The 72,089-nt window shown below is 35.2% G+C and overlaps 2 pseudogenes; one reads left to right on the top strand and one right to left on the bottom strand.

Annotated features, from left to right (window-relative positions):
* Positions 1–22,844: 22,844 nt before the first annotated feature.
* LOC143671916 (uncharacterized) lies at positions 22,845–27,129 on the bottom strand (annotated as a pseudogene).
* Positions 27,130–34,070: 6,941 nt separating this feature from the next.
* Positions 34,071–35,037, top strand: LOC143671230 (casein kinase I pseudogene; annotated as a pseudogene).
* The last annotated feature ends 37,052 nt before the right edge of the window (positions 35,038–72,089 follow it).

Here is a 72,089-nt window from a genome sequence, read left to right as displayed (position 1 = left end):
ACAGAATCATGTCTTCTGCATATAGTGATAATTTTACTTTGTCATTTCTGATTTGGATGCCTTTCATTTCATTTTCTTGTCTAATTGTACTGGCAAGAAATTCCAGTACAATTTTGTATAACAGTGGTGAAAGTGAGTGTATTGTCTTGTTCATGATCTTAGAGGGAAAGTTTTGTCTTTCACCATTAAGTCAGTTATTACTTTTGGATTTCTCATACATACCTTTTACCTGTTCGAGGAAGTTTCTTTCTATTCCTAGTTCTCTAAGTGTCTTTATCAAGACCACATGCTGGATGTTGTCAAATGCCACTTCTGCATCAATTGAGATGACCATGTGTTTTTTTGTCTTTTCTATTAATGTCGGGTATTATAGAAATTTTTTTTATGTTGATCCATGTTTGCATAACTGGAATAAATCTTCCCTGATCATGGTTTATAATTGTTTTACTGTGTGCTTGGGTTCAGTTTGCTGCTAACCTGTTGAGGACATTTGCATCTATATTCATAAGAGATATTGGTCTGTAATAGTATTTTCTTGTGATATCTTTATTTCATTTTGGTGTGAGGGTCATATTGGCCTAATAGAATGAAATAGGTGTGATATCTCTAGTTAAATTTCTTGGAAGAGTTTGAGAAGAATTGGAGTTAAGTGTTCTTGGAGTATTTGGTAAAATTTACCTTTGAGGTCATCTGCTCCTGGGTTTTTTTTGTTTGTCTGTTTAGGAGCTTTTAGAGTATGGCCTCAATCTCTTTAATAGTAAAAGATTTGGTGAGATCTCTAACAGTATTAATATTCTAATAGTATTAGGATTACAATTAAGGTAATTATAGTATAGTGTTATTATTATATACTCGGATAGTATTAGTATTTTAATGGTAATTGGTTTGGTGAGATACTCAGTGTATGTAGTGTGTTCCTAAGAACTTGTACATTTCAGCAGTGTAATCTAATATTTTGCATGCAATTCTTCATGCATTTCACTCATAGTACTTTCATTTCAATAGTTTCATTAGTTATGACCCCCTTTTTTTACTTTCATTATTTTTGTCCTTTCTCTTTTTCAATTCTTCAGTCAAGCTCAATGTTTGTCATTTTGTAATCTTTTCAAAAAACCAAATTTTGGTTGGGCTTTTTGCTTCTATTGTTTTGTCTATTTTTTTGTTTTCCATTTCATTTGTAACCACTCTAAAATTTGTTATTGCCTTCCTTCTTCTTCCTTTGAGCTTAGTTTGTTCTTCTTTTTCTAGTTTTTCCAGAGTTGAAGGATGCTGATTTGAAGTTGCTCATCATTTTTGATATAAGCACTTAGAGCTACATATTTCCCTTTCAGCATTGGATTTGCTCCATTCCATAAGGAATTTTTTCTTGTTTGTTTGTTTATTTTATTTTTTAAGAATGTTGTGTAGTTACAGAACAATCATATGTAAAAGGAAGGATTCCCATAAACCACCCTATTATTAACACGTTGCCTGCGTGTGGGACGTGTTATGATTGATGATAGCACATTTTTATATCTGTAATATCAATTTTAGCCCATATTAATATCATTAACTTAATAATTTAAGTTTCAGTATTTGTTGAATGTAGTTCAATGAATTTTTAATTTTTTATTCTACTCTATATACAATCTAACATTTCCCCATTTAACCATATTCTGCTATATATTGCAGTAGTGTTAATTATATTCACAATATTGTGCTACTATTACCATCATCCAATACCAAAATATTTCCATTATTCCAAATAGGAACCCTGTACATCTTGAGCCTTAACTTCCCATTCCCTATCCCCACCCCATTCACTGGTAACCTATATTCTAGATTCTGTATCTATGAATTTGAGTCTTCTAATTCAAATTAATGAGATGTTATATTTGTCCTTCTGTGCATGGCTTGTTTCATTCAGCATGATATCTTCAGCATTCATCCATGTTGTCCCATCTGTCAGGACTTCATTCTTTTTTATGGCTGAATAACATTCCCTTTTATGTATATACCACATTTTCTTCATTCATCCAGTTCATGGATATTTGGGTTACTTCCATCTTTTGACAATTGTGAATAATGCTGCTATGAGCATCAATGTGCAAACATTTGAGTCCATGTTATCATTCCTTTTTTTTTAAGTTTTTTTTTTTTAACATGGACAGGCACCGGGAATTGAACCCGGGTCCTCTGGCATGGCAGACAAGCATTCTTGCCTGCTGAGCCACCGTGGCCCACCCTATCATTCCTTTTTGATATTTACCATGTAATGGTATAACTATATGATATGGGAGTTTTATCCTTAGCTTTCAGAGGAACCAGAAAACTGCCTTCCACCTACAAGAATGTGGTTGCACAATTTTACGTTGCCACCACCAATAAATGAGTGTTCCTATTTCTCCAGATACTCTCCAGCACTTGAAATTTTCAATTTTTTTTTAAATATAGCCATTCTAATTGTTGTGTGATAGTATCTCTTTGGGTTTTGTATAAATTTCTCTGATGGCTAATGGTATTGAGCTTCTTTTCATGTCCTTTCTGACCATTTATATATCTTCTTTGCAGAGATGTCTATCCAAGTTTTTCCCTTTTATAACTTTTTTGGTCTTTTTGTTTATAATTGGAAGGATTTCCTTATGTTTCCCTGATATTAAGTCTTTGCTGCACATGTGGATTCCAAATAGTTTCTCACTCTATGTCGATTTTGCTTTCATGATAAAGTCTTTGAGGAAAAATATTTTTAATTTTGATAAAGTCCAATTTCTCATTTATTTATTTATTTATTTTGCTTCTCCTTTGGGTGCACAATCTAAGAAAACATTGCCTAACACAAGATCTTGAAGACATTTCTCTACATTCTTTTCTGGGAATTTAATAGTTCTAGCTCTTAGTCTAGGAGTTTAATAGTTTTAGCTCTTATACTTAAGTTTTTGTTCAATTTTGAGTTCATTTTTGTATATGGGCTGAGGTATAGACTTCCATTTTTTTTTTTTTTTTTTTTTTTTTGCGAAAGAAGATCTGGTTGTCCCAGCAAGATTTGTTTAATAGACTATTATTTTCCAGTTGAATGGCTTTTAGCTCCCTGTCAAAAATCAGTTGGACATAAATGTGTGGGTTGATTTCTGAGTTGTCAACTTGATTCTACTGGTCTATATATTTGTCCTTGTTCCAGTACCATGCTGTTTTGATTATGGTGGCTTTGATAAGTTTTCATATTGTAAGTGGGAGTCTTCCAAATTTATTCTTCTTTTTAAAGATGGCTTTATCTATTTGGGGTTACTTATTCTTCCTTATAAATTTGATGATTGTCTTTTTCATCTCAGCAAGCAATGTTGTTGGACTCTTGACTGGGATTGCATTGAATCTATAATTTACTTGGGTAGTATTGAAATCTTAACAATATATAATCTTCCAATACACAAACATCGAATTTTCTTCCATTTATGTAGGTGTTCTTTGATATTTTAACCATGTTTGGTACTTTTCTTTGTGCACAAGTACTTCACATTCTTGGATATATTTTATTTTTTTAATTGCTATTGTGAATGGAATTTTCTTCTTGATTTCTTCTTCTTTTTGTTCATTGCTTGTGTATAGAAACACTACTGATTTTATGGTGTTGGTCTTGTAACTCACCACATTTCTGAATTTATTTTCTCTAGGAACTTTGTTACGGATTTTTCAAGATTTTTTCAACCCATTCCACAAATATTTGCCTCTTGGACTGGAGGGTTTAATCCAGTTTACAATTTAAAACTCTTCTGATATTACATGACTTTATTCTGTCATTGTACTATTTATTCATTGTGTGCCTTATCTATTTGTCCCTTACCTCTGTTAAGAGGTATTTTTATATTTATCTGAATTTATGTGTTGTACAATATTGGAATCCTTCTCATTTGTATCTAGATATATTTTTCATGCAATTTCCTTTAAATGTCCCTTTCTATCACCAGCAAACTAGCTAGGGCCTGGAACCAGGTAGCCTCCCAAAAGAGTTAGGCGTGGCCCCCTTCCAGTATGAAAATGTTACAATGGGCATAGTCCAAATACCCCTAAAGAGTAGCAGAAAGATCAAAGGTGATAGTGGAGTTATAAAGAGAAGGTAGGGTTTAACAAATGAGTATGATTGCTGAATCATTATATTGATATTTCTTTTAGTCTCCAGTATCTTACAGAAATTAGAAGTCAAAAACTTAAAATTGTGGAATTGTAACCCATACCAAACTCTGAAATCTGTTCTACAATTAATTGTCACACAGTGCTTTGACATTCATTGCTTTTTTGTATATATGTTATTTTTCACAGAAGAAGAAAAAAATTTGATTGTGATGAAAAAAATATAGTTATCCCTTCCAACTACTCCAGCTCTCCTTTGATTATGACTTGCATGGTATATTTTTCTCCATCCTTTCACTTTCATCCTGCTTGCATTTTTGAGTTTAAGGTGAGTCCCTTGAAGACAGCATATACTTGGGCCATCCATTTTATCCATTTTGTCAATCTCTGACTTTTGATCAAGGGGTTTAATTCATATACATTTAAAGTCACCACTGTTAACACAGGACTTTATTTCAATTTATTATTTACTGTTTGTTTGTCTTGGATCATTTTTGTCTCTCAGTTCTTACATTAATGTCTACTTTTTTATTTACTTGATTTACTCCTATTGTATCTGATTAAATGTCTTTTTTTTCTGTTTGAATTATTTTAAATTTATTTTCCTTGTGGTTAGGTAAAATTTTACATCCCAAATAAATAATTCATGCTCATTTTGATAGCAACTTGACTTCAATAGCATGCATATATATTTTTCCTATTGTCTGGTTTCCTCCTATCTTTTATTGTACTGTTACCACTTATATCTTTGTACATTGCATGCTTAAAACCATAGATTTAAAATTACTTTTTATACATTGTCATTTTAGTACCTATACAATGGAGGGAGTTGAGTTACATACCAAACAATAAAATCAAATAACACTAGAATTTATAATTTCCTAAGTGCCTACTAATGGTTCTTATTTCTTATGTCATTTGCAACACTCATTTCCTTTCATGTCAGTTTGAAGAACTCCCATTAACATTGTCTAGTGATGATGTCTAGTGATGATGAGCTCTGTTATCTTTTGTTTCCTGTGAATGTATTAACCTCTCTTTCATTTCTGAAATAAAATTTCACTAGATATAAAATTCTTGGTTCTAGTTGTTTTCTTTCAGCACTTTAAGTATTCCAACCCATTATCTTCTTGCTTCCATGGTTTCTGATGATAAATTAACACTCAATCTAACTGGTACACACTTTCACATAGTTCATTGTATTTTTCTTGCAGCTTTCAGAAATCTCTTCTTTTCCATTGCATGGCATTATGATCAAAATATGATGGGGTGCATTTTTACTTTATTTTTATTCTGTTTGGTGTTCTCTCATATTTTTCAATATGGATATTCATATCTTTTGTTAAATTTTGGAAGTTCTTTTGCATTATGTCTTTGAATATTCCTTCTGCCCCTTTCTCTCCTTCTCTCCTTCTATGACTCATCTAATATGTATACTAGTATACTGGTTGGTGTCCCAGAGGTCTTTTAGGGTATTTTTCTCCTTCAATCAAGTCATTTTAGTTGTCCTTGTCTTTGAGTTTACTTATTCTTTCTTCTACTAGATTCAATTTGAATTTGAAACACTTGTGGGAATTATTTTTCTCTAATTGTGGTCTTTTAAATATTTTTTTTAAATTTCCTTACTCTTTATTAAGATTATCTTTTTGTTCCTCCATTCTTTTCCTTATATCATTTAGTTTTTTTAATCTGTATTTTCCTTCATTTCTTTGAGCATTTTTAAGATCTTTCATTTTCAGCCCTGGTTTCGTATCTCCACCTACTGTTTGTTTTATTGATGTTTCTGAATTTTTTTCCTACTCCTTTGTATGGGCCATAACTTCCTGTTTCTTTTGCCTTCTACTATCTTATTGCACTCTGTGCATTTTAATATTTTAAAAGGTTAACCATATGATTTACTCCCTAAGATGTCTCTTTCTTGATTTTTTAATGAGCTGGTGATAAGACCGAGATTTTCTTGAGATTCAGTCTTCTTATCAAGAAATTCCACCCAAAGTGAATTCAATGTGCAGGATCTTTCCTCTGTTTTATGATATTGTGTTTTCCCCTAGGCTCACTCTTTAAAGTGTTTTGGAACATTCCTATTTACAAGATTTTGAATTTCTACCCTCTTTCCCAGGAAACATGCTTTCCCCTCCCTAGTATTTAAAGCAGGTAATACCTTTGCCCCAGGCTGTCTATCTCTATGCTCCTGTAGTTTCACACACTCTATTCATTGTTTGAAACTTTTTTTTTTTTTGCCTATATCACAAATTCTGGGAAGAATTTTCAGACATTAGTCTTTCCTAGCTGAAAAGTGGCCAAGGAAACACAAATGGGCACAGACCACAAGCTCCAATCTGCCCTGGGCCAGAGATCAAGAAGGATGGTAGGAGGTTATTTCATGGCTACATTTAGCGTTTTTTTTTTTACCTGCATAGGAAAAACAGCTCTTCAACTAGGTGTCTCCAGCAGCCCTCAGGAAGAATAGAATCTCAGCAGACTTTGTTTGGATTAATTCACAACTACTGTCACCCTCAGAATTGGACTACAGCTATCCAAAACCCCTAATCAAAATCCGTTATCAGTGATCAGCCATGTCCATCTCTGGTCTTGGGGAAAAGGATTTTTATGTCCCTTTCTGTCTCCAGTGAGTTGGATAGGACAGAGCCCCATAGAAGCCTGCCATGAAGGTTGGACATGTTTACTGATAAACACTGCACATAAAGGGCAATTTATTGATTTTTTGCTTAATTTACCAGGTGCTTCCTCCTACTTTTCCTTGGATGTTTTACAGTGTTCTTTCAGTGTCTGAAGTTTTGAAATAGTTGTTTCAGACAGTTCCTGCCTGTCTAATAGGTCTTATGCTGGAAGGATTGAATCCTAGAGCTTCCTACTCTGTCATCATCCCACAGTCCTCCTCTAAATGCATAAATTTTTAATTTTGCAAATGTATTATTAGCTAGGCTGTACATTTTAAATGATTATAAGTCATGCAAGTATTATTTTAAATTTTAAAATCACAATAAATAAACATTGTCTTAAGTTTCTTAATTGCATGTATTTCTAGTATTTAGGTTTCATTTTCTTTCCCATAGTATGGCTAGTAGAGGTGGTGTGTAGTATAAAATGGGTATATTGATTTATTATAGTTTTTAATATTTGTAAGGTAGTATAGACATTAGGCCTCAGACTTAGACAAATTTCAAAGACAGAAAAAGCATCAACTAAGTATAAGTGCACAAATATTGTATAGTACAAAAATTTTCTTGTTAGAGGACTGAAATCTAATGCTTTAGGCAAAATGGACTTTGATCTAAGTAGACAATCAAACTTAATTTTCTCATTCTCTATCTTTTTCACATTCCTCTCTCCTTTTATTTATATCCTTTAATTAAACAAAATAATTCCACAATGCTTTAGAATATTTCATATATATCACAAGCTATTATATATATATATATCCATACATAGATATATATCCTTTGTTCTCACTGTTCTTATTCTTCTTGTACTCATAATCATATTGCAACTGTTTATATGCAGTGATTTGAATTGGAGAATGATCAACATTGGCTTCTTTTGTCAGACTGCTTGCTGAATGGATTTAGGCATAGAGGTGGAGCTGGGAATTTTAAGACAATTTATTCAAGAACAAGATGACAACTTTCATCTCTCTCTGCCTTTGTGAGATCTCTGAAATTAAAATACCATCAAGCTATGAGCAATCACTCACAATTTTTATTTTTTATTTATTTATTTATTTTATTATTACTATTATTATTTGACATGGGCAGGCTCTGGGAAGCAAACCTGGCTCTCTGGCATGGCAGGCAAGAATGCTGCCACTGAACCATAGTTGCCTGCCCACTCACAATTTTTATTTTAATCACCTTAACAACCCTGCAATGTCAATATTAGCATATCCATCCAATAGATGAAACTCAGTTTCAGAAAGATTGCATATCTCAGGCAATGTCATAAGACAAATAAAGCTTATGCCTTTCCACTTTATCACATGACCTTTCATTTTATGTTGTAAGTAATCTTTCTTTTCTCTAATACAAAGATACAGAAAGAAAAAAAGGGGGACCACAATTTCATCACCAGAAAACATCTCTTGACATATAAAATCAATACATGTAAATATATGGTTAAAAAATACAGGCAGTATGCAATGTAGTGAATGAAAATATATCACCAAATTTCCAAGATGGAACCTCTGACACTTTGCTGAAAGAAACAGCTACTCACAGTTTTTGGGAATTGCTTCCTGAAAAAAATACATATACCAATATCTATTTATATATTTTCTGTTTTTCATCTACACTAATATACTCATATTCTAGATACTGTGTTTTTTTCTCCAAACTTGTCTTCAGGTTTTCCATGGTAGCACATATAGACATACATCATTGTTTTTAACAGATGTGAACCATTCCCTTGTATGAATGCACTGTAAACTGTTTAACTAATTCTTTATTAATGAACATTTTTAAATGACTGTAAACAATACTACAATAAGCATCTTGTGATATTGAGCGATTATATCTATATTTTAAAGTGCTGTCAATGAAATTCCTGTGTCAAAGACTACTTACTTTTAATTCTTTATTAAATACTGTCCAATTGACATCTGCAAAGTTTGCAACAATTTATACTGCCTTAGAATGTACAAAATTGTCTTAAATTTTTGGCAAACACATCAGTGAAAATGCTATCACATTGCATTTTTAAATTAATAGACTATATTTTCATGATTATGGGGGAAATTGCCCACAAAGTACAGAGAGAACCCATATGCCTCCTCCTCTCACCATTTCCCTTATTATTGACACATTGCATTAGTGTTGTTAAAATTGATGGATCAATATTAATACATTATGATTAACAAACATCCATAGTTCACATTAGGTTTTACTCTTTGTGTTGTACAGTTCTATGTACTTTGAAAAATGCATATTATATATTGACATTGCTATATCATAAATAGTTTCACTGTCTTAAAACTTCTCTGTGTTGTAAATATTCATCTCTTCTTTTCTCCTTTTCTTCAAATTCCTGGCAACCACAGATACTTTAATTGTCACATAGATTTGTCTTTTGCAGAATGTTATATCACCAGAATCATACAATATCTAGCTTTTCACACTGGCTTCTTTCACTTTGTAATATGCATTTAAGATTCTTCTATGTCTGTCCCAGGCTGGAGAGTTCATTTATTCTAATCATTGAATAATATTCCAATATATAGAGGTTACACAGATTGTTTATCCATTCAACTGTGGAAGGGCACCTTGTTTTTTTCAGTTTTTGACAATTATGAGTAAAGGTAATATACCCATTCATGCACAAATTTTTGCATGCACATGTTTTCAACTAATTTAGATAAATACTAGGTGCATAAAAGCTGGATCATATGGTAAGATTATTGTCTTGTTAAGTAGCTTTAATGCATTTCATTTCCACAAGCTGTGAATGAGAACATTTTTTGGTCCATATCCTCAAAAACATTTGGTGATGTTAGTGTTGAAATTGTAGCCATTCTATTAGGTCTGTAGTGGATCTCATTACTGTTATAATTAGTAATTCCATGATGATACATGATGTTGAAAAACTCTTTCAACGTTTATATTGTATAGTATGACAAACATACAAGCAAAGAAATAAAAAGGCAATAGCTTTCAAAGCACTCTACAGAAGATGGTTACAGGGCAGATCACAGAGTCTGTCATGGGCTACCATATGATCCTGTGCTGGTTTGAAAGGATGTATGTCCCCTAGAAAAGCCACGTTTTAATCAAAATTCCATTTCATACAGGCAGAATAATCCCTATTCAATACTGTATGTTTGAAACTGTAATCAGATTATCTCCCTGGATTATGTGATTTAGTCAAGAGTGGTTGTTAAACTGGATTAGGTGATGACATGTTTCCACCGATTTGGGTGTGTCTTGATTGGTTTACTGGATTCCTATAAAAGAGGAAACATTTTGGAGAATGGGAGACTCAGAGAGAGCAGAGAATGCTGCAGCACCATGAAGCAGAGAGTTCACCAGCCAGCGACCTTTGGAGATGAAGAAGGAAAATGCCTCCCAGAGAGTGTCATGAAACTGGAAGACAGGAGAGAAAGATAGCAGATGATGCCATGTTTGCCATGTGCCCTTCAAGCTGTGAGAGAAGCCCTGCATGTTCACCATGTGCCTTTCCAAATGAGAGAGAAACTCTGACTGTGTTCACCATGTGCCTTCTTACTTGAGAGAGAAATCCTGAACTTCAGTGGCCTTCTTGAACCAAGGTATCTCTCCCTGGGTGCCTTAGTTTGGACATTTCTATAGATTTGCTTCAACTGGGACATTTTCTTGGCCTTAGAACTGTAAGCTAGCAACTTATTAAATTCCTCTTTTTAAAAACCATTCTGTTTCTGGTATATTGCATTCCTGCAGCTAGCAAACTAGAACAGATCCTTTCATATTTTTCCTTCTAGCTGCTCCAGAATATAGGAGGCTAGAGGGCTTAAACACTTTTTATCATCACAATGGACTTTTTTCCCTTCTTTCTTTGTGACCAATAACATATATACAAAAACAGTATAAATTTCAAAGCACAGCACCACAATTAGTTGTAGAACATATTTCAGACTTTGACATGGGTTACAATTTCACAATTTTAGATTTTTACTCCTAGCTGCTCTAAAACACTGGAGACTAAGAGAGATATCAATTTAATGACTCAGCATTCTTATTCACTTCTAAGTCTTATCTTCTATGTATAATTCCACTGCCAACTTTGATCTTTCCATACCTCTCCTTAGGGGTGTTTGGGCTATGGCAATACTAAATTTTTGCTACTGGAAGGGTCTGTCAGTAATATGGGGTAGGGTAGGGAGATGGAACCATCTGATGTTCTGCAGAAGCTGGCTAGGTTTGAGGACTTATCTGAGCCAGAGATCCGTCTAGAGGCTGTAGGTTTCTGGAAAGTTACTCTAGTGCCTGGAACACATGTGGAATCTTATATAATGCCATAGGTGTTCTTTAGAATTGGCTGGAATGGTCCTGGTTGGGGTTTGGCAGGTTATGATAAGTAGCAAGATCTACCTGAAGCTTCCATAAGAGCAACCTCCAGAATAGTAACCTCTTGACACTATTTGAGCTCTCTGCCACTGATACTTTATTAATTATACTTCTTTTACACTTTTTGGTCAGGATGTAATTGTTGATCCCATGGTGCCAGGTCTGGATTCATCTCTGGGAGTCCTCTCCCAGGATGCCAGGGAGACTTTCACCCCTTCATGTCATGTCTCATGTAGGGGGGAGGGCAATGATTTCACTTGCAGAGTTGGGCTTAGAGAGACTGAGGCCACATCTGAGCAACAACAGAGGTCCTCCAGAAGTAACTCTAAGGCAAGTCTATAGGTAATTTAAGCTTCTCTGCTACCTATGTTAGCTTCACAAGAGTAAGCCTCATGATTAAAGGCATGGCCTGTTGATTTTGGTATCCCTAAATTTTGACACAGCATCAGGGGATTCCCTGAGGGTAAAGTTTATTAGTTTCATAATCTTTCTCTGCTCCCTCTGGGGACTTTGCAAATGCTGTTTGATTATCTGTTTAATATACTCTAGGATGTTTCCAGGCCTTACAATAATCTATGTAGGATTAAAGAACCTCTTTTTTATTCTGTTCTCCCTCTATTTCAGTTGTTCAAATGAACTATACAGATTATGCTCTACAGAAAATTTCAGCTCCAGATCATATAAATCTCTCTTCCACTGGTCTCAAAGAGTATGTGTGGTTCTAAAATATGGACCCTGTCTTCCTTACCCCTATGTTCTGAATTACTTTAACCCCAACCTGTTTGAATTTGCTCTTATCTCTAAATATCAGGTTATATATATAAAACAGTTTCTTAAAATCCAGAAATAATAATCACCACTCCGGACTTAATGTGTCTGCTCTAAAATCTTACAATCTAAGCCCCTGTTTTCTTTTAAACATTTTCTAAAGGTGACCATACCATTGTTGTTTTTAGTTTCTGGATTATTTTGTCTCACCAAATGCCCCACGTTCATTCACATCGTTGCATGCCTCACATCATTGTTCCTCTTTGTAGCAGCACAACGTCTGTTCATAAGTATACACCATCGTTCACCTATCTACTTCTCTGGCAGTGCATCCTTCAGCCACCTGCATCATTGGGTATAGCATAGAGGGCCCAAAGTCCACTAAATTTTTAAAATTTAAAAATTCTCAGTTTTAAAACATGGTATGCCCTTCCATTTATTTAGGTCTTCTGTGATTTCTTTTAGCAATTTCTTGTAGCTTTCTTTGTATAGGTCTTCTGTATCCTTAGTTAAATTTATTCCTAAACATTTTATTCTTTTGGTTGCAATTCTAAATGAAATTTTTCTTAATTTCCCCCTCAGATCATTCATTACTAGTGTATAGAAAAACTACAGATTTTTGAGTGTTTATCATGTAACCTACCACTTTGCTGTACTCATTTATTAGCTCTAGTAGTTTTGCTGTGGATTTTTTGAGGTTTTCAACACATAGTATCATGTCTCCAAACAGTGAGAGCTTTACTTCTTCCTTTTCAATTTTGATATATTGTATTTCTTTTACTTGTCTATTTGCTCTGGCTAGAACTTCCAACACAATGTTGAATAACAATGGTGATAGTCCACATCCTTGTGTTGTTTCTGATCTTAACTGGAAAGTTTTCAGTTTTTCACCCTTGAGGATGATGTTAGCTGTGGGTTTTTCATATATTTCCTTTATCATGCTGAGTAAGTTCCCTTCTATTCCTACCTTTTAAAGTGTTTTCAACAATAAAGGATGTTGAATTTTGTCAAATGCCTTTTCTGCATCAATTGAGATGATCATGTGATTTTTCTTATGCTTTGATTTTCTGATAAGACTTGTTACATTAATTGATTTTCCTATGTTGAATCATTCCTGCATATCTGGGATGATTCCTGTTTGGTCACAGTGTATAATTATTTTAATGTGGTGCTGGATTTGGTTTACACGAATTTTGTTGAAGATTTTTGCATTTATATTCATTAGAGATACTGGTCTGTAATTTTCTTTTCTTGTAATGTCTTTGTCTGGCTTTCATATGAGGGTAATGTTGGCTTCATAGAATGAGTTAGGTAGCCTTCCCTCCTCTTCAATTTTTTGAGGAGTTTGAGCAGAATTGGTATTGATTCTTTCTTGAAAGTTTGGTGAAATTCACATGTGAAGCCATCTGGTCCTCGACTTTTCTTTTGGGGGATCTTTTTAATGACTAATTCAATTTATTTACTTGTGATGGGTTTATTGAGGTTGTCTATTTATTCTTGAGTCAATGTTGGTTGTTCATGCCTTTCTAGGAAATTGTCTATTTCATCTACATTGTCGAGTTTATTAGCATAAAGTTGTTCATAGTATCCTCTCATTACCTCCTTAATTTCTGCAGTCAGTAGTTATGTCTCCTCTTCCATTTCTAATTTTATTTATTTGCATCCTCTCTCCTTCTTTTTGTCAACCATGCTAAGTCTCCGTTAATCTTATCAATTTTCTCATAGAACTAACTTCTGGTTTTGTTAATTTTCTCGATTGTTTTCATGTTCTCAGTTTCATTTCTTTCTGCTCTAATCTTTGTTATTTCTTTCCTTTTGTTTGCATAGTGATTAGTTTGCTGTTCTTCCTCTAGTTCTTCCAAGTGGACAGTTAATTCTTCGATTTTTGCTCTTTCTTCTCTTTTGTTATAGGCATTTAGTGCAATAAATTTCCTTCTTAGCAGTGTCTTTGCTGCATCCCATACATTTTGATACGTGTGTTTTCATTTTCATTTGCCTCGAGATATTTACTGATTTCTCTTGTAATTTCTTCCTTGACCCCGGTTGTGTAAGAATGTGGTGAATATTCTCACACTCTTCCTATTATTGATTTCCAACTTCATTCCTTTATGATCTGAGACAGTGTTTTGTATGATTTCAATCTTTTTTATTTATTGAGACTTGCTTTGTCACCCAGCTTATGGTCTATCATTGAGAATGATCCATGAGCACTTGAAAAAAGATGCATCCTGCCATTGTGGGGTATAATGTTCTATAAATGTCTGTTAAGTCTAGCTCATCTATTGTACTATTCTAATTCTCTGTTTCTTTATTGATTCTCTGTCTAGATGTTCTGTCCATTAAGGAGAGTGGATAAATGAAGTCTCCAACTATTATGGTAGATGTGTCTATTTCTCTTTTCAGTGTTTTCAGTGTTTGTCTCATGTATTTTGGAGCACTCTGGCATGGTGCATAAGTATTTATGATTGCTATGTCATCTTGCTGAATTGTTCCTTTTATTAGTACATAGTGTCTTTTTTTGCCTCTTTTAATTGTTTTATGTTTGAAGTCTAATTTTTTGGATATTAGTATAGCTACTCTTGTTCTTTTCTTATTGTTGTTTGCATGAAATATCTTTTCCTAACCTTTCACTTTCAACCTATGTTTATCCTTGGGTCTAAGATGCATCTCCTGTAGGCAACATATAGATGGGTCTTGTTTTTTAATCCATTCTGCCAGTCTATCTATGTCTTTTGATTGGGACATTTAATCCACTAACATTTAGTGTTATTACTGTAGGGGCAGTACTTTTTTCTACCATTTTACCTTTTGAATTTTATATGTTATATTTAATTTTTCTTCTTTTTACCTTTATTGATAGTCTTTGTTTCTACATTCTTCTCCATGCCTCTCTCCCCTGTCTTTTCCTATATGTCTCTAGTGCTCCTTTTAGTATTTCTTGCAGAGTCAGTCTCTTGGTCACAAATTCTCTAAGTGACTTTTTGTCTGAAAATGTTTTAATTTCTCCCTCATTTTTGAAGGACAATTTTGCTGGATATAGAATTCTTCGCTGTCAGTTTTTTCTCTTTTGGTATCTTAAATATATCATACCACTGTGTTCTTACCTCCATGATTTCTGCTGGGAAATCTATGCATAGTCTTAATGGGCTTCCCTTGCATGTGGTGGGTTGCTTTTCTCTTGCTGCTTTCAAGATTCTCTCTTTCTCTTTGACAACTGACATTCTGATTAGTAAGTGTCTTGGAGTACATCTATTTGGTTCTATTCTGTTTGGGGTATGTTGCATTTCTTGGATCTGTAATTTTAAGTCTTTCATAAGGGTTGGGAAATTTTCAATGAAAATTTCCTCCATTAGTTTTTCTCCTCCTTTTCTCTTATCTTCTTTCTGGGACACTGACAACATGTATATTTGCATGCTTCATGTTGTCATTCAATTCCTTGAGTCCCTGCTCATATTTTTTCATTCTTTTCCCTATATATTTTCTTGCTTGTTGAACTTCAGATGTCCCATTTTTCAGTTCACTAATGCTATCTTCTGCATCTTGAAATGCAACATTGCAGATTTCCATTGTTATTTTTCATTTCTTCTATTGTGTCTTTCATCCAATAAGTTCTATGATTTGTTTTTTCAGAGTGTTTTTCTCCATTCCTTGCCTTCTTTATGTCCTCCCTTAATTCATCAATTTTATTTTTGTTGAGATTTTCCATGTCTGTTCCAACATTCTGAATTAATTGTTTCAAATTCTGTATCTCGTTTGAATTGTTGGTTTGTTCCTTTGATTAGGCCATATCCTCGATTTTCCTAGTGTGGTAGATAGGTTCAGGTAACAACTTGACCACATGAAGGTGCCTAGTATGATTGCTGTAGACAGGAGCCATCAGCATGTGAAGCTCATCTGTCACTGGTTACATCTGCAGTGGGCTAGGAGGCATGCCTGTCGCAATGAATGATGTTTGTTTTAATTGGCTGAATGCTTAAATGAAAGAGCTCAACCTACCACAGCCCAAACAGATCAGCATACCTCATCTCAGCACTTGCAGCTCAGCCCAGACCTTTGGAGATGCAGAAAGGAATCACCCCGGGGAAAGTTGTTGGAACTCAGAAGCTTGGAAAGAGGGCCAGCAGAGATCGCCCTGTGCCTTCCGATGTAAGAAAGAAGCTCAATTAAAAGTTTGCCACCTTTCCTCTGAAGAACTACACACTTTTAACTAAATAAATCCCCTTTTATTAAAAACCAATCCATCTCTGGTGTGTTGCATTCTTGCAGCTTTGGTAGACTAGGACACCTAGTATGATTCATTATTTTATGCTGGCATCTAGGCATTTAATTTCCTTAATTAGTTTATTCTGGAGATTGTTTCCACTCTTTTTACCTAAGATTTTCTTGCTGGATGACTTAGTTGTCTCTCTGTTCTTTGACATTCAGTTCATCTTATTCTCAACCTCTTGCTTAGGTTTTGTTTAACTGATCAGAATTTTTCAGTTCTTGCTCTCTTGTTTCTTTCTCTGCCTGTATGGTACCTTTATTCCCCTTAGGAGGGTCTACTTAGGTATTATAGACCCCAGTCAGATTTTCTTAGACCAAACTGGCCTCCTCTCAGGAGGAGAGAGTCACCTGTGTCAGTTTTCTCTGAGGGTGAGACCCAACAGGCTGAAAGACTTTCTTGTGGAGGCTATGGACTCTGCATTTTTCCTATCCTGCCCCGTATGTGGCACTTGTCTGCCTGCAGGTCCCACCAACATAAAGTGATGTGGTACTTTTAACTTCAGCAGACTGTCCCTATTGTGGGCATATTTGGGACAGAGGGGAGGTTGTAAGCTGGCTTTAATCACTTCAATTTTCCAGACCCTGGGTTCTGAATTCCTTGAGTGAGGGGTTCCACCTGAGCTGAGCCCCACCCCACTCCTATGAAAGGCACAGCTTCCAGACAGACTCTCAAACAATCTTAAATCTGCCCATGCCTGTGGCAGTTGGAGTCTGATAAGCCATGAAGCTGTATCCAAAGTGCAGTCAAGCCATACAAACACAACCACAAGAAGAAGAAAAGAAAAATCCTTTTCAGGGCAGGACCTCCATTCCTTGGTTTTGCAAATCAAGAGCTTGAGTTGGTGCATTGCTCTTTATATCTCTAGGTCCTATAACCCCTCTCCTTTCATTCAGTACCCAGTCTCTTTCAAGTATTTTATGCTGTCTGATCCAAAAAACCTCTGTTTTAATTTATTTTTCTGTCAGCCCTGCCCCCTGTGTGCTGGGGCAAAAATCATTAACCTCAACTTTTACCGGAGGTTCAGTTGAGTTGGGGGCCTATTTTTAGTAGTCAGAATTTGTTAATTAATTCCACAATTGGAGCTTGGTTGTGCTCAGCCCCTTGCTGCTAGTAAGGTCTTTTTCCTTTCCCCTCTGGGAACCAGCCTGTTGAGGAGGGGAACCAGCCACTGCCACTTGGGGAACTCATGGTTCTAGGTGGGCTTGCAGCCAGTCCAACTTGTTCAGACTGAGGTAGGCTGTGTGTCTGGTTACTACTATGGCCCCAGCAGTTGTTCTGTACTGTTTCTGGCCATTTACTAACTGCTCTGGAGGATGAACTAAATCCCACACCTCACTAAGCTGCCATCATGGCTTGGATCTCCCCTTACTTTTAAGGGAATTTAGACCAAAAGTCTATCTTCTGTAGCTCTTTCAAGTTGCCAGTGGGTCTTACATCCTGATTGAGGGAGCATAGAAATCTCTTGCTATGGTATAGAGGGTGGCTAGTCAAGCATTGGGAACAGGAGCGTAGCCTCTGCCAAGGAGAAGTTTGTTGTAACAGGCTTTTAATCAATCCAGATGGTTGGAGATAAGTGTATACTGGCTGACTCACCAAAATATGTTGCTGGCTTCTGCTGCCTAGGTTCTTGGCCATCCCATGAGAAAGGATTCAAGAACACAGCACAGCATAGAATAAGCAGGCAGAATGGAACATTTATTAAGAGTGCATGTGAAAGAACATGCAGGCATTGCCATAAGAAAAGAGGAGTGAGAAGTGAGAGATAAGAGGTCTGTTGAACTAGTTTTAATCATTCTTTAAGGGTAGGTCTACTTTCAATTAAATTATCTTAATTTCATAATATTAAGAGAATTAAAATCTCTTAATGTATCTTCTGAGAATGTCTTGACTTCCTCTTCATTCCTCAAAGATATTTTTCATATGATATAGGATTTGTCATTGACATTTCTTTTCTTTTACCACATGAAATATGTTGCGTTACTTCCTTTTGTTCACTTTCAGATAAAAAAAAACTGTTGTTATTTAAATTAGTATTTTCTTTACTTAATGCTTATTTCTCCCTGGTTGCTCTTACCATATCTTTCTTTTGTGTTTACTTTATGGAAGTTCAATTTTTAAGACTTCCAGTGTCTATTTCTTTGGATTTGTCCTATTTGAGATTCACGTAGTGTCTATAACCTGTGGACATATTTCTTTCAACAAATCCGGGGTGTTGTCAGCCATGATTTCTTCAAATACTTTTCAGTCCTACTTTCTCTCTTCCTACTTCTTCCCTTATGACATGAATGTTAGGTCTTTGCATATGATCCTATAGGACCTTAAGCATCTGGTATTTTTCTCATTTCTGTTTTCACTCTGTTATTCAGATTTACAAATGATAATGACCTATCTTCTTTCACCAAGTCTATCGTTTCACCTTCAGTTTACCTATTGACTCATTCTTGTGTGATTTTTATTTTAGTTTTTGCATTTTCAGCTTTATAAGTTTCATTTCATTATTTCCTATGACTTCTGTTTGATTCCTGAGATTTTTCTATTTTGCCGCTTATTTAGAAAGAATATATAATTACTGTTGAGTCAATTTTTTTATGATTGTTGCCTTAAAATGTTTTTCACAATGTTTTAATAGCTGGATCATCTCAGCATTGTCATCAGTTGATTATCTCTTCCCATTTAATTTGATGATTTCTTGGGGTTTTTTTATGATGAATGGTTTTATCTTGTTTCTGGCCCATTCAGATGTTAGAGGTCTCTTGATTCTGTTTACATTGTCTACTCTAGAAGGGAGTCACCCAGTTCAGTTTTACCCTGTAGTTTTGGCAGTCCTTCTTAGCTCTTATGGTTTCACTGTTGTGGCAGAGTAGATCACCACTATTGACAAGTATAGGTGAGGTGATAAGTTGATCTATGTTGGCCCTGATGGTGATAATGCCATCCATGTCAACAGATCTGAAGTAGGAAATGATTTGGCTTTTCATGCTCTAATGGAAACACTTTGCTGGGGGAAGATTAAAGGAACTGCTACCACTGCATATGAATCTCTTTGTTAAATATTGCTGGGATACTCCTTTCCCAGTTCTTTTGTCAGAAATAGCATATTCTGTTGTCTTTTATTGTCTGTGTGTTATGGTGTTTCTTAATTTTGTGTCACTTTAGAACCCAGTCTGGTGTATAGGGGGGATAAAAAATGAAAACCAGGGGAATCAGTTCTTGGGTGTCTAACCATTCCATCTTCTTCGTTCTACCTTTCATTGTCCTTATGTGTTTTTTAGTTTTTTTTCCCAGGATACTTAGCTGTATTTAGTTTTGTGTACAGAGGAGAAGCAAGGTGGAATGATTTTAGCCCCTTTTTCCCTACTTAATTAACTCAGAGTAATTTTAAATAAAGGAAATTGATACAAATATTTTCCTTGATGGAATGTTTCTTTTGAATTTTAATGATTTTATTTGTCAGAGATGATGTTAGTAGTTTAGTTAGTTGGATATTTCAACCTTATTATTTATGGTTTCTGCCTTTTATATTTATTAGAAATACTATCTGGCTCCATTTTTAAAACTTCCCATGATGCAATTTTCAATCCAACATTTTAAAAACATATCTGACATCTAAATGATCTTACTTTAATAAATTTCTGGCAGTAAAAATTTGAAATGGAGTTGAATTTCATTTCCAAATAAATATTCTGATGTTTCTAAGTACATGTATTTAAGAAGCCAAATTATCTCCAATACTTCAAAATTCCAATTATATTAAAAAATCAATTATCATTAGATGTTGGGTCTAATTTTGCTTTCCATGTTCCCTTCTACTACTATGTTTGCCAGTCTATTTATTCTCAAGTAAAAAGCATGTAAATATTTTATTATGTTTTGTTATCTGGTAGTATGGGACACTCATATTACTATTAGTAATGGAAATGTTTAACAGCCAATTATCCATCAACTGATAAATGAGTAAATGAAATATCATATAGGTATACAGTGGAATATTATTTTGCAATACAGAGAAATGAGGTAATGACATAGATATGATTTTGACAGACTTTGAAAACATTTAGCTAAGTGAAAGAAACCCATCACAAAAAACTATATATCATATGATTCCATTTCTATGAAAATGGACATGTATATATATTATATATATATGATATATATTATATATTTTATCCCTCTCTCTCTCTCTCTAAGAGAGAGAGAAATTAGATTAGTGTTCCCAAAGGCTTGGTTAGGCATTTACTGGAGAATTGGGAAATGACTGATTGTGAGTACAAGATTCATTGGGATGATGAGTTTTTAAAATTGTGGTGACTATTGTACATCTCTGTTAATACATTAAAAATACTTAATATTATACTTTAAATTTGCTTTACATCGTATATGATATATGGATTATGTTTTTGAAAGTGTAAAAACAGAGAACACAGATTTGTACAAGTAAGTGGGGTGCTGCTGCAATATATATATATAACTAATGTGATTTTGCAATTGAGCGGTGGGTAGAAGCTTGAAGGAGTTTGAGGTGCTGGGTAGAAAAAACTGAGATTACCTTGGAGAGACATTAGTAGAAATGTGAATGTTAATGGTTCTGCTAGTAAGTGCTCAGACAGAAATGAGGAATACGTTTTTCAAAGCAAGAGAATGGAATCCTCATTATCTAGTGACATAATACTTGGTAGAAGTATGTCCTCAAGTTATGCATATAAAAGAATTTGCACAATGATCGTTTGTTTATTCAGTTGAGAATTATTACAAGCAAAATGTTGAAGATGTAGTTTGTTTTTTCTTCTTGCTCATAGTATTATGCAAAAAGACAGAGATAAATTGATTGGGAAAAATTAAATAAAATAGCACCAGTTCTTGATTTTGGAAAATATCATCCTAGTCTGATGACATAGTAATCTTAATATTAAGAGATTCAATTATGAGAAAGCTTGCTCTAGATAAAAAGACAAGTGTATGACTTTATAACTTTGAACTAATATCTTAGAAATACAAAAAAGTCAGAGTACTCACTCACACAAAAATATCTGTGAAGAGATCAAGGTTGTGATTTACAGAACTTCCCTATCAAACTTTAGAGCATCGTAGAAGCTTAAGAGTGTTTTCACATTGCAGTTAACTTGGAAAAAAGCCTAAAGTTTAGAAGATAGTATCTAGGAATGTTCTCTTCCCAAAGTTATCATTTAATAGAGTGAATCCCTATGAATTATAAGGAAGACTCAAAAGAGTCTTGAGAACTTTATTCCCACAGGAATACTCCCCCAGCTTGGACTGAAAAAGTTAGAGTAAAAAATGAAAGAAGGTTGTTGAACCACCAAGAACGTAAGCTGCAAACATTTTATTTAGTTAATGGAATAGTAATGTGACTCAGAGGACAAGGTTTCTAGCCAGAAGACAGAGACAAAAAACAGACAGAGAATTATTTCAAGGTCTTGAAAACTACTGCAGTTTGCCTGGGTAGATTTTGAAATTTCATGGTAAAATTGACATCATTCTTTCTTCCATTCTTTTCCTTTTTCAACTGGAATGTCTAAAACAATTATTTGATGACTTTTCCCCTATTGTATTCTGGGAGAAGATAACTTATTTCTTCAATTTTGCTTGTCCACATATAGAGAGGAATTGCACCCCAAAGGGATCATTCCAAGATTCACCTGTAAATATTTAGATCATTTAAATGATGAGATTTTGCTTGTTTGAACTGAAGATATTTTTGATTTGGAGTTTGTGCTGTAAAAGGCTGATATTTGGAATATTGTCATATCAGTAATTGTGTGTTTTAATCTAGGAAAGATATGAATATTTAGGGGGCAGAGAATGTACTGTGGTTGGCATAACAGTGTCCCCACAGAGATGTTCACATCTTAACCCATGAAACTTGTTATATTAGTCAGGGTTCTCTAAGGAAACAGAACCAAGAAGTGGTATTGTAAATATGAGACTTATAAAAGTGTCTCACACAACCATGTGAATGCAAGAGTCCAAAATCCATACAGCAGGTTGAGAAGTTGGCAACTCTGATGAAGGGTCTTCATGACCACCACAGGAGACACTCAATGGTTGAAAAATTGAAAATTCTCTCCTCTACATTAAAAATCTCCAACTGATTGTTTCAAATACAATTGATTGAATTATCTCATTTGCAGGAAGCACACCTTTAGTTTATTATAAATGCAATAAGCCACAGCTGCAATCAACTGACTGATGATTTAATAAGCTAGACTTCTGGTTTATCAACCAAGCACAAAATGTTCTTGCTAGTAATGGTTAAGCCAGTATTTTCCTGACCAGATAACTGTGAACCACTACCTGGCCAAGTTGACATCAGAACCTGACCATTAAAGTCCATCCCATGTCAAGTTGGCACTTATACCCATAACCTTAAAACATGCTTAATTCCTAAATAGTCCACAGTTACAGACATATATTTCACCCAACAATACTCAACTGTCCTGTATACAATGGGAAACATACTAAATATTTTCAGAATAAGGTGCAGGTCCTTAGATAATATTCACTCAAAAACTTGATGTCTCAAAACTTAAATACTATGACATGAGCAATACAACTTATGTAAAATGAGGAGAAGAAAAGAAGATATTTGCATATGTACAAATATAAACACTCAAAACAAGAATGAAATGTTCGTACTATTACAGTCCTCATTTCTGTAACTGGTCACATGGTTGTATTAGATATTTATCACTACCTTCTTCCACTACCCATTCCATGTCCCCATTACCCTCAGCAAGCACTTCAGCTAGCCATGGCTTTTTGCCTGATGGGGTAATCCAAATCTTCATTCTTGAAAATGCTAGGTCATTGGGACATTCTCCTGCCTGGATTGGGTTGCTGCAGTTTTCCATTGACTTTAATCACAGGTCATGATAGTATTAAGAGACACACTAAGGGATCTCCTGTATTTCAGGAAAACTCTTCTTTACCTCCATTGCCTAGTTGCAGTTATATTTTCACTTGATAGTCCTGATTAAGAAACCCAGCCAGTACAATTGTCCCCTTCTTTGTGTATTGATTCAGAGCTATGAGAAGTCCAAAGTAGCAAGGTGGCAGTCTTAAGTTCCAGTTCAATGGAATCATTGTTGTGTTTCTTGGTAGGAACACTCCTCCTTTTGGAACAAAAATCTGTAGAACAGCAGAGTTTAAGCGTTCAGGGAGAGGAAGCAAAATTTTTTCTAGTGGATCACTAGGGGTGATAGTGAGTGAAATCCATTTCCATTTCCACCCCTTGATCCCTGGACCCATGAATTCTGGCTATGGGAGAAATAGTACCATACAGTGGACACTGATTCAGAGAATACACAACCTCTTGGATAACATTGCCCCAGCCTTGCAAGGAACTGCCACCTAATTGGCACCATAATTGGGTTTTTAAAAGACCATTCCATCACTCTATCAACATAGTTGCCATTGGATAATGAAGAGCATGGTAAGGCCAGAGAATTCCATGAGCATGTGCCTATTCCCATGTTTCATTTTCTGTGAAGTGGATTCCTTGGTGAGAAGCAATGGTGTTTGCAATACCATGATGGTAAATAAGGCATTTCATAGTCCATGGGTGGTAGTTTTGGGGAAGCATTGCATGCAGGGAAGGTCAACCCATATCTGGATTATGTATATATTCCAATTCTGCCCCTTCCATGATGGAAGCCTGCTACTTGGTGGCAGGATTCCATCATGGAAAGAGCACTGATCACCTTAGGGAATAGTGCTATATTGGGGACTGAGTGAGGGTCTCTGCTTCTGGCAGATTGTGCACTCAGCAGTGGCCATATCCAGGTCAGCTTTGGTGAATGGAAGTCCACATTGCTGCTCCCAGGCATAACCTCCATCCATACCACTATGCCCACTTTGTTCATGAAATCATTGGGCAATGGCATTTGTGGATGGGGAAAGAGGATGATATGCATCCATAGAAAGAGTCACCTTAAACAGTTGATTATTAAAATTTTCCTCTGCCGAAGTCACCCTCTCATTAGCATTTACATGGGACACAAATATCCCCATGTTTTTCTCCATTTGGTAATGTCTATCCACAAACCTATTCCCCAAAGCTCTTTGTCACCAAATTTCCAATCATGTTCCTTGCAAATCCTTGAAAATACAGACAAACCATTAGCAACAGCCCATGAGTCATTATACAAACACACCTTTGGCCATTCTACTTCCAAGAAAAATAAACAACCAGGTCCATTGCCCAAAGTTCTGTTCACTGGGGGATTTTCCTTCATGACTGTCCTTCAACAACATCCCAGAAAGGGGCTGTGGCTGCTTCTGTCCACTTTTGTGTGATACTTACATATCATACATAACAATATGTAAACTAGGTCTGTGTTTATTCTTTCTCAGTCAACTGACTGTAAGGAACTCCCCAAGAAACCATAGCTCTGGTCTGGGTGAAAGAACATAATGTGGCATTAGTAGGGACAATGGGCAGTTGGAGCACTTCTTCATGTAACTTACTTGTGCCCTCAGGACCTGCTTGAGCCCTATAACTTATATACCATTTCCATTTTATGAAGGATTGCTGCTATGAACACCCAATCTTATGGCCTGTTGGGTCAGAAAACACTCAGCACATGATAGGCAACTCAGCTCCCATGTTTACTTAGTGGCCCATGGTTAAGTGTTCAGTCTCTACTAAGGACCAGTATCAGGCCAAATATTGTTTCTCAAAAGGAGAGTAGTTATTTGCAGAGGATGGTAAGACTTTATTCTAAAATCCCGAAGGCCTGCATTATGATTCTCCTATAGGAGCCTGTCAAAGGCTCCAATGAGTATCTCTGTTTGCCACTGAAACTTCCAGCACCATTAGATCTGCTGGATTCAATGGCCAAAGTGGCAAAGCAGCTTGCACAGCAGCCTGGACTCGTTGCAGAGCCTCCTCTTTTTCCAGTCCCCACCCAAAACTAGTACATTTTCTGGTCACTTGATAAATATGCTGGGGTAGCACAACCAAATGAGGAATATGTTGTCTTCAAAATCCAAAATAGCCAACTAGGCATTGTGCCTCTCTTTTTAGTTGCTGGAGGGGCTGGATGCAACAGCTTGTCTATCACCTTAGAAGGAATATCAAAGTAGTGTCCCACACCACTGAACACCTAGAAATTTCACTGAGGTGGAATGACCCTGTATTTTTTTTGGATCTACCATTCCCTGACATGCAAATTCCTTACATGTAAGTCTGGAGTAGTTGCTACTTCGTGCTCACTAGGTCCAATCAACGTGATATAATCAATATAATGAAACAATGTGATGTTTTGTGGAAGGTAGAAATGATCAAGGTACCTATGAACAAGATTATGACATTGGACTGGAGAGTTTTTATATCCCTGATGTAGGAGAGTGAAGGTATACAAATGGCTTTTCCAGCTGAATACAAATTGTTTCTGGTGTTCCTTACTAACAGTTATTGAGAAAAAAGCATTTGTGAGATCAATGGCTGCATATCAAGTACCAGGGATGTGTTGATTTGCTTAAACAATGATACCACATCTGGAAAAGCAGATGTAACTGGAGTCATCACCTGGTTAAATTTACAATAATCCACTGTCATCTTCCAAGGCCCATCTTTTTCCTGCACAGGCCAAATAGGAGGAATGGGGATGTGGTGGAAATCACTACCCATGCATCCTTCAAGTCTTTAAGAGTGGCACTACCCTCTGAAATCCCTCAAGGTATTCAGTGTTGCTCCAGGTTTACTATTTTGCTGGGTACAGGTCGTTCTAGTGGCTTCCACTCGACCTCTTTTACCATAACAGCCCTCACTCCATGAGTTAAGGATCCCATGTGGGGATTCTGCTAGTTGCTGAGTATTTTAATACCAATTATCTACTCCAAAACTGGAGAAATAACCACCAAATGTGTCAGGGAACACACTGGACCAACTGTGAGACCAACCTGAACTAAAACTCCATTGATCACCTGACCACCATAAACTTTTACCCTGATCAGTGGACTAAAGTGACATTTTGTTTCTCCTGGAATTAGTGTCACTTCAGATACAGTGTCTAGTTATCCATGAAATATCTAATCATTTCCTTTTCCTCAATGCACTGTAACCATGGCAAAAGGTTGAGGCCTTTGGGAAGGTTGGGAGGGAAGTTAAAAGAAATTTTGTGCAATGTACAGGTTCCTTTCCTCAGTATACATGGCCTTTCCCTTATTCAAGGGGCTGTGGGTTTGTAAATTGTCTCAAGCCTGGCTATTTATTATGGGGCTGTGGCTCTCAGTTTTTGTAATTCAAATTAGACTTCTCTCCACCCGATCTAGACACAATAATTTAGTAGATTACCTATTAATTTTATTTCTAGCTACCCCATAATCTACCAGTCAATGCCACATGTCTCTGCGAGTCAGATTATTTCGTCTGTTACTTTGAATCTGCTGAACACTATAGTGACCATACCCACCTTGTCTATGGTGATTAACTGTTGACACTTGGTTTCTGGCAACTCAGGATCTGTTAATCCCCATTGTGTTTAAAGATTCTAGCTCAGTGAGAGCAGTTCTCAGAGTAATATCTGCTCCACAGTGTAAGGTGACTACAGAGCTCTTCAGGCATAATGGAGCTAGTCTCACAAATGTATTCTTCAAAGTTCTAGTGAATAGTGTGTTCTGTGGTCATTCCTGGAATGTTTGAGTAGGTCTTCCATGATAAATCCACTCTAACATTCTAATCTGTCTAAGCTTCTGGATTCCCTCAACAACATTATATCAGGGCAGTTCTGAGATTTCCACATCACACATAATGTCAGTCATCTTTTGTTCCATATTTCAGCCAACCATCCAAATGAACAGATAACATCATTTCTAACCCCTCTAAGATACAAAATTGAATTCAGAAACTCTGCTAAGTGGGGCAATATCAATAAATTCACCATGACCCAACTTTATATTCCTTCCACCACTATCCCACATCGTCGACATCCATTCCCACACATATTCCCCACATTTCTGTCTGTAGACGTTGGGAAATTCATGCATTCTTTTGCAATGTAGTGTATCTTCCCAAGGCTCATACTTTGTACCTCACCTTTTGGGGCCTGTTGGGAATTCAGTTTTAGGTCTTGAAGAAATCAGGGGAGGTGAAGGTGGGTCAAGAAAAGAATTAGAAGAGTCTTTCAATCAAATTACCTCAGAGCATTCTGTTTCAGTTTCATCTGGTGAAAAAGAATGAATTGTTTCAGACAGAGGAGTGAGGGCTGTTTTCCCAGAGGATATGGTTATAGGTTTAGCAGGCATTGAATTGTTAATCTCTTTATGTAGAATTTGGATAGTTGATTCTTCTGGGTGGACTGGAGGCCCAGAAGCTGCTTCCTAAAGGCAGTGTGGAGTTTGAGAATCACTTTCCTCAGGGCAGACTGGAGATTGGGCGGATTTTTCCTTATGACAAGATGGAGCTGAGGCATCTCTTTCCTCGGGACAGGCCATTACAGATATATCTAGCAAAGATTGAGCAGACCCCAGGGTTTCCATGTGTTCATTGCCATCATTATCAAACCATATGCCACCATCCTGAGTTTCTGGATCCCATTGTTTTCTAATCAAGCTCCTTATATTAACAGAAGACACTCTACAATGCTGAGATTTTCATTTATATTGTAAATCTGCTACTTGCACAATAATGCTCTGTGTCTGTTTTTTTACAGATATCAAGTCTATGGCCACGTGAAATAAGATTTTTTTCAGGCTTTTCAGTTTATCTTTTTCCCTCATAACTGTAACCAGCATTTCTTACAACAGTCAGCCAACATCATTATATCTCTTAACTCTACAAAACTTTGTTAAGGTGTCAAAAAACCCTCACCCAGAGCCTTGCCTTGCATAAGAATACAATTAGCAAAATTATATGGTGATCTCTTGTGTATCTCTATTGCCAACTCATGCAATGGACTGCCAGTGCCATCTTGATTATTGGAAATAGAGTCATTAGTGCCTTTGAGTTTAATCACAGAAGAAAATCAATGGCAAAATCAACTATTAAGATTCTTTTTCTCAAGAACCACTCTCAGTACCAAGTTGTATTAGTCAGGGACCTGTAGAGAAACAGAGCTAGGTGGGGAGATCTATAAGTATGGGATTTTTAAAAAGTGTTTCACACAACCATGGGAATGCAAGAGTCCAAAATCCATAGGGCAGGATGTGAATCTGGCAGCTCTGATGAAGAGTCTTCAGGGGAGGCTTGCTGGCTGAAGAAGCAGTGAAAATTCTCTCTTCTCCCTTAAAAATTTTCAACTGATTGGATCAAATCAATCTGATTGTATTATCTCCTTTGCAAGAGATACACCATTAGTGGATCAATAATGTAATCAGCCACATCTGCAATCAACTGATGATGATTTAATAAACCAGCCTTCTCGTTTATCAACCAAGCATGAAATATCCTTGCAGTAATGGTTAGTGCAATGCTTACCTGACCAGACAATTGGGAATGATCACCTGGCCAATTTGACACCATAATCTAACCATCAAACTTGTTAACATATTACTTTACAAGGCAAAATGGACTTTAAATTGTGATTAATGTTAAGGTTGTTTGAGATGTGGAGATTGTCTTGATGGGTAATCTAATCATTTGAGGTCTCATATGCACAGAAGCATCCCGTAGAGAACCTTTCCTGAGAGTATTCAGAAGGAAATAGATGCAGCCTTGAAAGAATTCACCCCTTTCTATACTATGTATCTTAGTATAAAGATAAAGGAAGTGATCCAGGAACCAAGGGAATAGAATGATTTTCCCCTAGAAACTCCAGAGTGTAATGCAGCCCTTCCAACACCATGATTTTTGCCAAATGAAAAGCCTGTTAGATTTCTGACCTACAGAATGTAATATAATGAATGTGCTTTTTCAAACACTCTGTTTGGGATAATTTGCTGCAGTAGCAATAGGAAAAATAATACAACAAATTTTCCTTTACCAGAAATTTTGAATATATGGAATAATAAAATTTATGATACATTATTTCTAATGTCTTTTAATTAATATTTGTATTTTGAATTAGAGCTGCTCTAGGTTTACAGAAACATCATGCAGGAAGTACAGAATTTCCATATACTCCTATCATATCCAGTTTTCTATATTATTAACATTTTGCTTTAGTGTGCTATCTTTGCTACAAATCATGAAAAGTATTAGTGAAATCATGTTAGTAATATTAGCACACAGTTTCCATGAGGGCTCACTTGTGTTGTATGATTCTATGGCTTCTATGTATATGTGTGTGTGTGTGTGTGTGCATTAAATAATACACAACCTCATATTTCACTTTTATTACTTTTTAATTAACATCTTCCAGTGGTGTTAATTACATATGCAAAGTTCTGTCTCCATCTCCATCATACATTGCCAAAATATTTCCATCACCCCAAACAGAAACATTATACCAGTTAAACACTATTTCTTCCCCTCCCCTACCTTTCCCCTAGTATCCTGTATTCTAGTTTCTCATCTTATGAATATACATATTCTGCTTATTTTGTATGTGGGCTCTTATAGCTATTTGCCTTTTTGTGCCTAGCTTACTTCATTCACCATGACATCTTCAAGGTTCATCCATGTTGTAGCATGCATCAGAACTTCATTTATTTTTGTATCAAAATAGTATTCCATTTATATATTATACATATATCACACTTTGTTTATCCATTAATCTGTTCATGGACATGGATTGTTTCTAACATTTGGGAATTGTGCATAATAACTCTATGTACATTGGTGTGAAAATGTCTGCTTGAGCCCCTGCTTTAAATACTTTTAGGTATAAATATAAAAGTGGGATTGCCAAATCATATGGTAATTCTATAATTAACTTCCTAAGGAATTGTAACATTGATTTCCACAGTGGCTGCACCATTTTACATTTCCACTGACAATGTATGTGTTGCTACTTTTTCACTCCTATCCAAGACTTGTTATTTTTCCATTTTTAAGAAATAATAACCACTTTAATGGGTGTGAGATGTTTTCACATTGCAGATTTGATTTGCTTTTCTCTGATGACAGATGAGTTTGAACATCTTTCCGTCGTTTATTGACCATTTGTATATCTTCTTTACAGAAATGTCTATCTAAGTTTTTAGCCCTTTTTTTGGTTGTGTAGTGTGTATTTTTGTGGTTGATTGAACAAGTACTTTATATATTCTGGACATTAACTTTTACATGTATATCTTTTCAAATATTTTCACAAATTCTGTAGGGTGACTTTTCACTTTCTTAATAAAGTCTGAGGGTGCATAAAACTATCATTTTGATGAGGTCCCATTCATCTCTTTTTTCTCTTGTTGCTTGTGCTTTTGGTGTAATATCTAAGAAATGACTGCCTAACACTAAGTCCTAAGTATATTTCTCTATATTTTCATCTAGGTGCTTTTTAATTTTAGTTTTCATATTTTTATGTTTGTTCCATTTTGAATTGAGTTCTGTATATGTTGTGAGGTAGGGGTCCACCATCATTCTTTCACATATAAATATCCTGTTCCCTCAGCACAGGTTTTGAGGAGACTACTCTTTCCATTCAGTGGACTTAACACTTTTGTGAAAAATCAGTTGGACAAAGGTGTGATGACATATTTCTGAACTCTGTTTCATTCCATTGACCTATATGTTCATTCTTGTTTTAGTATCAGGCTTTTTGGATTGCTGGAGCTTTGCAGTAACTTTTAAAAATAAGAATTGTTAATTCTCCAACTTTGTCCTTTTTCTCAAGATGATTTTGGCAATTTGGGGACAATTTCCCTGTCATATGTATTTGATAGTGGATTTCAACTTCTGTCAAGAAGTAGATTAGAATATGGATTGGAATTGCATTGATTCTTTCTATTATTTTGGGTTAAATATAAATCATAAGAATATTAAATTTTTCCCAGAGTGCTCTGAGCTGTGTGAAAGTGGCTTCTGGGGAAGGGGGTTATTTTATGTTGGTTGGAGCTGAAGAAACAAAATGGCGGTGGCAGAGGAGTGACAGGAATTCCTCAGGGTGTGAGTTCATGGTGGTAGTGGTATCTGAAGTGCTGCAATAACTCACTGCCACTTTTTTCAGCATGCAATATCACCAAGAAACCAAGGCTGTAATGGCCATGAAAAACAGCTGGCCCAGCCTAGTAAGCATGAAAGCCCACTCACAAACTGGGAGCCTGGCAAAAAATAAAAATAAAAAAATAAAACCTTACACTCTAGAAATCTTTGCAATAGGCCCCAACATAATAACCCATGCTCTTCACTTCAATTCTCTGAGTTCATATGCTATAGTTAATCCATATGAGTGTGGCATGATAATGTTTGTCCTTTTGTTTCTGACATTTTATTCAATATACTGTCCTTAAGTTTCATTCACTAGTTGCCTCACAACTTCATTTCTTTTTGCAGCTGCTTGGTAGTTCATTGTATGTAAACACCACAGTTCCCTCTTCCATTTCCCAGTCATTGAACCATTAGGCCACCTCCATTCATTGTGGATCACAAACACTGCCATCATAAACACCAGTGTGCAAATGTCCATTCATATATACCCACTTTCAGTTCCTCTAGGTATATACCTAGCAATGGAGTAGCATGATCATATGGCAATTCAATCCCTATCCTCCTGTGGAACAACCACACTACTCTCTGGATGTGGCTGCATCTCTCAACTTCCCTACCAACAGTGAATAGGTACATCTTTTTCTCCACATTTTCTCTAACATGTGTTTCTCTTTGTTCATGTTTAAACAATTTTACCTGCACATCATACAATCCAACCTAAGTGAATATCGATGCCTTCACCACCATAATCTATAAGGAGACATTTCCTTTACTTCTTCATAGAATAAATACCCCTCCCAAATGTCCCTCCCACTTCTTGACATTTAGTTTTGGTATAATTACTTTGTTACAGTCGGTGGAAGCCTATTAGAATGCCATTGTTGACTATATATCTCTGCTTGCATTGATTGTACCTTTTCCTATATACAATACATTTTCAAACCCTTGCAATGTTGACATTCATTTGTTCTCCCTTATGAAAAAAAGGTTTTTATACTTTTACATTTACTGTTATTGTGCACTTAGGCATTCCTAAGTTATACCACCGCAGCTATGAACTTTTATTCTGGATTCAAAGTGTCCCCAGCCCTTCTTCCTCAACTGTACTTGCATTCAGCTTCACTCAGTGCATTTATATTATTGTGGTACCATCTGGTAATATTGTGTAATCCATTTCTGAATTTTTACAATCTGTCTTGTTTTGCAATCTGTATTCCTTCAATTGATATTTCTAAATTCTGAGATACTGAGCTATTTTTATATAACCTACCAATTCCCTGAAACTGCAAGTATTTATGTGACACCTGAGACTGAGAAGTAGAACACTGAAGCTATGAAAGTCAGCATTACTCCAATGAACAACTGTTTAAAAAGCTAAAAAAGTGATCAGACTTTGAGTAGAGATAGGAATTAGGCTGATCTGGATAGCACTAAGGTAAATCATAATACTGGGTAAAGGATGATATGGTCCATATTTTCAAACTTTCAAACTTTAAATTCTTGTGTGACCAAAGGGAGAGATGTTTATTTGGTGCAAAATTCATATTTTGAGTAGCACATTATCTAATTTAACTTGTGTCACAAGAACAGCATAATTACATGATATCTTGAATAGGGTGTGAGACCTTGTTGGTTTGTACAGGTTAGTGTGATGTCCTGATATATCACAGAACAATTTGGGCAGGGAATAAAAAAAGTATTTGCAAAGTCTCCTTGGGAGACTGGGGAGAAAGGAGGAAATATTAACTCCCCCCTCTGGGGAATTCCTTTTATTCTTGTAAGCAGTTGGGGCAACCAATGTAATAGGCTGAACCCTCACTTGGTGCTTGACCCTATGAAGCTTATTCCTTCAAGTGAGAGGCTAAACTTAGTTATAATTATGCCTAAGAGTCACCCCCAGAGAACCTCTTTGGTTGCTCAGAAGTGGACTCACTCGCTAAGCCAACTTGGCAGGTGAACTCACTGCCCTCCCTCTGATGTGGGACACAACTCCCAGGGATATAAATCTCCCTAACAACATGGAACCTGACTCCTGGGGATGAGCCAAGACCTGGTATCATGAGAAGAAGAAAGGTTTCTTGATCAAAAAGGGAAAAAGAAAAATGAAATGAAAAATCTCAGTGGCTGAAAGATGTTTTCTGGGCTGAGAGATTTTAAACAGAGTTGGGAGGTTATCCTGCAGGTTATTCTTGTACATTATATAAATATCCACTTTTAGTTTATGGTGTATGGAGTGGCTAGAGGGAAGTACCTGAAACAATTGAACTTTGTTCCAGTAGCCGTGAGTCTTGAAGAAGACTGTATAAGTATATAACTTTCACAATGTGACTGTGTGATGGTGAAAACCTGTGCCTGATGCTCCTGTATCCAGGTTATGGGCAGATGAATTAAAAAATGATATTAAATAAATAATGGGTTTAGATAAAGGATAAAAATGAGATAGATTGAAATCCTGTGGGCCAATGAGAGGAAGGGGTCAGGGGCATGAGATGCATGAGTTCTATTTTTTCTTTTTATCTTTCCTTCTGGAGTGATGGAAATGTTCTAAAAATGATCATGGTAATGAATACACAACTATGTGATGATATTGTAAGCCATTGATTGTATAATATGTTTGAGCTGTACAAGTGTGGGTATTTCTCAATAAAAATATTTTTTCAAAAAAGAAACAAGACTGAGAGGTGGTGATCAGTTTCACTTCAGAGAATTCTGGGCCATGTAACACTGAGAAAGCATTTCAGTTTTCCATTTCCTGCTGCCCTCCTACACAGTCTGGAGGTCCTTGTCCTTCTCCTAGAGGTGTTGGAGCTTTATTCCAGCCCTCCAATTTCATCTCAGGATGGTGAGCAGCAGTGGCTCCAAGAACATTTTCATATTTGGAGGAAAATATAAACTGGTATGGAAAATCTGGTCTGGCTCTTTCAGGGACATTTATCTGGTGATCAGCATCACCAAAAGTTTAGGAAGTGGCAGGGAAGTTAGAATCTCAGAAGGCCAGTCATCCCCAGTTTCTGTTTGAGATCAGACACTAAAATTCAAGGTGGAGTTTGCAGCCACCACATAGGGCAATGTGGTCAGGAAAAAGGCTACAATGTGTTTGTGATGGATCTTCTTGGACACAGCCTGGAGGACCTCTTCAACTTCTGTTCAAGAAGGTAACAATGAAAACTATACTTATGTTAACTGACCAGATGGTCAATGGAATCAAATATATGCATACAATACTTTTATAAATAGAGACATTAAACCAGATCACATTCTAATAATTATTTAGTGTCACTGTAATCAGTTATTCATTATTGATTTTGGTTTGGCCAAAAAGTAGAGACAACAGGACAAGGCAGCACATACCATAAAGAGAAGATAACAATCTCAACAGCACTGCCAAATATGCTAGTATCAATGCATATCTTGTTATTGAACAAAGTCACTGAGATGACACAGAATCATTAGGATATGTTTTGATGTATTTCAATAGAACCAGCCTGCCAAAGCAAAGACTAAAGGCTTCAACAAAGAAACAAAAGTGTGAAAGGATTAGTAAAATGATATCCACTCCTGTTGAAGCTGTATGTAAGGGGTTTCTTGCAGAATTTGCTATGTGCTTAAATTATTGTCATGGGCTACTTTTTGAGGATGCAACAGATTGTATGTGTCTGAGGCTGCTAGTCCATATTCTTGTTAGGACTCTGAATCACCAATATGAGTAAACATTTTATTGGAAAATGGTAAATCAGAAAGTTGTGGAGAATGCAGCCTATTCCAATGGGCAAGGTCAGTAGGCTCAAACCCCCACAAGTTTCTGAGCATGAATAGATGGACAGAAGAAGCAACGCAGATGATTGCTGCAGCATTTGTGTCTTCCCAAATCTAGAAATTTCAGTTCATATGTACACTAGCCAGTGGCTATAAACAACAATTTACTTGCTGTAAAGAACTAAATCATCATTTAAACTGGCTCTGGGAAGCATAGGTGATGCTGTATCCTAAGTTGTAGAGTTGTAGCTGCTGTAATTATGAACATTAACTGAGATAGTGAAACACGATATCCAGTTTTCTACTGCACTTTTCAAGTGGAAAAGTTAACTAAATGATTGAAACACACAAATTGGTGGAGAAATTGTGCCTACGCTTTTTTTTGTTAAAATTTTATTTTGAACTATACTGCTGTGAAATCTCATTTCAGAATAGCACAAACAATCTTAAGCCACAGTTGTGATGGTTGTGTTCATTCTTAGCATTTTTCCATCTCTGGGGTTTGCAAGTTGTTCATTTAAAACATTCTTAAAATGGTTGGCTTCTTGTTTGTGAGCCAGCTAATTTGGGAGCAACCAAAGTTTCCTGTGATTGAGCACATGAAAAACTTTCTACTTAACTGTGTTAGAAATAGCATCTAAAGAACATACTCAAGAAAAAACTTAGTGACTGCTAACCTATCCTTTGGAATATGCAGTAACTGTATATATCATTTTTGGTATAAAACAAAAATATTTGTCACAAAGATTGAGTTAACATCTTACAATTGAACAATGTATGTTTGTTGCTTAGATAAATGTAATCACTATAAACATTTATAGAATCTGTGTTTTTTATTTTATTTTGAAATGGGACCTTTAATTTAAAAGTCCACTAAAAACTAAGCACTATTTTTTTAGAAGTGAGATTTCTTAAAAACAAGAAGTGTTTTGCTGACTCATTATGGGATCAAAGTCTCCCCAAATTTTTAATAGACTACTTCAAGCCATTTGTTGAGTAATAATTTTTTGCAAATTGTTTTAGATTTAGCATTACAACTTTTCCTAATTTTTTATTTTTATTTTCTTTAATCATCTGAAAAGGAATAGCATTATTTCATTTTTCTTTTTTTTAATGACTTACAGGCACAATGCTTAGTACTGCAACTGCCAGCACATGGTATTGTAACTCCTGCTGCCATTGATTTAACAGCTGAACTGATTTTGAATAAGAATTAAAGCCTTAAGGGGTTTGACTACAAGAGGAAATTTTCTTTAAAATCTTTGTGAAATGGCTTTAACCAGATTGACTCTCATCCTTGGAGAGAACAACAATATGTGAGGTTCATGTGATTGATGACCCTCCCTGGCCCTGACCCACTTCAGTAGGTTATTTGTGTATTTGGGCTTCCTCTCTCAATCTTATTTGCACATTCTTTTCTATTCCTCTTTCTGACCCAAGGAAAACAAAACCTATTGACAAAAAATTCTTTAAATAGTGTAGTTTACTCATTAATAGCATGCCAAAATAAATTAAAAGAACATTTGTCTGAGAATCCTGACAGGAAAAAAAAATATTTAGTCTTCCAATTCATGAACACAAGACGTCCTTCAATTTATTTAGGTTTTCTTCATTTTTAGCAATGTTTTGTAGATATACATGTACAAGCCCTTAACATTCTTGTTTAAATTTGGTTCAATTTATTCTTGGTTAAATTTAACCATCCTTGGTTAAATTTATTCCTAAATATTTCTTTTTTATTGCTACTGTAAATGGAAATTTTTCTTTACTTCCTCTTTGGATGATTTATGTTTAGAAACACCACTGATTTTTGCATGTTGATTTTATACCCTGATTTTATACTTAGCTAAATTCTTTTATTAGTTCTGGTACCATTTTTGTGAATTTTTCAGGATATTTGTATATAGAATTATGTCATGCACAGATAGGGAAAGCTTAACTCTTTCCTTTCCTAACAGATGCCTTATTTATTCTCTTTGCCTAAGTGCTCTCACTAGAACTTTCAGTATAAAGTTGAACAACAGCAGTAAGATTTAGAATCCCTATGTTCTTCCAGATCTTGGGGGGTGGGGTGGGGGTGATTTCAGTCTTTTACCATTGAGTGTGATGGTAGCTGTGAGTTTCTCATATAAGGTTTTGACATGTTAAGAATGTTTCCTTCTAGTTCTAGTTTACTGGGTGTTTTATAAGAAATGGGTGCCAAATTTTGTCATATGCCTTTTCTGCATCAATTGAAATGATAATATGCATTTTCCCCTTCATTTTATTAATATGGTGTATTATATTACTTGTTTTTCTCATGATGGCAATCCTTTATACCTGGGATAAGTATCACTTAATCATGGTGTGTCATTTTTAATACTCCATTTGATTTAGTTTGCTAGTATTTTGTTGTGGATTTGTGCATCCATATTCATGAAGTATATAGTATGTAATTAAATTTTCTTGTATATGTTTGTCTGGTTTTGGCACATGGGTGATTCTGGTCTCAAAAAATCAGTTAGAAATTGTTCCTGCCTCTTCAAAATTTTTCAGTGTTTAAGCAGCCTATTGTTAATTCTTGTTTGAATGTTTGGGAAAATTCACAATGAAGTGGTCTAATGATTCTATTTTTAGTTATTGGCCTATTGAGATTTTCTATTTCTTCTAGTTTCAGTGTAGGTCATTTGTATGCATCAAGGGATTTGTCCATTTCATCTAGATTGTCTAATTTGCTGACATTTAGTTGTTCATATCATCTTCATTATCTTTATTCATTCAGTAGTGTTCTAGTTTGCTAGCTGCCAGAATGCAATATACCAGAAACAGAACAGCTTTTAAAAGGGAGAATTTAATGAGTTGCTAGTTTACAGTTCTAAGGCCAAGAAAATGTCCCAATTAAAACAAGTCTATAGAAATGTCCAGTCAAAGGCATTCATCCAGGGAAAGATACCTTGGTTCAGGAAGGCTGATGAAGTTCAGGGTTTCTCTCTCAAGTGAGAAGGCACATGGCTAGCATGACATCATCTGTTAACTTCTTCTCCTGGCTTCCTGTTTCATGAAGCTCCCCAGGAGGCATTTTCCTTCATCTCCAAAGGCCACTGGCTGGTGGACTGCTTCTCATGGCTATGTCTTTCTGCTCTGCTCTCTCTGAATCTTCTTCATTCTCCAAAATGCTTTCTCTTTTATAGGACTCCAATATACCAATTAGACCCATCCAAATGGGTGAAGATATGTCATCACCTAATCCAGTTTAACAACCACTCTTGACTAAATCACATCATCCAGGGAGAGGATCTGATTACAGTTTCAAACATACAGTATTGAATAGAGATTATTTGACCTTTATGAAATGATATTTTGATTAAAACATGGCTTCTCTAGGGGGCATACATCCTTTTAAACCAGCACAAGTAGTAAGATAGTAATGACTGCTTTCATTTCTGACTTTAATTATTTGCATCTACTCTATTTTTATTAATCTTCCTAAAGGTCTGTCATTTTCATTGATCTTTGCAAAGTGCCAATGTTTTCTTAATTTTCTCTGTTTTTTACTTTTCTATATATACTATATTTGTTCCCTTACAAATTTGTTATTTCCTTCCCTCTACACAATTTGGGTTTAGTTTGCTGTTCTTTATCTAGTTCCTATAGATGTGCAATTCAGCCAATGATTTGAGCTCTTCTATTTCATTATGTGAATTTAGGGCTATACATTTCTCTTTGAACATTGCCTTCATGTGTTGCAATCTTTCAGCAACCCTGCGGAATGAAACACACAGACACACGAGACGTACGTATATAATTTCTCACAGCTCTTTTGCTGACCAAGCCTGTTTGCAGAACATGTTTTTTCCCTTCACCCCCAGATAAGGCTCATGGCCAGGAGCTCGCTGTTTGCAGCAGACCTCCTCAAGGCCACTCTGAAGCCAGTCACTCCCAATAAATTCCGCAGGTTTTCTATTAACCCTTTGGCTCCTACATTCATGGTATCTCATAAATTTTGAAACGTCATGTTCTCATTTTCATTCATCCCATATTTCCTAATTTCCTTTGTGAAATACTTTTGAAGTATTGATTCCTTAAGAGTGTGTTGTTTAACTAACATATATTTGTGGATTTTCCAATTATCTCTCTATTATTTTTAAATGGTTTTATTCACATTACGTATAATTCACCTAAAGTGTACAATCAGTGGCTCTCATTATAATTACAGAGTTGTGCACTCATTAATACAATCAATTTTAGAACATTATAATTACTCAAAGTTCCCCATCCTTTTTAACCACCCTATTGTTGCTAGCTTTCCTTCTAATGATATACAGGACCTTAAATTGCCTGTTTGAACCATGTTCATATACAATTTAGCTCTGCTAATTATACTCCTGATAGTGTGCTACCATCACCTATATCCATTTCTAAAGGTTTACAATTAACTAAATTAGAAATTCTGTACAAATTAAGCATCGTCTCCCCATTCTCTACCCTCATTCTATCTATATTCTAGATTCTAACTCTGAATTTGCCTGCTAAAATTCATTCATATCAGTGAGATCATACAATATTTCCCTTTTTGTGTCTGGCTTATTTCAGTCAACATAATGTCCACAAGATTCATCCATAATGTCACATTCAACAGAACTTCATTCCACCTTACAGCTGAATAATATTCTATATGTGTACACCACATTGTGCTAATTCATCAGTTAATACACACATGGTTTGCTTTCATCATTTCATAATTGTGAGTAATGTCACCATAAGCACTGCTGTGCAAATGTCTGTTCATGCCCCTGCTTTCAGTTCATCTGGGTATACACCAAGTATTGAGATTGCAGGATCATTTGTCAATTGTATACTTATCCTCCTGAATAATAGCCAAACTGTTTTCCACACTGGCTGCATCAATTTACACTCCCATGAGCAATGAAGAAATGTTTCTAATTCTCCACATCCTCTTGAACACTTGCAGTTTTGTTGTTTTAATAGTGACCATTTTAGTAGGGGTAAAATTATATCTCATTATGGTTTTTATTTGCATTTCCCTAGCTGTTTTGGTGTTGCACATTTTTCTTTTTTTTTCATATTTGCATTTCCTCTTTGGAAAAATGTCTATTCAAGTATTGTGCCCATTTTAAAATTGGGTTATTTGACTTTCTATTGTTTAGTTATAAGCATAGCCTTGGAGTACAAAAAGTTAAATAAGTTAAATTTCAACCATTAAATGCTTATAAACAGTTGATATTAATGTAGAAAAAAATTTATATTAAAATATCCCATCCAAAAAACAAAATGTAAAATTCCAAAATATATATACATATAATCTCAATTTGGCAATCCTCCTTAAGTTACCAAATCTAAGCAAACAAAAATAAGACTGCCAGTCAAAGTCTGGAGATAAATACACCAAAGAAAAAGTTAGAAGTTGCTGGGATATGAGTAGGTTTTCCTACTTTCCTATATTGTCCTAGCTTTCTTTTTTAACTTTTTATTGTATAATATAATATATATACAAAGCCAATAAATAAAAATTATTAGTTTTCAAAACACTCTTCAACAGTTAGCTAAAGCACAGATCACAGAGTTTGTCATGGGCTACCATATGATCCTCTCCTCTCATATTTTTCATTCTAGCTGCTCCAAAATATAGGAGGCTAGAAGGCATAAATATTTTTTTATCATCACAATTGATGTTTTTCCTTTTTTGTGAAAAATAACATATATACAAAAAAGCAATAATTTTTAAAGCATAAAATACTTCAGAATTTGACATGGGTTACAATTCCACAAATTTAAGCTTTTATTTCTAGCTTCTCTAAGGTACTGGAGACTAGAAGAGATATCAATGTAATGATTCAGCAATCATATCCATTTGTTAAATCTTATCTTCTCTGTATAACTTCAACATTATCTTTGAACTTTCTTTCCCTCTTTTTAGGGGTGTTTGGGCTATGGCAATTCTAAATTTTTCATGTTGGAAGAATCTGTCAATAATATGGCATATGGATATGGAACTATCTGATGTTCTGGAGAGACTGGGCCCTTTAGGTTTCAGGACTGATCTGGCCCAGGGACCCATCTGGAGGTTGTACTTTTCTGGAAAGTTACTCTAGTGTATGGAGTCTTTGTGTGGTCTTATATATTTCCCTAGGTGTTCTTTAGGATTGACTGGAATGGTCCTGGTTGGGGTTTTGCATGTTATGATAGGCAGCAATGTCTAATTGAAGCTTTCATAAGAGCAACCTCCAGCATAGACTCTCAATTCTCTGAATTCTCTCTGCCACTGATATTTTATTAGTTAACCCTCTTTCCCTTTTTTTGGTCAGGATGGAATTTAGATCCCATGGTGCCAGGGCTGGACTCAGCCTTGGGAGTCACCTCCCACACCACCAGGAAGATTTTCACCACTGGAAGTCATGTTCCACATAGTTGAGAATGCAATGAATTCACTGGCAGAGGTGTGCTTAGAGAGAGTGAGGCCACATCTGAGCAAAAAAGAGGACCTCCAGAAGTAACTCTTAGGCATAACTATAGGTAGACTAAAAGCTTCTCTGCTATCTAAATAAGTTTCACAAGAGTAAGCCTCCAGAGTAAGGGCGTGGCTTATTGATTTGGGTGTCCCTAAAGTTTGGCACATGATCAGGGGTTTCCTGAGGGTAAAGTTTAATAGTTCCATATTATTTCTCCCAACCTTAGGGGACTTGGCTGATACTTTTTTTGTTTGTTTGTTTTTAACTTTTATTTTTCATTGCAAATACTTTTTGATTATCTGCTTAATTTTCTCTAGGCTGCATCAGGCATTACATTAAGCTATAGAGGATTAAAGGACCTCTTTCTTATTCTGGACTCCTTGTGTTTCAATTGTTCAGATGAGCTATACAGAGTAGTTGAATTAAATTATGTGCTATAGAAAATTTCTATTCTGGACAAAAGAAACTTTTCTTCACTTGGTCTTAAAGAGGATGTTTGGTTCTAAAATACAGACAATGTCTTCCTTGATTCTGTGTTCTGAATTACTTTAACCCCAACTTTATCAGCTTCATTCTTACCTCTAAATATCAGGATATATATAATAGCCTCTCAAAATCCAGGAATAATAATTAACACTCTAAATAAAATGTGTCTGCTATAAAAACCTAAAATCTAGGTCCTTGTCTTTTTATAAGCATTTTCTAAAGGAGAGCATACCATTGTTGTTCTTTTGTTTCTGGCTTATTCTGCTTCACCAAATGACCCACACACTCATTCACATAATTGCATGCCTCACAACTTCATTCCTTCTGCTAGCAGGATGACATATGAATGCAAGTATGCACCGCTGTTCACCAGTCCACTTCTCAGTCAATGCATCCTTCAGCCACGTGCATCCATCAGGCATCAGGTATTGTGCCCAAAGTCCACAGTCCATCAACACTCTCTATTTTAGATAATTCCATTTTTCCTAAGAGAAAGAAAACCAACAAACACACCCTGGCCAAATAAGAAATCTAAACCTCCTCTTAACACTTGTCCCTTCTCCAATTATTTACTTCTGCTGTTGCTGTGGTAGTGCTGATGTTTTCCTTCTAAACATCATTTATAGCATGCAATAGAAGTTTCCCCCTGTTCCCTGGACTTAAACACTCTTTGGACAAGAATCATACCTTTGAATTAATTCTTTCAAGAACTAATTTATATTTCTGGTGTTAATCAGTGGTACAGGCAGTTCTATACAATCCATTTCAATCTTCTTTTTTCAATATGGTAATATTGCTTATAGACCCACTAGAGAGCCACCTTCTATCTATTCCCTTACACTGGAGTTGAATCTCATTAGCTAACAGTTCACCCATCTCTAGCTTCTATGTATCTCTAAGTCCCTTATATTCTGTATTATTAGCCTCTGATTTTACCTTTACCAGGTCATAAAAATGGAATCATGCAGGATCTATCTTTTTGTTCCTAGCTTAATTCATTTATCCTTATGTCCTCAAGGTTCATCCATCTTGTCATGTGCTTCAGGATGTCATTTCATGTTACTGCTGCATGATATTCCACTGTTTGTATATACCACAATTTGTTAATCCACTTGTACATTGATGGACATTTGGTTTGTTTCCATCTACTGGCTATTGTGAATAATGCTGCTGTGAACATTGGTGTACAAATGTCTGTTTGTGTCATTGCTTTCAGTTCTTCTGATTATATACCAAGTAGTGCAATTGTCAGGTAATAAGGCAACTTGACATTTAGTTTCTTAAGGAATCACCAAACAGTCTTCCATAATGGCTACACCATTATACATACTTGACAGTAATGAATAAGTGTCCTAATTTCTCCACATCCTCTCCAACCATTATAGTTTCCTATTTGTTTAATAGCAGCCATTCTTATAGGTGTGAAGTGGTATCTTATTGTAGCCTTGATCAACACTTACCTTATAGTCAATGAAAATGAACATCTCTTCATGTGCTTTTGAGCCATCTGTATTTTCCCTTCAGAAAAATGCCTATTCATATCTTTAGCCCATTTTATAATTGGGTTGTGTGCACTTTTGTGTTGAGTTCTATGATTTCTTTGTATATTCAGGATATTAAAACTTTGTCTATGTGATTGCCAAATATTTTCTCCCATTGAGTTGGCTGCCTCTTCAACTTTTGACAGTCTTTTGAGGTGCAGAAGTACTTGACTTTGAGGAGTTCCCATTTATCTATTTTTCCTTTGGATGCTTGTGCTTGGGGTGTAAAGCTTAGGAAGCTACCTCCTATGACTAAGTTTTGAAGATGTTTCCCTACGTTTTCATCTAGAAGCTTTATGGTATTAGTTCTTATAGTTAGGTGTTTGGTCCACTTTGAGTTACTTTTGGTATAGGGTGTAAGATAGGGGTCCTCTTTTATTCTTTTTTTGCTATTGATATCCAGTTCTTCCATGACCATTTATTGAAGAGATATTTCTGTCCCGGTACAGAGGATTTGGGGACCTTGTCAAAAATCACTTGACCATAGATTTGTTGGTCAATTTCTGTGCTCTTGATTTTATTCCATTGGTCAATGCTTCCATCTCTGTGCCAGTATCATGCTGTTTGGACCACTGTGGCTTTATATTAGGTTTTAAAATCAGAGAATATTAATCCTCCCACCTTGCTCTTCTTCTTCTTCTTCTTTTTTTTTTTTTGGATGCTTTTAGCTATTTGGGGTCTCTTTCCCTTCCAGATGAATTTATAACTGCCTTTCCCAAGTCTCCAAAGTAGGCTGTTGGAATTTTGAGTTCAGTATTGATTCTGTAGATCAGTTTGGATAAGATTGACATCATAACTATATTTAGCCTTCTTATCTGTGAGCAGGGAATGTCTTTCCACCTATTTAGATCTTCTTTAATTTCTTTTAGCAATGTTATGTAGTTTTCTGTGTACAAATCCTTTACTTCCCTAGTTAAGTTCATTCCTAAGTACTTGATTCTTTTAGTTGCTATTTCTTCCTTAACTGACTCTTCAGTTAGGTCATTGTTTGTGTATAGAAGTGTTACTGATTTTTTCACATTAATTTTATATCCTACTACCTTGCTGAATTTGTTTAGTAGCTCAAGAAACTTTGCTGTAGATTTCTCAGGATTTTCCAAGAATGGTATCATGCATCTGCAAATAATGAAAGTTTTACTTTTTTTTTTCCAATTTGGAAACAATTAATTTTTTTGTACTGCCTGATGGCTCTAGCTAGAACTTCTAACACAATGTCAATTATAATGATGACAGTGGGCATGCTTGTCTCACTCTTGACTTTAAGGGGAAAGCTTTCAATCTCTCTTCAGTGAGCATAATACTGGCTATCGGTTTTTCATATATTCCCTTAATCATATTGAGGTAGTTACCTTTGATTCCTAACTTTTGAAGTGTTTTTATCAGAAAAGAATGTTGAATTTTGCCTATTGCTTTTTCACATCAATCAAGAGGATCATGTGATTTTTTTCCTTTTTGATGTGCTAATATGCTGTATTACATTGCTTGATTTTCTTGTGTTGACCCATACTTTCACTCCTGGTATAAACCCCACATGGTCGTGGTGTGTAATTCTTTTAATGTGTTGTTGGATTCAATTTGCTAATATTTTGTTGAGAATTTTTGCATCTATGTTTGTTGAGATTGGCCTGCAGTTTTCCTTTCTTATAACATCTTTACCTAGTTTTTGGTATTAAAATGATATTAGCTTCATAAAATGAGTTAGGTAGTTTCCTCAACCTTTTGGAAAACTTTGTGCAGGATTGGTGTTATTTCTGTTCAGAATGCTTGATAAAATTCTCCTGGGATCTGGCCCTGGGCTTTTCTTTGTAGGAAGATTTTTGATGACCGATTGAATCTTTTTACTGGTGATTGGTTTGTTGAGATCTTTTATTTCTTCCTGGGTCAGTGTAGCTTGTTTATGTGTTTCCAGGAATTTGTCCATTTCATCTAAGTTGTCCAGTTTGTTGGCATATAGTTGTTCCTATGGTTTGTTTTCTTATGGTTTCTTTTATTTCTTCAGGGTCTGTTGTAACACACCCCTTCTCATTTCTTATGTTTATTTGCATTCTCTCTCTTTTATTCTTTGTCAGTCTTGTTAGTGACCCATCAAATTTATTGATTTCCCAAAGAACCAACTTTTGGTTTTATTGATTTTTTCTATTGCTCTTTTGTTCTCCCATTCATTTAACTATGATTTAATCTTTGCTATTTCTCTTCTTCTATCTGATTTGGGGTTAATTTGCTGTGCATTCTCAAGTTCCTCCAGGTGAGCAGTTAAGTCCTCAATTTTTTCTCTTTCCTGTTTTTAATATGCACATTTAGGCCAATAAGTTTCCCTTGAAACACAGCCTTTGCCTCATTCCATTAATTCTGATAAGTTGTATTCTATTTTCATTTGTCTCCAGATAGGTAATGATATTTCTAGCAATTTCTTTTTTTAATGCACACGTTGTTTAAGAGTATGTTACTTAATCTCCATTTATTTGTGAAAGTTCTCATCCTTTGGTGGTTTGTGAGATCCAGCTTCATTCCATTGTGAACAGAGAAAGTGCTTTGAATGATTTTTCAGTTGTTTTAATTTTATAAATACCTGTTTTTTGCTCCAGCACATGATCTATCCTGGATAATGTTCCATGAACACAAGAGAAAAATGCATATCCTTGCATTTTGAGGTGCAATTACATATATATGTCTATTAGGTATAATTTATTTATCAAGTTGTTATCTTCTCTATTCCTTGTTGATATTCTGTGCAGTTGTTCTATCTATAGAGGAGAGTGGTGTATTGAAATCTCCTACTATTATTGTTGAAACATCTATCACTCCCTTCAGTTTTGTCAATCACCAATGACTCCTATATCTGCATGCTTTGTTTTGTCCATCTTTTGTCTGAGATTCAATTCACGTTTTTCCATCATTTTTGTCATTTGCTGTTTTAAGTGTTTGAAATCAGATATTCTGTGCTGCAGTTTGCTAATTCTTTCTTTTGTCTCTTCAAATCTGCTGCTGTGTGTGTTTCTAGCATGTTTTTCATTTAGTCGACAGAATCTTTAATCTCTGTGATATCTGCTATTTTTCTATGTATTCTTTCAAATTCCTTTTTATGTTTTTCTGCTGTCTTCTTAATCTCCTTTATGTCATTACACATCCTACTTATTTTATTTACTAGTGTTATAGGAACTACTTTTATTAACTGTTCCAATGTCTGTGTCTCCTCTGTTGTTTTAATTAGGTCAATAGTCTGGACTATGTCTGTCTGTATTGTGATATGTTTAGTGATCTTCTGTTGTTTTCATTACATGTAAATATCTTGATTGATTTACTTTGGAAGTTGATTTCCTTCAGTAGTCTAAAGCCTTATTTTGGCAGGATGGATGTGTAACAGGATGCAGAGTATGGGGCATGGCACAACAGTATGGTAATGTGTTCTGGTACAGGTATAGGCACAAGTTGGGGATGTTATGTTGGTGCTTGTGAATGTGGGTACCCTGTGCCAAGAGAGAAGTAGCTGTGCATGTGCACAGGCCTGAGTGGTGTAACTCTGGTGTTTTCTGGTCTAGGGTATGGGGTCCTTCACGTGCATGTGCAGAGCTATGGCAGTGGGTTGTCTTTATGCTTTCACAGGCTGAGGGCAGATGTGACCTGGCTTTGCTGGCCAGCACTTTCCCAGAACTGGGGAGCATGACTGAAGGCCATGCCCATATGTGCATCTATGAGTTCTATAAAGTGATGTTCCCTCAGCTGGAGGGCATGACTTGGAGTTGAGTGCATGGGTAGGTCTAAGATTACCTTAAACTGATGTGCAGAGCTCAGGGCAGATGGGGTGAGGCTGTACACCATTATGGGCTGGGGACAGGTTTTTCCTGGTTATGGAGATAAGCATCTGTATCCTTTATGTGCTGGCAACAGCCTGCAAGGAGCAAAGTTTGGAGGTAGTCTCAGGAAGGATGCAGAAGAGGTGGGTTATGCTGCACTTGGGATGGAATGGTGAGGTGGGTATGCATGCTTGGGGTTGGTGGGGGGGCAGTTGGAGCATAGGGAGTGGGGACTGGTTATGGGATTCAGGTGCATGGGGTGTGTGGTGAGTCACTGGTCATGGTGCTGTGCTATTGAGGTTAGCATGTTCAAGGAATGTAGCTTGGCTTACTTCCTAGTCCCTGTTTCCCCATCCATGCACTCCTGTGGGCTTCTGACTTTCATGTTAGACTCCAATTTTCTGCTTCTCAGCTCCTCAGCTTTTGCAACCATAACCCCCTTATGTGGTGCAGAGACTCTCACAGGTCAGTTGCATCTTGAATCACTGTATCAGTCTCCCTCCCATCCCATCTCTAAATTGATCTTAGAGCAGGGCTGATCTCAATCTACCCTATTCTGTCATCTTCACATAAGCCTCTTTCCTGAATATCTAGGAATAATTTTATCCAAGGACAGAAAGGTCATATATACATAAAACTACAAGAAATTGCTAAAAGAAATGAAGGAAAACTTAAATAGAGAAAAGACATGTCATGTTCATGGATTTGAAGACTAAATATAGATAAGATGTCAATTCAATCTAAAATGATTGATGAATTCAATGCAATACCATCACAATCTCAATAATTTCCTTTGCAGAAATAAGAAAAACAAACAATCAAATTTATTTGGACAGGCAGGGTGCATCAAATAGCTAAAAATATCTTGTAAAAGGAAAATGAAGTTGGAGTTCTCACATTTCCTAAACTTAAAGCATTTTACAAAGATATCGTGTTCAAAACAGCATGGTACTGGCATAAGGAAAGATATTCTAATCAACAGAATAGTATTGGGAGTTCAAAAACAGACTCTTATCTATAGATTTTTAAAAAGAGAACCAAGTCAACTCAACTGGGACAGAACAGTCTCTTCAGCAAATAGTGCTGGGAGAACTGGATATTCATATCCAAAACAATGAAAGAGGATCCGATCTCACAACTTACACAAAAATTAACTCAAAATATATCAAAGACCTAAGCATAAGAGCTAAGACCATAACATTATTAGAAGATTAGGTATGGGAATATCTCAAGGATGTTGTGGTAGGTGGTGGTTTCCAAGACCTTACACACAAAGCAGAAGCAATGAAAGAAGAAATAGATAAATAGGATCTCTTCAAAACTGAATCCGTTTGTGCAGTGAAGAAATTTGTCAGGAAAGTAAAAGGACAGCTACTCTGGGGAGAAAATATTTGGAAACCACATATCTGATGCAGGTGTAATATCCAGAATATGCAAATAAATTATACAACTCAACAACAAAAAGACAGACAGCTCAATTTAAAGAATGAGGAAAGGACAGTGATAAACACTTTTCCAAAGAGGAAATAAAAATCTTAAAATGTATATGAAAAGGTGCTCAACTTTACTAGCTGTTAACGAAATGCAAATCAAAAGCAAAATGAGATACCATTTCACACCTATTCAAATGACTATTACAAAAATATAACAAAACTACAAGTGCTAGTGGGTACGTAGAGGAATAGATACATTTATTCACTGTTGTTGGGAATGTAGAATGATGCAGCTTTCTGGAAGGCAGGTTGGCAGTTCCTCAGGAGGTTATGTATAGAATTTCTGTATCATCCAGCAATCCTGTTTTAAGTATATACTTGGAAGAAATGAAAGCAGGGACATGAAAAGACATTTGCACACTGATGATTATAGTGACATTATTCACAATTGTCAATAAATGGAAAACACAATGGTATATACATATGATAGAATGTAATGCAGCTGTAAGACAGAATGAAGCCATGATACATACAACATTGTGGATGAACCTTCAGGACATTATGTTGAATGAAATAAGAAAAAAACAAAAGGACAGGCACTTTATGGTTTCAATAATATGAACCAACTATAATGAGCAAATTCTGAGAGTTAAATTTGAGAGTATAAATTATGAGGAGATAGAGTGTAGAGATTGGGCAATTGGTGCTTAAGGAGTACTGAATGTTTAATAAGGTTTGTTGTAAATATTCAGAAATGGATAGCACAATACTCTGTGATGGTAGTTCAATATTGTCAGCATAATGAGCAAAGCTGAGTGTGAGTATGTTTGAAAGAGAAAGGATAAGTTTGTCTATGTCACCAGAAAGAAAGCTAAAGAACAAAAATTGGGACTATAAAACAGTGAAACTTAGAGCAGATGATGTTGGTTAATGGTGCAAGATGAGAAAGCTTTTACAGGAACTAGAACAAATTTATGTCACTATTACAAGGTGTTAATAATGGAATGGTATATGGGAAAATACAATTATTGCGAACTAATGTCTATAGTTAACAGTAACATTGTATTATTCTTTCATTAATTGTAGTGAAGGCAGTATACCAAAGTTAAATGTCAATAATAGGGGGATATATAGGAGGTGCATATGATGCTTTTTCTTTTGGAAGAAATGATGATGTTTCATATGGATTGTTGTGGTGAATGCATAACTATGATTATACTTGAGGTCTCTGACTATACACAAAAGGTGGATTGTATGATATGTGAATAAAACTGTTTAAAACAATTTTTTAAAAATACTTTAGTAGGATAAGGAAAATACAGAGAAAGTACTAAATGATATCAGTAAATGAATGAATGTAAAACATGAGAATCTTACTAAAGAGATAAAAACTATCAAAATTATCCAAACAGAGCTAGTTGAGTTGAAGAGCCTCGTAACTGAAATGAAAAATGCTCAACAGGCTTTCAAGAACAGAGTGTTGCTGGAAGAAGAAATATAGTGCGAACTTGAATATAAGACACATGAAATGAGTCAGGCTAAGGAGTAAAAAGCAAAAAGATTTTCAAAGGGTGAAAATAACCTTAGACACTTATGGGACATCATCAATAGTAGCAACATATGCATTATGGGAGTCCCAGAAGGAGAAGAGAGAAAAAGGGAAATGAATATTCATATAAATAAAGATGGAGAACTTCCAAAACTTAGCAAGAGATGTGTATATGGACATCTGAGAAACCAAGAGAACATCAAGCAAGATAAATGGAGAAATATACAGTCTGTCTTATATCGATCACACTATTTAATACAAAAATATCTACAGAGTTATGATCACTTCAAAGGAAAAACAATACAATATGTACAAATGAATTCCAATTAGAATAAGTGTTGGTTTCTCATCAAAAATATAGACAAGAAGTCTGTGTGTTAAAATACTAAAAGCACTGAAGGAAAACAACTGCCAACTGATAATTTTATATCTGATGAGACTTTCTTTCAAAATTAGGGAGAGATTAAGAAATTTCCAGATAAACAAAAGCTAAGGAAGTCCATCATCACTAAACTGCCTTATAATCCATGCTAGAGGAAGACCTTCAGACTGAAAAGAAAGATACTGAGCAGTGGTTCATAGAAGGAATAAAGAACTGCAATAAAGATAACCATTTGATGAATTATAAATGTAGTAGTGTATTGCTTGAAGTGTATCTCCACTTATTTCTATGGTGCCAAAATGCAAATGCATATACAGTAATGATAAATTTATGGTTGTGGACAAACTGTGCAAAGACATAAGTGGCACCAAGGACAGAATGTGGAGAAATAAGGCACTCATTCGTTGCAGGTGATAATGCAAAATGGTTAAGCTGTAGAAGACAGTTTGGTGGTTCCTCAGAAAGCTAAATATAGAAATATCATATGACCTGCCAAACCCACTACTAGGTATGTATCCAAAGGAATTGAAAGCAGGGACTCAAAACAGATATTGGCACACCAATGTTCATAGCAGCATTATTCAAATTTGCCAAAATATGGAAGTAACCCACTTGCCATCAACTGAGGAATGGAAAAATATAATGTGATATACATGTTATTAAATAATAAGAAGTAATGAAGTCATGATAGATGCTACAACATGGAGTAACCTGAGTGCTGAGTGAAATAAGTCAGACACAAAATGGCAAATATTATATGATTCACTTATTTGAAAGAGCTAGAATAAGCAAACTCATAGAGTTAGAATCTAGAATACAGGTTACCCGGGGAAGGGGTGGGGATAGGAAATGGAAAGTTAAGGTTTAAAATATACATAATTCCCATTTAAAATGATGGAAATATTTTGGTAATGGATGGTGCTGATTTTACCACAGCATTGCAAACACAATTAGCAAAACTGAAACATATATCTCAATGTGATTAAAGGGCACAAAAGGGGAAATAGCAGATTGTATTTACTCTATTTTAATAGAGTAAATATTAAGACAAAAATCTATGAAACTGCACTATGCAAACAGTAGAACCTAAGTTCAACCACAAACTTTAATTAATAATACAATTGTTAATGTTCAATCATCAATTGTAATAAATGTTCCAATCAATGCAAGGTATGGTGGTGGGGTGATATGTGGGAATCCTGTATTTTATGCAAATTGTTCACTTTATCCACAACTTCTTCAATAAAGAAAAACTAAACTCAAAATAGTTGCCATAAAATTGTATCCAAATAATTAAAAGGAAGCACTGAATATAGTACTATGCAAACAATCAAATAAATATAACAGTAGTCATTAACAGAAAAATTAAGGGTCATAATACATATAAGACATATAAAGGGAAAATAGCAAAATGGCAAAAAATGTTTGACATTATCATTGTGATTTTAAATGTAAAAAGATTAAACTTCCCAGTGAAAAGGCAGAGATTGGTAGACTAGATTATAAAGCATGATCCAATTACATGCTGTCTGCAAAAGACCCTTTAAATTCAAAGATGCAAATAGGTTGAAAGTCAAATGATGGGAAAAATATACCATTTGAGTTGTAATCATAAGCAGGCTAATGTAACTATACTGATGCTGGGTAAAATAAACTTTAAGTATAAAACACTTACAATAAACAAAAAAGGTATTATATACTGATAAATGTGAGAATTCAATAAGAAGATGAAACAACTATAAATATATGCACCTAACCAAAGCCCATAAACCTGTGAAGCAATACTGACAGATTTGAAGGGAGAGACTGTTGCACATTAATAGTTGGAGATTTTAGTACTGTACTTTCAATAATATATAGAACATCAAGTCAGAAGATCTATAAGGAAATGCAAAAATTTGACAATACTCTGAAACACCTGGACTTAGACATACATAGAAAAACCCAGCAAAAACAATGCACATTCTTCTTGAGCACACATGGATCCATCTCCAGAGTAATCCATATTTTATATCACAAAACAAATCTCAGTAAATTTTCAAATACTGATTATTTGCACTGTATAATACTTGAACACAACATAATGAAGCTAGAAATCAATACAGGGAGAATTGGAAAACTCACAAACATGTGGGAATGATAAACATCAATTATTAATTAATATTTAAGTACTATTAAACAACCAATGGGTAGTAGAAGAAATCATAAGCCAAACTGGGAAATATTTTGAGAGGCATATGATATTGAAAATACAACATAACAAAACCTATGGGATGCAGAAAAATCAGTGTTGACAGGGAAATCCATAGCTCTAAATTCTTATATTAAACAAGTAGTAAAACTTGAAATCAGAGACCTAACCTCAAAACAAGAAGAACTAGAAAATAAGAGAAAAATAAACACAAAATGAGTAGAAGAAAGGAAATAACAAAGATTAAATTGGAGATGAATTGAATAGAAAACAATGACAAAAAAACCAATGGAGACAGAGTGAAGTCATCAGTGTGGTTATGTAGGATATCCTTGAAAAGCCTCCCCAGAAGTTCAGTGAATATCAACAAATTCCACTTTCTTAGAACTCTGAAGGATGGTAGCAATTGGAGAAGGACTTAAAAAATGTTGAATTGAACAAGCAGAAAAATATGAGGAAAGAAACTTCTGTCCCAGATCACTAGCCCACTTCATCCCCCTCCACTTTACTCAGTCCTGCAGAGCTTAGGTGTCACACAGTGGTAGCACAGTCCAGGTCCCTCCCAACACAGTCAGAAACTGTAGAGCAAATTCGAACTCCAAACAGAGACCTAAATCAGAGATCTTAGTCAGCAGAGACACAGCATGGAACATAAGGCATGTACAAAAGTGTCTCCTTTCTGGGGAGAGAGGGAGAACATAATGGCTGACAAAAACTATTGTGCCCTCATTCAATCCATTTTTAGTTGGTTAGATGACTTAAACAGAAACGGAGTTTTCTGAATTGAGTCATTTTTCTGAATTGAACCCAGCTGGCTCCCTGGGGTGGGATAACTTAACAGGGAAGAAAGCAGAGCCATAACAGCACCACAATAAAAAGAAGAAATTGAGGCAAACAGAATTAATGTAAGATAGGATGGGTCCCAGAAATAAAAAATGTAAGGAAATTGGGGCATCTGGGTTCAATTCTCAGTCCATACACATCCTGAAAAACAAAGAAACAAGCAAAATAGACAACAAACAAAAATTCAACAAATGGTGCTGCCATAATTGGATACACACATAGAAAAATAATGAAATGGAGCTCTGCCATACTCATAAAAAATAATTTACATTGCATATCTGGGGCAAGAATGAAATGAAAGAGCTGAGAATATGTGAAAAGTTAGTCTATTCTAAATAGACTAGAATAAGTGAGAACAAATGTCAAAGGAGAAGCTTAATGTAAACCAATCAACAATGAGACTCTAGACATGAAGGAGAAATGGATATTCAGAATTGATTTATCAAGATAATTAGATAACTAAACATCAGGAAAAAAAAAACTGGAAGCCAAAGGAGGAAAAGAAATATATGGCTCAGGAAAGGGAACAAATCAAACCTTCAGAGGATACTTGGAAGTTGGAACAAGTAATCAAAGAAAAAATAACTTCTAAACCAATACAAGGAGATGCAAGAAAATATACATAAACAGACAAAGGATGTTAAAAGATAATATGTGAGCATGAAGAAACATTTGAAAGTACAAAAAGAAGCATAATGGAAATTATGGAGGTTAAAAGAATAACAGTAGAGATTAAAAATCCACTAAAGGCATACAACAGGTAATAGGAAGAGGTAGAAGAAATAATCAGTGAATAGAAATGGTTTAATCAAAAATCACACTTTCAGAACAATGGAGCGAGACAAGAATAAAAAAAAATTGAGCAGTGTCTCAAGGATTTCAATGACAGCACTAAGCATACAAACATGCACATCACATGTGCCATGAAGGTTAAGCAAAGGAAAGGGGTGTAGAAAGTACATTTGAGGAAATAATGGCCAAACATTACCCAACTTTTATGAAATACATAAATATACATACCCAAGAAGAACAACATATTCCAAACAGAATGAATCCTAAGAGACATAGTCTGAGACACATACTAGCCAGAATGTCAAATGCCAAAGATAAGCAGAGAATTCTGAAAGCAGCAAGAGAAAAGTGGCCCATCACACACATGGGATCCTCAATAAGACTAAGTGCCAATTTCTCAACAGAAGGCATAGAGTTGAAAAGATAGCGGTGTAATGTATTTAAGGTAATGCAAGAGAGAAACACCCAGCCCAAAAGTATTCATCTGGTAAAATTGTCCTTCATAATTGAGGGGGAGTTTTAAATATTCACAGAGAAACAGAAAGTGAGGTTTTCAACAATAGACCTGTCCTATAAGAAATACCACAAGGAATTCTTCAGGTTGAAAGGAAAAGACAGGAGATAGTGACTTTGATAGTGTGAAGAAATTAAGATCATAAGTAAGGTTAACTAAAAGGGTAAATGGAAAACCCCAATGGATCTGTATCATCAATATTAAACTCTACACATATTTCCTGATAATTGATGTGTGAAATATAAAGTGGTAAAGCGGACAAATAAAATATGAATGATGGAAACAGAGGAATATAAGACCAGAAAAATGTAAGCTATTTAAGCTAAGTTGGTATCATTTCAAGTTAGTAGGCTGTAAGTGTAAGTTATGTAATATAAACATGAGCATAACCACAAAAAAGATTTTAAAATTATACAGAAGCATAAATGAGAAAATATTCAGTCAGACACATCTCAAAATATCAACTATATAAAAAAAAGAGTTTGAAACATAGGAAAAGAGACCAAAAATGATATAAAAAAGGAAAAAATGGCATAAATACTGGCTTTACAGTAATAATATGGAACATTAAAGGTTAAACTTCCCAATCAAAAAGCACAAAAGATCACAATGAGTAAAAAGGCAAGATCCAACCCTATGTTGTTACAAAAGGGTCACCATAGACACAAAGACAAAAATATGTTGAAAGTAAAAAGATGGAAAAATATATCCCACACAAATAATAACCAAAAAAAAAGAGCTGGAGTAGCTATAATAATATTGGAAAAATTAGTTTTTAAGTTAAAATCTGTTATAAGAGACAAAGAACATGATATGTTCATTAAAGGGGCGATCCACAAAGAAGAAATAATGTAACATTTTTATACCATCCATGGTATCCCAAAATATGTAAGGCAAACCCTGGGAAAACTAAAGGGAGAAATAGACAGCTTTACAATAATAATTGGAGAGTACAATGCATCAATATCATCAAAAAAGAGGATCAATAAAGAAATAAGGTACTTGAATAACATGACAAATTTACTAGAACAAATAGACATATATTGAATATTGTACCCCAAAACAGCAAGACATACATCCTTCCCAAGTTCTCATGTATCATTCTCCAAGATTGACCATATGTTGGGTCACAAAACAAGTCTCAGTCAATTTAGAAAGATTGAAATTATAAAAAAAAAATATCATCTGACCATAATGGAATAAAGATGGAAATCAGTAACAGGCAGAGAACCAGAAAATTCACAAATATATGCCAGTTAAATAACATTCTCTTAAATAACCAGTGAGTCAAAGAATAGCTTGCACATGAAATCAGTAAACATCTTGAGATAATAAAAACAAGGACACAGGGTGGACAATGGTGGCTCAGTGGTCGAGTTCTCAACTGCCATGTGAAAGAAACTGAGAATAAAAAAAACAGAAAAATAAACAAAATGAAAAGTTGGTTCTTTGAAAAGACCAATAAAATTGACAAACCCATTGCTGGACTAACAAGGAAAGAATGCCATTTACACCATACAGAAGAACTTAATTGGATTAAAGACCTAAATATAAAAAATAAGGAAGCATTTTAAGATCTTGTGGTAGGCCATGGTTTCTTAGACTTTATACCCAAAGCACAAGCCATGAAAAAGCAACTAAATAAATGGGATCTCATCAAAATTAAAAACTGTTGCAAATCAAAGGACTTTGTTATTAAAGTGAAAAGGCAGCCAACATGATTGGAGGAAATATTTGGAAACTACATATCTGATAAGATTTTAATATCCAGAATATATAAAGAAATCCTACAAATTAACAATAAAAAGACAATCCATTTAAAAGTGGGCAAAATGTCTTGAGTGGACATTTCTCCAAAAAATATAGACAGATGGCTAAAATTTACTTGAAAACATGGTCAACATAAGTAGCTACTGAGGAAATGCAAATCAAAAGCACAATAAGATACCATTTCCAATCCACTAGAATGGATACTATTTAAAAACCAGAAAATTATAGTATTGGAGAGGACATGGAGAAAAAGGAACGCACATTCATTGCTGGTAGGAATGCAAAATGTAGGAAACACTGTGGAACTCAGCTACATATAGAATTAACATATGTTCCTACAATCCTGTATATTACCAGAACTAAAAGCAAGGACTCAAACCAATATTTTCACATTGTTGTTTATAGTGGCAATATTCACAATTGCCTGAAGATGAAAGCAACCCAAGTGTCCATCAACTGATGAATGGATAAATAAAATGTGCTATATGCATATGATAGAATACTACTCATATGTAAAAAGTAATAAAGTTCTGCTTAGTGACATAACATGGATGAATTTTGAATATATTATGTGGAGTGAAATATGCCAGACAAATAAGATAAATATATGATCTTACTGAAAGGGGTTAATTATAATAAGCAAATTCATAGGGTTAGAATCTAGATTATAAATTACCAGAGAATAGATTGGGGGAAGAGAATGGGGAACAAGTGCTTAATTTGTAGAGAATTTCTATTTAAGATGATTGCAAAAATTTGGAAATGAATGCTGGTGATGACAGCACATTTTTGTCAGTGTAATTAACAGGTATGAATTATTTATGTAAATGTGGTTGAAAGGGGGGAAGTTTTTGGGTGCATGTTACTGAAAAGGAACTTTGAAGATAAAACATGAGACTGCATAAGAGCGAACCCTGTTGTGGATGATGGAATGGTGTTGACAGTATAAGCATATGAATTTCTATCATGAATTATAGCAAATCTATGGTCCTAATATCAGGAGTAAATAATAGAGTGGTTCATTGGAAAACTACATCTAATATAAACTATTGACTCTAGTTACTATCTCTATTTTGATAATCTTTCATCAGTTCTAACAAATGTACCACATTAATCCACTGTGTGACCAATTGGGAGCATTTTGGAACTCTGTATTTTATTATAAGCCTTTTCTGCAAACCTTCAAATTTTCCAATTAAAACCAATAATAATTTTTAAAAATAATAAATTATGTTCCATTCAAGTTGCAACCAAAAGAAAGCAGGAGTAGCTATACTAACACTGGACAAAATACATTTTAAATGTAAAGACATCATAAGAGACAGAGAAGGGCACTATATATTAATAAAAGGGAAAATTCACCAAAAAATGTAGGAATTGTAAATGTTTGTGCTCACAATCAAGGAGCTCCAAAGACCATGAGATTGAAATTGTCAAAACTGAAGGAGCAGTAGATGTTTTAACAATAATAGAAGGAGACTTCAATACACCACCTCCTCTATAGATAGAACAACCAGACAGAAGATTAACAAAGAAATAGATAAGTTAAACAATTTTATAACCCTGCATCCTACTAAATATCCATCCTGCAAAAACACTGTTTTAGACTACTTCTAAAGGAAACCAACTTCTAAAGTAAACCAATCAAGATATTTACATGTGATGAAAACTACAGAAGATAACTAAGAATATCACAATACAGACAGATATAGCTGAGCCTAACAACCAAATTGAAACAACAGAGGAGACACAGATGTAGGAACAACTAATTAAAGATGTTCATATAACTCTACTAAATAAAATAAGTGGGATGGCTAATGACATAAAGAAGAACAAGACAGTAGAAAAGCAAAAAGAGGAATTTGAAAGAATAAATAGAAAAATAGCAGATATCATAAAGATTAAAGATTCTGTTGACCAAATAAAAGTCATACTAGAGACACACAACAGCAGATTTGAAGAGGCAGAAGAAAGAATAAATGAACTAGAGCAGAGGATATCTGATTTTGCACACTCAAAACATCAAATGGCAAAGATGATGGAAAAATCTGAATTGGATCCCAGGGAAAAATGGACAAAACAAAGCACATAAATATAAGCTTCATTGGTGCCCCAGAAGGGCAAGAGAGGAGTAAAGGGCTAGGAAAAGTAGTTGAGGATATAATGGGAGAAAACATCCCAACCCTTATAAAGGATATAAATATACAAGTAAAAAAACCCAACAAGGGGAGGCAATGCTGACTCAGTGGCAGAGTTCTCACCTGCTGTGCCAGAGACCCAGGTTTGATTCCGGGTGCCTGCCCATGCAAAAATAAATAAATAAATAACTAAAAAAATCCCAGCAAATTCCAAACAGAATAAATCCAAAAAGACTTTCCCCAAGACACATACTAATCAGTCTGTCAAATGTTGAAGAGAAGCAGAAATTTCTGAAAGTGGCAAGAGAAAAGCAATTTACTACATACAAGGGAAATCACATAAGACTGAGTTCAGACTACTCAACTGGCACCATAGAGGTGAGAAGTCAACAGTATGATATATTTAAGATCCTGAAAGAGAGACTTCCAGCCAAGAATTCTGTACCCAGAAAAATTGTCTTTCAAAACTGAGAGAGAGATTGAAATTTTCACAGAAAAACAAATCCTGAAAGAATTTGTCAACAAGAGACTGGCCCTATCAGAAATACTAAAGGGAGCTCTGCCAGATGAAAAAAAAAGACAGGAGAGGGAGGTCTGAAAGAGGGCACAGCATTGAAAATTGCCAATAAGAGTAACTTAAATGATGAAAAGAGAAAGAGGGGAAAGAATATACATTTCTGACAAATAATAACAAAAAGAAAAGATGGTAGATGCAAGAAATGCCTTTTCTGTAATACCTTTGAATGTTAACTGACTAAACTTACCAATTAGAAGATATAGATTGGCAGAATGGATTAAGAAATATAATCCAGCCATATGCTGCTTAAGAGAGACACATCTTAGACACAGGGATACAAACAGATTGAAAGTGAAAAGATGGAAAAATATTTTCCATGCAAGTTGTAACAAAATGAAACAGAAGTGTCTATATTAATATCAGACAAAATGGACTTTAAATGTAAAGACATCATGAGACAAAGAAGGACACTATGTACTAATTAAAGGGTCAATTCACCAAGAAGATATAATAATCATCAATGTTTATGCTCCCAATCTAAGTACATGAGACACACATTGGCAAAACTGAAGGGAGGGATAGATGTTTCACAATAATCGTAGGAGATTTCAATACACCACTCTCCTCTATAGATAGAACAACCAGACAGATGATCAACAAGGAAATAGAGAAGATAAGTAACTTGATAAATGAATTAGACTTAACAGACATATACATGTCATTGTGCCACAAAACACAAGGATATACATTCTTCTCTAGGCACATGGAACATTATCCAGGATAGATCACATGCTGGGACATAAAAGAGGTCTTTATAAATTTAAAAACATTGAAATTGTTCAAAGCACTTTCTCTGATCACAATGGAATGAAGCTGGATCTCAATAACCACCAAAGAAGAGAACATTCACAAATATATGGAGATTAAATAACACAGTATTAAGAAGCCGGTGGATTGAAGAATAAATAGCTAGAGAAACCAGTAGCTACCTGAAGATAAATGAACATTAGAATATAACTTATCAGAATTTATAGTTTGGGGCAAGGCTGCGCTGAGAGGGAAATTTATTGCCCTAAGTACCTATATTAAAAAACGAGAAAGATAAAAAAAAAAAAAAAACTAGGACTTAACTGCTCACCTGGAGGAACTTGAGAATGAACAGCAAAGCAAAGAGAAAGGAGAAATAACAAAGATTAAAGCAGTGTGAAATGAATAGAAGGACAAAAGAACAGTAGAAAGAATCAATAAAACCAAAACTTTGTTCTTTGAGGAGATCAATAAAATTGATTGGCCACTACAAGATTGTAAAAGAAAAAAGAGAGAGGATGAAAATAAGCAAATCAGAAAAGATAAGGGATGTTTTACCACAGACCTTGAAGAAATAAAAGAAATCATAAGATAATACTATGAACATTTGTACACTAACAAACTGCACAACTTAGATGAAATGGATGAATTCCATTAGAATTCAATTGGAAATGGAGACACACAAACAAGCTACAATGACTCAGGAAGAAATAGAAAATCTTAACACACCAATCACAAGTAGAAATTCAATCAGTCATCAAAAATCTTCTTACAAAGTAAAGCCCAGGGCCAGATGGCTTCACAAGGGAATTTATCAAATATTTCAAAAAGAACTAACACCAATCCTGTTCAAACTTTGCCAAAATATTGTAAAAAAGGGACTCTACTTAACTCACTTGATGAATCTAATATCATTTAATACCAAAACCAGGTAAAGATGCTATAAGAAAGGAAAACTACAGGCTAATCTCCCTAATGAACACAGATGCAAAGATTCTCAAAAAATATTAGCTGGCTGAATCCAACAGCACATTAAAAAAATTATGGCCCATGAGCAAGTGGGGTTTATACCAGGAATGCAAGTATAGGTCAACACAAGGAAATCAACTAATGTAATATGGCACATTAACAAATTGAAAGGGAGAAATCACATGATCATCTTGATTGATGCTGGAAAAGCACTCAACAAAATTCGGCATTCTTTTTTGACAAACACACTCCAAAAGATAGGAATCAAAGGTAACTACCTCAGTATGATAAGGGGAATATATAAAACACTGATAGCCAGCATCATACTTGTTGAAGAGAGATTGAAAGCTTCCCCCTAAGATGAGGAATGAGACAAGGATGCCCACTATTATTCAACATTGTGCTAGAAGTTCTAGCTAGAGCAATCAGGCAGGACAAAGAAATGAAAGGCATCCAAATTTGAAAGGAGGAAGTAAAACTTTCATTATTTGTAGATGACATGGTACTAACTTGGAAAATCCTGAGTAATCTACAGCAAAGTTACTTCAGCCAATAAACAAATTCAGCAAGGTGGCAGGGTATAAAATTAAAGTGCAAAAATCTGTAACATTTTTATACACAAGCAGCTGAAGAGTCAGTTAGTGTAAAATTCCATTCAAAGAATTAAGTAAAACAATAAAGTAGTTAAGAATGAACTTAACTAGGGACGTAAAAGACTTGTACACAAAAAAACTATATAACATTGCTAAAGGAAATCAAAGAAGATCTAAATAGGTGGAAAGACATTCCCTGCTCATGGATAGAAAGGCTAAAATGTAGCTAAGTTGTCAATTTTACCCAAATTGATCTACAGATTTAATACAGTACCAATCAAAACTCCAACAACCTACATTGAAGACTTGGAAAATCTAGTTATCAAATTCATCTGGAAGGAAAAATGACCCCATATAGCTAAAAGCATCCTAAAAAAGAAATCAAAGTGGGAGGCTTGACACTCCCTGATTTTCAAACCTATTATAAAGTCACAGTGGTTGAAACACCATGGTACTAGCACAAAGATATAAGCATTGCCCAATGGAAACAGATTGAGACTTCAGAAATAGACCAACAAATCTATAGTCTACTGATTTTTGAAAAGCCCCCTAAATCCTCTGAAGTGGGACAAAACAATCTCTTCTGTAAATGGGCATGGAAGAACTGGATATCAATAGCCAAAAGAATGAAAGAGGACCTGTATCTTACACCTTATTCAAAAATCAATTAAAAGTGGATGAAACACCTAAATATAAGTACTAGCACCATAAAGCTTCTATTAGAAAATGTAGGGAAACACCTTTAAGACCTAGTAATAAGAGGTAGCTTCTTAAACTTTACACCGTACGCACAAGTAATAAAATAAAAAAATAGATAAATGAAAGCTCTTCAAAATCAAATACTGCTGTATCCCAAAAGACTTTGTGAAAAGGTCAAGGAGGCAGCCAACTCAATGGGAGAACATATTCGGAAATCACATATTGGACAAAGTTTTGGTATCTTATATACACAAAGAAATCATACAACTCAACAACACACAACCCAATTATAGAATGGGCTAAAATATGAATAAGCGTTTTTTTGAAGAGCAAATACACGTCACTCAAAAGCACATGAATAGATGTTCATTTTCATTGGCAGCAAGGGAAATGCAATTCAAGACTACTATGAGATACCAGCCCACATGTATAAGAAAGGCTGCTATTAAACAAACAGGAAACTCTAAATATTGGAGAGCATGTGGAGGAATTCGGTCACTTATGCACTGCTGGTGGGAATGTTACAATGTTACAACCACTATGGAAGACTGGTGGCTCCTTAGGAAACTAAATATCAAAATGCCCTATGACCCAGCAATAACACTACTTGGTATATACACAGAAGAGCTTAAAGCAGTGACACAAACAGATATTTGTACACCGGTGTTTATAGTAACATGATTCACAAGCACCAAAACCTAGAAACAAATCAAATGCCCATCAACAGACAAGTGGATTAACAAAATGGGATATATATGTATGATAGAATATTATGCAGCAGTAACACGAAATGATGCTCTGAAGCTCATGAAAAGATGAAATAACCTTGAGGACTTTATTAGTTAGGGTTCTCTAGAGAAACAGAATCAACAGGGAACACAGACAAATATAAAATTTATAGAAGTGTCTCACGTGACTGCAAGAACACAGAGTCCAAAATCCACAGGGCAGGCTGTGAAGATGATGATTCTGATGGAGGGTCTGGATGAACTCCACAGGAGAGGCTCAGCAGCCAAAGCAGGAAGACAGCCTGTCTCTTCTGAATTCTCTTTGACTGCTCATCACTCATTGAGGAAGACACTCCCCTTGGCTGATTACAAATGGAATCCACTGTGGATGCAGCTGATGTGATCATGATGTAATTCTATGAAATGTCCTCATTGCAACAGACAGGCTAACACTTGCCCAGCCAAACAAACAGGTACCACCACTTGACCAAGTTGACACATGAATCTGACCATGACAAGGACAGAAGGCTAAGTGAAATAAGCCGGACACAAAAGAATGCATACTGTATGATTCCACTTTTATGACCCTGGAAAAGATAAAATCAAAGCAAATGAGGTTCAGCTCCATTGTAAAGGAATAGATAGAAGTGAAGGTGGTTCTTTAGTGGGTCTATAAGTAATATTACCACATTGAAAATGTACAAGATTAAAACGGGTTGTATAGACCTACGTGTCCCACTGATTAACACTAGAAATTTAAATTAATTCTTGCAAGAACTACTTCAAAGGTATGATTCTTGTCCAAAGAGTGTTTAAACCAAGGGTACAGGGGGGAAAGCTGCTAATGCATGTAATGGGTTATGTTTAATAAGAAAGCATTAACACTACCACAGAACAGCAGAGGTAAATAATGGGGGGGGACAAGAGTTAAGAGGAGGTTTAAAGTTCCTATTTGGAAGGGTGTATTTATTGGTTTTCTTTCTCTTGGGGACAATGAAATTATCTAAAATTGAGAGTGCTGATGGACTCTGGACTTTGGGCACTATACATGATCCCTGATGAATGCAGTTGACTGAAGGATGTGCTAACAGAGAAGTAGATTGGCAAACAATGGTGTATATTTATGAATGAAGTCTGTACTGCTACAAAAAAGGAACAAAATTGTGAAATAAGCAGTGATGTAAATGAACATGGATATTTGGTGAGGCAAAATAAGTCAGAAAGAAAAGAGTAGCAATGGCATGGTCTCCTTTGGAAAATGCTTATAAGAAATCAGGGGCCTAGATTGTAAACTTTTATAGCAGACACATTTAGCCTAGAGTGGCAATAATTTCTGGATTTTGAGAGCCTGTTTTATATAACTATATCTATATCATCTATATCTATATCCATATCCATACCATATACATATCCATATCTGTATCTATACCTCTACCTACCTCTACCTCTATCTCTATATCTACCTACTTTCTATATCTATCTATGTATCTATGCATCTATGTATCTATCTATCTATCTATCTATCTATCACCTGATATTTAGAAATAAGTACAAAGCTGATCAGGTTGGCCTTAAAGTAATTCAGAACACAGGGGTGGGGAAGACAATGGCAATATTTTTTAATCACATGTAGTCTTTGAAAACAAAGGGAGAAAGATTTACTTGGTCTAGAACTGAAATTTTCTGTAGCACATAATCTAATTCAACCTATCTGTATAGCTCATTTGAACAACTGAAACACAAGGAGTCCAGAATAAGAACGGGGTCCTTTAATCCTGTGTAGCCTAATATAATGCCTGGTTACATCCTAGAGTTTATTAAGCAGATAATCAAAAAGTAATGGCAAAGTTCCTTGAGGGATGGGAGAAAAAATATGGAACTATTAAACTTTACCATCAGGAAATCCCTTAATATCGTGTCAAACATTAGGAACACCCAAATCAATAGCCATACCCTTGATCTTGAAGCTTGCTCTTGTGAAACATATGCACATAGCCAAGAAGCTTAGCCTACCTGTAAATATGCCTAGGAGGTAGTTCTGGAGAACACCTTTTGTTGCTCAGAGCTGACCTCACTCTCTCTAAGTCCAACTCTGCAAGTGAAGTCACTTGCTCACCCCCCTACATGGACATGTAGGTCTTCCTGGAGATGTGGGAGATGACTTCCAAGGATAAATCTGGCCCAGGCACCATGGGATCAACAACCCCATCCTGACAAAAAAGGGGAAAAGAAGTGTAACTAATAAAGTATCAGTGGCAGAAAGAGTTCAAATAGAGTTGAGAGGTGTTCTGGAGGTTGTTTTTATGCAAGCTCCAGTTAGAAATCGTTTCCCAGCATAACCTGCCAAACCACAACAGGATCATTCCAGCCAATCCTATAGAACACCTAGGGCAATATATAAGATTCCACAAGGGTTCCATGCACTAGTATAAATTTCCAGAAACCCACAACTTCCAGATGGGTCCCTGGACCAGTTAAGTCCTGAAACTTAGAGGGCCCAGCCTCTCCAGAACATCAGGTAGTGCCATGCCCCATCCCATATTAGTGACAGACCCATCCAACATGAAAAATTTAGAATGCCCATAGCCCAAACACCCCTAAAGAAAGGGATAGAAAGATCAAATCTGATGGTGGAGTTATTCAGAGAAGATAGGATTTAAAAAATGAATATGATTGCTGAATCATTAAATTGATATCTCTTTTAGTCTCCAGTATCTTAGAGAAGCTAGAAGTAAAAACTTAAAATTGTGGAATTGTAACCCCTGTCAAACCCTGAAATATGTTCTACAACTAATTGTGGCACTGTGCTTTGAATTTTTTTGTTTTCTTGTATATATATTATTTTTCACAAAAAAAGAAAAAGTCAATTGTGGTAATAAAAAATATTTAAGCGTTCTAACCCACTATATTCTGGGGCTGCTGGAAGGAAAAATCTGAAAGGATTATATGTAGTCTTTGACAATCTCTGGGATCTGTCCCGTAAATACTTGTTGAAGAGTGCTTTGAAAAATATTGCTTTTTTTATTTCTTTGCTTTGTATATATGTTATACTATACAATAAAAAAAAATTTTAAAAACACCTAAGGCAATATATAAGATCCTACAAACTTTCCATGCACTAGGGTAGAGGAAGCCAGGAGAAGGAGCTATCAGATGATACCATGTCCACCACGCGCCCTTCAGATGAGAGAGGAACCCTGACTGTGTTCATCATGTGCCTTTCCAGATGAGAGAGAAACTGTGACTGTGTTCACCATGTTTCTTTTCACTTGAGAGAGAAACCCTGAACTTCATCGGCCTTCTTGAACCAAGGTATCTTTCCCTGGATACCTTTGATTGGACATTTCCATAGACTTGTTTTAATTGGGGCATTTTCTCAGCCTTAGGACTGTAAACTAGCAACTTATTAAATTCCCCTTTTAAAAGCCATTCTGTTTCTGGAATATTGCATTCTGGCAGCTAGCAAACTAGAACACTACTGTTACCCATGCTTAATGAGATATCCTCAATGGCATAGTCACAGATTTCTATGCTCCCACAAGTAGGACCTGTGATCCGTTGACCATTGAAGCAGTTACATAAATTGGACATTCAACCCAAATTCTCTTAAGATTTGGGAAGTAGGAACTCTCTTATGGGGGAATTGAAGCAGTGTTGCAATTAAGCAATGGCTGACTGGTTGAGCAAAGAGCAATTTCCAAAAAGCAGTCAGGCTGCAAGGATAAAGATATTTCTGAGAAGAACAACAATAAACAAAGCCAAAAGGCTCCATCTGATTCTATGGTAAAGGATCAATGAAGAATGGAAAACAGGAGGGTAAAAAATGATTAATAAAAATTACAAAAGTGGGCGGGCCACGGTGGCTCAGCAGGTAAGAGTGCTTGCCTGCCATGCCCGAGGACCCGAGTTCGATTCCCGGTGCCTGCCCATGTTAAAAAAAAAATTACAAAAGCAATAAAAATATCTATAAAAGTAGATTGTCCTGTAGTGCCAGGGTCTCTCACCTATCACCTCTTTTTTCTTGCAAGAGTACCCATATGTTTTTTTCTGTGCATGCATACTTAATAAATTTCCCCTTGCTTAAGAAAAACAGAACAAAAAAAAATCCGATATGGTATTGGCACAAGGACAGATATATAGAACAATGGAAATGAATTGAAAGTTCAGAAATCAACCCTCGCATTTATGGTCAATTGAAACTTAACAAGAGGACAAAGACCTCTAAATTGAGATGGCATATTCTATTCAACGAATAGTACTGGGAAAACTGGATCTGTATTTGTAATTAAAAAATGAGAAACCCTACCTCACACTTTATACAAAAATAAAAACTGAAGATGTATCAAAAGATTAATTATCAGGGCCAGAACTAGCAAATCCTAGTAGAAAACATAGGGAGGGATCTTCTGGATATTGTGTTAGGCAGTGGTTTCTTAGACTGAACACCCAAGGCTCAAGTGATGAACTAAAAAATAGACAAATGAGACCTCATGGAAATTATGAAATGTTGTGACCCAAAGAACTTAATCATGAAATTAAAATGACAACCTACAAAATTAGATAAAATATTTGATATCATAAGTCCAATATAGTTTTATATTCCGGAGCATAAGAAGAAATACTTAAATTTAACAGTAAAAAGGCAAACAGCCCAATGAAAATGGGCAAAAGATTTAAAAGACATTTTTCCAAAGGAACTATACAAATGGATAAAACCATATGAAAAGACGTTCAACATCATTAGCTATTAAGGAAATGCAAATCAAGACACCAGTGTATACCATTTCACACCCAAATAAATGTCTAGTTTAAAGAAATTACAAGTGTTGGAGAGGGTGTGGAAAAATAAGAACACTCATTAATTGCTGGTGGGAAAGTAAAATAGCACAGCCACTGTGGAAGACATTTTGAGGGTTTCAGAAGGCTAAGTATAGAAGCTCCATATGACCAGGCAATCTGATGACTAGTTATGTACCCCAAAGAATTGAGAACTTGAACTTAAACAGATATTAGTTCACTGATGTTCACACTATCATTATTCACATTTGCCTAAAGATGGAAACAACTTACTTGTCCATCAGCTTATGAATGAATAAGTGTGCATGCAATGGATTGTTATTCAATCATAAGAAGTAATGCAGTCTGATACATGCAGCAACATATATGTCCCTAGAAACATCATGTTGAGTGAAAAAAAAAGCCAGAACAAAAGACAAGTATTGTATGGTCTTACTGGTTGGAAATAATGATAATAAACCAACTCATGAGACAGAATCTAGAATATAGGTTTCTTGGGGAAGGCTGGTGATAGGAAATTTGAATTTAAGACTTAAAATGTACAGTGTTCATATTTGGAATTATGGAAATGTATAGGTAATGAATGCTGAAGATTGTAACACAACATTGTGAATGTAATTAACAGCACTGAAATAGCTATCTAAATGTGATTAAGAAGGGAAAGGTTAGAATGTATATATGGTAGGAGAATAATTTTTAAAAATTCAGAGAATTACACTTCACAAACAGTAAACCCTAAATAAATCAGAATATATTTAATAGTACAACTATAAAAATATGCTATCATCAGCTTTAACAAATATCCCATGCCAGTGCCAGGTTTTAATAATAGGATTGTGTATGAGCATCCTGTATTTGTGAATGATTATTCTGTAAATACACAAGTCTTCTAATAAAAAAAAATATGATGCATATGTACAATGGGATATTATTCCACTGTAAAAAGGAAGTAAATTCTGATACATATGAGAACATGGATAGACCTTGAAGGCTTGTTAATTGAAAGAAGCCAGGCACAAAAATGCACATATTAAGTGGTCTCACTTAGGTGAAATAGTTAAAATGAGGGGACTTAATATTCCCAACCTAAAACATGGGTTACCATGGGACTGGGTTTGGATACAGAATAGGTATTTGAGGCATAAAATGTACAGAGTTCCTATTTGAAATGATGGAAATATTTTGGTAATGGTTGGTGGTGATGGTAGCACAGCATTTTGAATGTAATTACCAGCACTTAATATATATGTTTGTGGTTAAAAAGGAAATGCCTGGCTATATATGTGGTAACAGGACAGAAATTTAAAAAATAAATCCATGGAACTTCACTACCCATCGATGCAACTTGAGTTAAATCATGGACTATAGGTAGTTGTATAATTATTAATATGTGTTTTCATCAATTGTATCAAATGAACCACACTACTGCAAGGTTTTAATAGTATGGTGGTGTATGGGGGTCCTCTATGTATGCATCATTGCTATGTGTAAACCTACTACTTTTCTAATACAGAATCATTTAAAAAGGAACTGTTACAGTTAACAACACAGATACTGGACTGACCATCTCAATTTTAAAAATAGACCAAGGAATTGATTAGACAATTTTTCAGAGATATGCACATAGGTAATAAGCACAAGAAAAGATACTCAACATCATTATATGAGAGACATGCAAATACAAACCCCAACATGATGCTACCTCACACTTTTTAGAAGGGTAGTTACTTAAAAAGAAAATAAATTTTGGTAAGGATGTGAAGAGATCAGAACCTGTGTACACTGTTGGTCTTGCAAAATGCTGCAGCCACTATAAGAAAAGTTTGGCATTCCTCAGAAAATTATATAAATTTGCTACATGACACTACAATTTCACTTCTTGGTATATACAAAAAGGATTGCAGATGGGGGCTTGAACTGATATTCATATGGCAATGTTCGTCATAGCATTATTTTTTTCAAAATATCCCAGAGGTTGAAGAAACCCAAGTGTTCATCAACAAATGAAAGACAATATGATGTATGGTATGAAAAATGTAATTTTATTCAGCTGTAAAAAGAATGTTGTTCTGATACATGCTTCAACATGGATGAACTATGAAGACACCAAGTTTAGTGTAGTAAGCTAGACACAAAACCATAAAAGTTGCATGAGGCCAGTTAAATGGGATACCTAGCATGTGCGCATTCAGAGACAGAAATTAGATTACATGATACCATATGCCAGGGATAGTATATGCCAGGGATAGTAATATGTGGAATTATAAAAATTCTGTACACAGTTTCTGTTTGGGAGGGTGATTGTGGCAGCTCTTCATTCATGGGCCACTCCTCACATCACTCCTACGTCTTGCTTCTGTGGATACATCTCTTACTTCTAACACTGATCCTCCTGCCTCCATCTTATAAGGGCACTATGTGAACATTGGGCCCACCAAAATAACCAAGAAAAAATCTCCCAATCTCAAGATCCTTAACTTAATCACATCTGCAATGTCCCTTTACCTAGTAAATAAAACAAATCACAGGTTCCAGGAATTATGGTGTGGACATATTGGGAGGGGTCAGTTTTCACTATCAGTCTGAGGAAGAAAAAAAACATGACTATATCAATGAGTGTAGAGAGAAAATTTGAAATAATCCATCATCCATTCATGATAAGAACACTCAACCAAATATGAATAAAAGTGAATTCCTGCTCTTCATTAAGGGCATTTACAAAAACAAAGACTTACCCTTACATTACTCCTACCCAGCATTAAAAAATAAGTATGGATTGTGTCACAAAGAAACATCAAGTAATAAAGAGAACAAAATTTGTAAGTGAGAAAGTGAAATTTTACTTATTCTTAGAAAATATTCTCTACATAGAAAATCCAAAGGAATCTATTTTGGAATAATAGATAAGTTTATCCTTGGAATAATAGGTAAGTTTATCCAGGTCATACAAGTATATAAGATAAGCACATAAAAATAAACAGTAATGATTATATATACTAGCAATGGACACCTCATAACAAAAATATACAATGAAGACTTAACCTTCAAAATGAAATACTTAGATATATATCTATCAAAACATGGATGAAACATGTATACAAAAAGCAACAAAACCCTGAATCAATAAATCGAAGGAAACCTAATAAATTGAGAGGAGCTCATTTTGGAAAGAAGGAATAATTTAATTACAAGTTTTACATGCAAATAGAAGCAATTATATCTCATTTTTCTATGGATACAACTTAGTTTTTAGTATCAAGGTTGTATATGTGCATAGTATTCATGAAAGCACTTTGTGCTCCACTTGTGAATGTGGAGTAGTTTTTTTTGCCTCTGAGGTGCTATTATAATGTAGTTCTTTTTTTAATGACTTGAGATCATTTATCAGAAGCAAGTGAGATATTTTTTCATTATTTTTCTCCTTTGTGTTTTACAAGGGTTGGCAAAAGAACATCAACAAAAAAAGGGAATAGCATTTTGTACAGATAGACAGCTATTTCTCTCCTATATCTTCATCCACATATTTTTATGAAATATGTTTCCCTGTGTATGTCTCTGTATGGATGATAGGATGAATCAAAACCTGAGAAAAAGTCCTGGTTCCTACTATATATATAATTATAATTTTTTAAGTAGACAACTTGTAAGTTTTCAGAAAAGTCATGTAAAAATGCAATGTTACATGTACCACCCTATTGTTGACATTTTGCATTAGTGCTTTACCTTTGTTATAACTGATTAAAGAATATTGAAATGATTCTAATTATAATTCATATTTTACATTAGATATGTTTTCACATCTAGCACTCTACTAATAACACCTTTTAATAATGTCATTTATTTGTTATAATTCATGAAAGAACATTATTATACTTATACTATTAATCCCAGTGTATCATCCACAACAGGTTCACTGTTATACATCCCCATATTTTATATTCTAACTGTCATTCTAGTAACATACATGATCCTAAACTTTCCCTTACAATCATATTCATATAGGTAGTTCAGCACTGCAAATTGCACTCACAATAATGTACTACCATCATCATCATTCATTTCCAAACCTTTACAATGAACCTAAATGAAAATGCTGTACAAATTAATCAT

The sequence above is a fragment of the Tamandua tetradactyla genome, chromosome X (genome assembly GCF_023851605.1).
Source record: "Tamandua tetradactyla isolate mTamTet1 chromosome X, mTamTet1.pri, whole genome shotgun sequence".
In the NCBI taxonomy this organism is placed as follows: Eukaryota; Metazoa; Chordata; class Mammalia; order Pilosa; family Myrmecophagidae; genus Tamandua; species Tamandua tetradactyla.
This window is presented reverse-complemented; position numbering and strand designations above follow the sequence as displayed.